At 48.4% G+C, this 54,512-nt stretch overlaps 4 protein-coding genes across 7 annotated transcripts in view; 2 read left to right on the top strand and 2 right to left on the bottom strand.

The window, feature by feature from the left end:
- The window catches only part of ZNF174 (zinc finger protein 174), a 6,873-nt gene extending 6,615 nt beyond the window's left edge, over positions 1-258 (top strand). For all 3 annotated transcript variants that reach the window (XM_018040132.1, XM_018040133.1, XM_005697470.3), the window contains one exon: positions 1-258. This exon is cut by the window's left edge and continues 769 nt beyond it. The gene's annotated coding sequence lies outside the window, so the exon portion shown is untranslated.
- ZNF597 (zinc finger protein 597) lies at positions 10,725-15,111 on the bottom strand (the record flags this gene model as incomplete). The annotated part of the gene is given in 5 exon segments (XM_018039857.1): positions 10,725-11,047; positions 11,161-11,342; positions 11,344-11,758; positions 11,761-11,814; positions 14,727-15,111. Coding segments are annotated over 5 exon segments (1,359 nt in total), but the record flags the coding sequence as incomplete, so codon positions are not given.
- Positions 25,435-42,872, top strand: NAA60 (N(alpha)-acetyltransferase 60, NatF catalytic subunit). 2 transcript variants are annotated; one of them, XR_001917272.1, is made up of 7 exons: positions 25,435-25,625; positions 35,564-35,679; positions 37,278-37,407; positions 38,408-38,504; positions 39,228-39,462; positions 40,462-40,813; positions 41,560-42,872. XR_001917272.1 is itself a non-coding variant. In XM_018040854.1 (6 exons), the coding sequence occupies exons 2-6, from the start codon at positions 35,570-35,572 to the stop codon at positions 40,616-40,618; spliced, it is 729 nt and encodes a 242-aa protein (XP_017896343.1). In that variant the 5' UTR covers positions 25,435-25,625; positions 35,564-35,569; the 3' UTR covers positions 40,619-42,872. The 2 variants fall into 2 exon arrangements, 1 of the variants encoding a protein (XP_017896343.1); XM_018040854.1 differs by having other exon boundaries at positions 40,462-42,872.
- On the bottom strand, positions 43,100-46,014 carry C25H16orf90 (chromosome 25 C16orf90 homolog). Its single transcript, XM_018039858.1, has 3 exons — positions 45,969-46,014; positions 45,196-45,657; positions 43,100-44,801 (listed from the first exon to the last, which is right to left on the bottom strand). The coding sequence occupies exons 1-3, from the start codon at positions 46,012-46,014 to the stop codon at positions 44,644-44,646; spliced, it is 666 nt and encodes a 221-aa protein (XP_017895347.1). The 3' UTR covers positions 43,100-44,643.

Below are 54,512 nucleotides of genomic sequence, written 5' to 3' on the forward strand. Positions count from 1 at the left end.
GCAAGAAGTGGTAGATCTGGGCCTTGGGTCAGAGAGCAATGGGGTGTCTGGTGGAGAGCGGGGAGTCCCACTGAGGGAGAATCAGGACAATCCTGCAGGTGTGCCCCACACCTTGATGTTAACTCTCTCCCTGCTGCTTTATATATCCTCTAACTGTGTTCAAGGATAAATCTTACATATAGTTATGCATCTGCTTCCATACCTGACAATCTTTATCATGCGCGTACTCTTTTAATAAAAATGAGTGATCGGCAAGAATTTCAAAGCAGAAGTTCATTGGAATGTAAATCCCCTAATATTCTTCTTGTCATTCCTGGCTGTTCATAACAAAGATGCGTGAAGTGGAAGTGTGGATCTGGTTGTGTGAGGAGGGGTTTTCAAGTATTGGTGGTGTTAACAAAATAAACACACACACTGAGGGATCTTTTTATATCAAAGCACTGTTGATTTGGTGAAATAAAATCATGGCTGCCATAGCCCCCACCTGTAGCGATAGGGAGAAGCTACCAGAAGTAAGACTGCTAAGGAGACGCAAAGGGAGTCCTTCTTAGTGTCTTTTCTCACTCAGGCCAGTAGCTTTAAGCACAGCAAAATGATTGGAATGATGAAAATATTCTAAAACCAAATTATTTCAGAACATGTGCTAAAAAATCACTGACACGTTCATTAGTTTTACGACATGTAAATTATGTCTCAGTTAAGTTTCCAGGAATGACAGAAGGTGGCAGTATGTTGAATGCAAGAGGACAAAACACTTTGTCTGTTAGGCTAAGAGATAATTAATGGGAGCCCAGTGGTCTGTCCCATCATTTTCAGTGGCCCTTCAGACTAGCCTGAGGTCCCCTTCCCAAAAATTACACCAGCCTTGTTGGGAGAACAGGAGCAGTGTGTTTTCAGTAGTGGAAGGGAGGCCAGAGCCACAAAAGCCTGCGAGAGGCACAGTCTCAGGAAATGGCAGAGCCCAGGAGGTGATGCTGCAGAGAGCTGCATAGTTCATATGAAATGGGGCTGTCCAGGCTAGAGACAGTGTTCAGAAGAGTTTTCAGGTGTTTACATTACGTTTTGGTTCACAGGTGGGCTGTCCTCTTGCTGTGTCTCCTCATGGTGGGAAAGGCTGAGGGAGTTCTAGGGGATCTCTCTTGAGGGCACTAATCCCATTCATGAGGGCTCCATCCTCATGACCTACCTCCTAAGACCATCATGTTGAGGGTTAGGTTTTCAGCACAAGAATTAGGGGAAACACAGACATTCAGATCAAAGCACCTAGTGTGCATGAAATTTGGCTTTGGGCAGACCTAGATTCAACCCCAACTTTAGTTCCCCTTTCAAACCTGTTTCTTCAACTTTATAAAGTTTAAATGCAAGGATCCGAGGTATTTGCCTCCATCATGGTGGATGCCCCTGCACTCGAAGGCAAAAGTCTCCATGGGGCATAAATGCCTCACCCATTAAGAGATCTGGACCCCTCAGGGTGGCTCTGAGGTCTGGTCCAGCCACTATGGCAGTGTGGACCAGTGGGCACGGCTGTCCCTGGCAGAACTGACCAACAGAAAAAGTGGGAGGTGATGAACTGTTCCATACTCCTCTTTACAAACCTTTTCAAAAATCACAGCATCTTACTGGAGGAAAAACAAAGATTCTCCAAACTGCCTGTTGCGTAGTTTCTTCTTCCACACCCTGATGAGCTGTCATCTGAGCTCTTGTTAGAAGTTTTCATGGACAGGGGAACTCATCATAAGGTGCAACATTTTATTTGGAGGGGCATCCTAGTTGCTTTAAGTTCTAAGAAGCTGGACTTCCAGCCACTCAGGCTTGTGCACCTGGAGCCCTGGTTGCTTCTGTGAATACCTTGGAGAGGGGATGGGCCGGTGCAGAGGTCAGGAAGGAGGGGGCTCATGTTACAGACCCATAGGAAGGCTCCATAAACATTGGTCCATCTGAACTCCTGAATGCAGGGAAGAAGTCCACCAGCGCAATGTGTCTTCAGGGTACCTCAGTGACCCAGACACCTCCAGAGCACATGCCTCTGTGTGTCCACTTCTGAGGCACTTACCACACTGAGCAGGACGATTTCCTGGGAAACAGGCTCTCTTCTGGAAGAGATGATAAGAATCCTCTTTGATCCAGGATTAGAGAATCGGAGGTCAAGGATCACACCAGAAGTCAGACACATGCCTTCACGGGGAGAAATCGGAGCTGAGGAGAAAATTCTGATGGAGAAGTTGCTTCTAAAGAGTTAAGGGCGCAGGGGGGCTCCCCTGATGGTCCAGTGGTTAAGCTCCCAATGCAGGGGGCCTGGGTTGGATCCCTGGTCAAGGAACCAGATACTGCATGCCACTAAGACCGGGTGCAGCCAAAATAAATAAATAAAAATAAATGTTAAAAAAAAATAAGAATAAAGAGTAAGGGGTGGGTGGAGGCGGTGGGGGCAACTAGTTAGATCCCAAAGGACTGTTCACCCTGAGTCTGCGGAGGAGCTGAGTGGGAAGTGCTCCCCCACAGCGTATTCAAGCACCTGTTCCTCTTTCATCTTGATTTCCCGCTCAGTCTGGAGCCTTGCCCCAAACCCCAGGGAAAACTCTCCTATGCGCAGTCCTTTGAAACTGTAAGACACTTTCCCCTTGCAACAGGTGGGTTTTACTCAAGGAAATAGTGCCTAAACCAGGACATGTCTTTTCAGTATTTTTAAAAATCCTTTTGGGAACTGCATTCTTATATTAACATCCGGTTTATTTAATTTTTAGTTTGGTTGCATACTGTTGAGAAAATTGCAATGCACATAGATCAGTAGTTGCGAATGCTGATGGTTCTAATAGCTCATCTTACAAGATACTCTGCACAGAAAAGGCAAAAGCAGCTTTACTATCAGGTCTGCACAAAAATACAAAAATACGTCATGCTGATAGCATAAATTATTTTTATGTCTCTGATACATTATTTTGTATATTACATTTAAATATTTTACTGCAGCTTTAAAATACTTATTTTAATTTTTTTTACTTCAAAGACAATTTTTTCAATTGAGATATAATTTACATACCATAACTTCATCCTCTTTTGAAAATAGTTACTTATTTGGCATCACTGGGTCTTAGTTGTAGCACACGGCATCTTGAATCTTCATTGCAGCATGCAAACTCTTAGTTGCAACATATGGGATCTAGTTCCCTGACCAGGGTTTGAACCTGGACCCCCTCCTTTGGGAGCATGGAGTCATAGCCACTGGACCCCAGGGAAGCCCCAAATTCATCCCTTTATAGTACAAAGTTCAGTGGGTTTTTAAAAAAATTATAGTCACAAAGTTGTACAACCAGATCCATGTCTTTGAGAGATGCAAAAGTTGCTTCTTCACAGGGAGTTGGCTAATCACACACATGTTGCTGCAGTTGAACTTGACCAGGAGACAGCCTGGGACAATAAGGTCAGCACTGGGGGAGGCTGAAGAGCCCGGGGCCGTTTCCAGTGCTGCAGGCAGCCACTTACTGAGCTCTGTGATGCTCGCACCTCAGTTGCCTTGTCAGTAAAATGAGGGTGTAAACAGATGCTCCCTAGTTTTCTTTTCAGGTCTACTCTGAGCTGCCCATCAAACCTCAAAAATTTGGTTCTTTCTTGGACCAAAATAAAGGTGACCCTCAGATCAATGGTGTAGATTCTTGTTGGAGGCCTTGGACACAGGATCCCCAGGGAAGAGAAAGCAGAGGGGTAACATCCCAAGGAGAGGAGTTTATCACCCACCTTGTGTTCACTCTCTGGGTCTCTGGCCCTTCTCGCCCAGCATCCTGGTTCCTGGGCTGTCACTGCAAATCCTCCATCCGGGTTGCTGCCTCTTGTCACCCTCTGGGTGTGACACTGAACCCGTGTGGATCTCTTAGGACGGGCCAGAGCGCTCCAGCTCCGGGAGCTCCAGCATCTGCTCCTGGGTGGGCATCTCTGGCCTTAGCCACTGATGGCACAGTCTCCGGAGGTGACTAAGAGCCTCTCTGGCCCAGTTGCCTTATCCTGGCAGAGGGGCCTAATGCACTGACAGGAGCCTTTCAGGACTAGGATGGTGGGCTTGCAGGTTGGATTCCTGCCCCCAGGTGGTATCTTTTATCAGGAGGCTCTCCAGTCCCGGGGAATGGAATTCCAGGGCATCGGAGTTTGCAACCATCTTATGGCTCAAGGGATAGCCTCATACCAGCTGGGACTGAACCTGGTCTCTCTGTCAGGTGTGCTTGGGCTTATAGGTTCTCCCATTTCTGGCTCTTTTTCACCAAAAACAGTACAAGTGATCAGGAAAAGCTTACCATACATGGGGTCAGCTGACACATTAGCTAAGACCTTTGCAGAGTTCTCCATTACGACCCTGTGCCCTTTCCAGAATCCTCCAATCATGATGTCAAGTCAGTGTTTAGCTGTCAGCTCGTCTTGCTGGCCAGGTGCAACCTCTCTCACAGCATAACATACCTCTTCTCTATCGCACTGAACACAGCTATGCTGTCCCCCTTGTTTGTGATTAACAATTTTCCTAGAAAGCTTAGAGAAACTAAACGCATGAGAAGCAACCTTTCTCTCCACAAAGCCACCAACCACCAAGTCACCCAAACCAAAAACTTCCGAGTCATCTCTGACTCCCTGCTCTCTCACTCCACCAAATCATCACTTTTTCCTCCTCAATCTGTCTCGAAGCCACGCCATCTTCCTCATTCCCATGACCCCTCCTTCAGACCCTCATCTTTCGCTCACTCTGTTGCAGTAATCTCCTGAGTGTCTGTCATCTCCGGGTTTGTGCTAATCTGCATCATCTGGCTACAGTCAACCCCACAACTCTGAAAGCCTGTCCTTGCCTTCCTGTCGGTCCAGGCCAGTGCTGTTGGATAAGGGTGGATACCGAAGAAGTTAGATTTGAGAGATAGGTTTGAGGTAGAATTCACAGGACTTGATGATTGAAAGTTTAAGGCACAAAGGAAGGAGTATTGGTTGGCAGCATGAGCAATTGTATGCACGTGGCGCCAGGTACTGGAGGCAAACAGATCAAAGGCTAATAGCATGAGTCTGGTTTTGGATATCTGGGGGTTTTTTGCTTTTTGTTTTTTAAATTTTATTGGCGTATAGTTGATTAACAATGTTGTGTTAGTTTCAAGTGTATAGCAAAGTGATTCAGTTATACATCTGCATATATTCATTTTTTTCAGATTCTCTTCTCAAATAGATTTTCACAGAATACTGAGTAGAGTTCTCTGTGCTATATATATATATATATATAAACCTATTTTATATATAGTAAAACTAGTGGAGGTGATGGAATTCCAGTTGAGCTGTTTCAAATCCTGAAAGATGATGCTGTGAAAGTGCTGCACTCAATATGCCAGCAAATTTGGAAAACTCAGCAATGGCCACAGGACTGGAAAAGGTCAGTTTTCATTCCAATCTCAAAGAAAGGCAATGCCAAAGAATGCTCAAACTACCGCACAATTGCACTCATCTCACATGCTAGTAAAGTCATGCTCAAAATTCCCCAAGCCAGGCTTCAGCAATACGTGAACCGTGAAATCCCTGATGTTCAAGCTGGTTTTAGAAAAGGCAGAGGAACCAGAGATCAAATTGCCAACATCTGCTGGATCATGGAAAAAGCAAGAGAGTTCCAGAAAAACATCTATTTCTGCTTTATTGACTATGCCAAAGCCTTTGACTGTGTGGATCACAATAAACTGTGGAAAATTCTGAGAGATGGGAATACCAGACCACCTGACCTGCCTCTTGAGAAATCTGTATGCAGGTCAAAAAGCAACAGTTAGAACTGGACATGGAACAACAGACTGGTTCCAAATAGGAAAAGGAGTACGTCAAGGCTGTATATTGTCACCCTGCTTATTTAACTCCTATGCAGAGTACATCATGAGAAACGCTGGACTGGAAGAAGCACAAGCTGGAATCAAGATTGCCGGGAGAAATATCAATAACCTCAGATATGCAGATGACACCACCCTTATGGCAGAAAGTGAAGAGGAACTAAGGAGCCTCTTGATGAGAGTGAAAGAGGAGAGCGAAAAAGTTGGCTTAAAGCTCAACATTCAGAAAACAAAGATCATGGCATCCAGTCCCATCACTTCATGGGAAATAGATGGAGAAACAGTGGAAACAGTGTCAGACTTTATTTTGGGGGGGCTCCAAAATCACTGCAGATGGTGACTGCAGCCATGAAATTAAAAGATGCTTACTCCTTGGAAGAAAAGTTATGACCAACCTAGACAGCATATTCAAAAGCAGAGACATTACTTTGCCGACTAAGGTCCGTCTAGTCAAGGCTATGGTTTTTCCAATGGTCATGTATGGATGTGAGAGTTGGACTGTGAAGAAGGCTGAGCGCCGAAGAATTGATGCTTTTGAACTGTGGTGTTGGAGAAGACTCTTGAGAGTCCCTTGGACTGCAAGGAGATCCAACCAGTGCATTCTGAAGATCAGCCCTGGGATTTCTTTGGAAGGAATGATGCTAAAGCTGAAACTCCAGTACTTTGGCCACCTCATGAGAAGAGTTGATTCACTGGAAAAGACTCTGATGCTGGGAGGGATTGTGGGCAGGAGGAGAAGGGGACGACCGAGGATGAGATGGCTGGATGGCATCACGGACTCAATGGACGTGTGTTTGAGTGAACCCCGGGAGTTGGTGATAGACAGGGAGGCCTGGCGTGAGCGATTGATGGGGTCGCAAAGAGTCGGACACGAGTGAGCAACTGAGCTGAACTGAACTGAATATGTGTATGCACATCCGAAGCTCCTGATTTATCCCCCCACATACTTTGGTAACCATAAGTTTATTTTTTACATCTGTGAGTATGTAACATTTATTTTCTAAATAAGTTCATTTGTATCTTTAAAAAAAAATTAGATTCCACAATGAGTAATATATGACATTTGTCTTTCTCTAACTTACTTCACTTAGTATGCCAATCTCTAGGTCCGTCCATGTTGCTGCAAATGGCATCATTTCATTTTTATGGCAGAGTAGTATTGCACTGGGCATGTTTTTTGATGCCTCAGAGACCCCAAAGGAAGATCTCTTATTGGCAGTTGATACAGGGATTTAGGGTGCAGGACACAGGAATAATTGGAGCTAGACATAAAGGGAGGTATTTGTAGTCACGGAAGCAGGGAACCATGCACGCAGGTGATCCCAGGCTACACTCAAACCAGAAGGATGCTAGAAGTCGGCTGGGAGCACACAGAAGTCATGCAAGACTGGCATTAATTCTAGAAAGAAGTGTCAACTTTTAAAACAAGACACAACTTAAAAGTTGTGAATCAAGTTTATTCAGTGTCTTACTAAGGACTACAGCTGGGGAAACAGCTTCTCAGCTCTGAGAAACTGTTCTGGAGAAATTAGGGGTGAGGTCACGATATATGTGATTTTAACACAGGGGTATGCAGCACACCCCTTCTTAGAAAGTACAGGTATCTTAATGTTTTTAGTGTTTTTCTAAGTACAGTAAGATATAAGAATTTGGATTCATAGAATTTTCTCCTAAAAATATCTTAATTATCTGAAGGTTTGTTCTGCCGGTTTTCCCATAGCAGAGTGCCCAATTCCTGAGCTCCGCCCTGAATTCCTTTCAGGGCTTGTTCAAAGTCATTGACTACCCTGGCTAAACACTCAAGATTTGTAGCACTGGATAGGCAACAATACTCCTTAGCTGGCAGACTACACCATACCCAGGGCAAGTGAGGTCAAAGTATGCCTTTTGACAACTCAAACAGGCAGGGCGCGTCCGTAACTTCGCGTTGCCAAAACGGTGTTAGGGCCAGGGAGGTGGCATCAAGCTCCTCCCGTCCCCGGGGCAGTCGGCGCATAGTCGTGCGAGATCCAGGGTTGGGGGTGACGGATAGGCACACCCGCCTAACCCTCTCGCTGGTGCCTGGGCACCATGAACCTCGGCAAACACTCTCACCCGGCCGCCCAGCCCCTGCAGAGGCCTCCTCTCCCTGGGTAGTAGGGGTTGGCCGGGAGCCAGGCAAAGCGCTCACTGAGCCTGCAGCTCCCCACACTCTGGCTGCTCTAGGAGCGCGCAAATGTACCGCCCAAAGAGAGCGCCGGAAGTAAGCGCACGAGTTCCGGTTCCCAGCCTGTGGGCCGCTCTAGCGCGTCTCGCCTCGTTGGTATTTGCAGCCGGCTTGCACAGCTCGGGTCGAAGGCCGCAAGATTGTTCCGAGCCCGCGCAAACCCACGTGTGAGCCCCACTTCGCGAGTCTTGCTTCTAGTCCTTGCTCCAGGTGGAGGCGCACGCGGGTCTTCGCTGGCCTGCGGGGTCGGAGGTGCTGCCGCCGTGGAGCCGAGACTGCAAAGGAAGTTCACTTCTAATGCAGTTTCCTGGAGTAGCTCTGGAATTTTCTTCTGACTTCCGTTTTACCTCCGTTATTAAATGGCCCGAAGTCATTCGTTAACCCCCTGCAAACCACAATCCCGCCAGTCTTCAAAATTCATCTCATTGCCATCTAAAACTATGGAAGTGTAAAGAAGAAAATTTTTTTTATTAAAGTTCACCTCATTGCCAACGTTCATTAAAAAAAACCATTTATTAGGGGTCAAATTGGCACATCAGATAAGACAGGCACTGCCCAGTGAGAGCCTGCACTGACGCGAATACACCAAAAACTGTAAAAGTCAAAATATTAAACAGCACAAGTGCCTCCAACAGACATACTGACATACTTCTAAGGGGTCCAAAGGAACTAGAGATTGCAGCATATTCTCAGGTTTATATGTATATATATATATATATATATATATATAGTCATTTCCCCACCCTCCTCAGACTACACAAGGAAATATGTCAAAAAATAAGACAGAACTCCTGCAGTCAGATTGGGCTCTGAAAGGATGGATCAAATATCAAGTCATCTTGATATCAGATCAACAGCTTTCTCAACCTGCAAAACTAAAACAATGGATATACACATTTCTAATGAAGATAATTTATTCACTGTTTAAACAGATGGTCCAAGCAAAAACACTTTCCAACTGAAATCCTATAGGCATAACAAGTTTAATGAACAATTTCAAATAGACTCTTTATTCAGATTAAACTGTAACCTGCTTAGCACACATATGCAGTAAATTGGCAGATTACTTTGAGCAAAATCTGGAGTATCATTATACATCATGTTGTAGTCATCAGAACAATGCTGCTTAATTATACAGAACTGCAAGGTCAGACTCAGAATGTCATTGGTGGTGAAATGTCACTTGTTTTTAGTTTTAACTCCCTGAATTACTGTGTTAATCATATTCTGTGTTAAATGGGGAGATGTGAATAGACTATTACCTACTGCAGTAAAGCTGTAAACAAAATTATTTTTAGTTCAAGAATAACAATTCCACAGTTTTTTAAATTACAAAACATCAAACGTTGACATCTGAATGTTATTGGAATAATGCTGTTTTCATCAGTGATGGCTGTTACAAACCTGACATTCTAGCAATCACATTAAGGACTTGTCTGACACACATTTTCACCGCTACATCAATAACAAAACCCACGACATTTGTTCAATGGTTGATTTCCTCAGTACAAAGTTTTCATTCTGCATGTGTCAACATCCATGCTGCAAAATGTTGTGAACCAATTGTTCCTAGCAATAGACTTCTGCACTTAGTTTTTCATCCTGAACTTTCATCCAAATATTCATTAAAACTAACATGGTAGGCTAATGATATCTCTGCGTTAATGACCATCTGTGGACTCTGTCAGTTAACACTGTGAACAGAAGGGTAAAAAAGCCATCATCATAAAAACAGCATGTGTCTCACTGATGGACACGGACTGCTTCCTTCAACTCCTTGGGCTCAGAACCTCTGGTTCTTTAACGTTAACAACAATTCCATTTAACAATATTTTGCTCCAGTATTTATATGTAACAGTAGTATCTAGAGACCTATATATTTTCAAGTATTTTGATTAAACAATTTATATGTATCTTCCTTTAGATTTGAGGAAGAGAACCTTTTTTTAAAAACCAAAACTCAACTAAAACCTTAAAGGCTGTACTCTGTAGAGTCTGCAATCTCTGATTATAGGGATGGGGTTTGAACTTGAAGTCCTGGGGAGTCTCTCTGTTGCTTTGTAACCATACATGTAAGTCAGGCTTGGGATGAAGTGCTAAGGGAGTGAAGCACGTGCACAGGGCAGCCGTCATGATGAGCATCCTTACCCGCCTGTCTCAGTCCCCAGCTGCCTGCAGTTTTAACACCTGGTGCAAATGCCAGCTTACAACACAATGTGGCTGAGAGACCCAAGGTTAAATGCTGGCTTCAGTACCTTGCTATTTTTGTGTGTGGGCAAGGTACTGCTTTTACCCTCTGTGGGCTCTACTTCCGTTTTATGAAGTGAGGATAGTCCTTTTCTGTCAGATTTATTCTGAAGAGTAAATTAAATGATAAACAAAGTATCGAGTGTGCAGACTAAACAAGAGTTAGAAAATGTGTATCATTCTTTGGTTCATACAAATGGAACCTGGATAGTAATTGAGTTAGAATTCTGCCTTCAGTGGCTGTGAAATTGACTAGGCTTCCTTGGTTATAAAACAGAAACCTTGGTGTCTAAATCAAGGCTGTGGTGAAAATTAAATGGTATATTACATGGAATGTGTGTACAGTGCTTAGTACAGTGCCTGGCACATAAAGGGTAATTGTGCTCCAGTTTTCAGTACATATACTGAGAAACACAAACATTAATGAAAATTTGCTATATCTACACAGTGTTTTGTGAATGGGTTTGCTGATTGAGAGTAAGATGTGTTTTCAACCTGAAATTTCTCCCACACCTGGTACATTTAAAAGGTTCCTCTCCCGTGTGACTCTTCTGGTGGCATGCAAGCTCTGAGTCCAAAATAAAACTTTCCGTGCATGTTTTGGGTTTATGGGGCTTTTCCCCTCTGTGAGTGCTCTGATGAGAGATAAGCTCAGAGGTAGAATGAAAGGTCTTCGAACACTCGGGACACTTTAAGGGTTTGAATTTTGAGAATGAAAGCAATTTCCCCTCAATTGCTGTAGTGTTCAGATTGTCCTTGTGGCCTCTCCCGGGAAGGTATACGAAGGCTGCCCAAAGCATTTCCTGCTGGGACTGCACAGCTGCTGGGTGGCTGACCTGTGCTTTTCCTCGGGCAAAGCAAGATTTGTTTTCTGACCAACATATTTATCGCCGGCTTTTGTGGCAGTGTGGGTTTTCTGATGCTGTGACAGTCCCCGGAGCTTCGTGAACCCCCTTCCACATATGCCATACCTATGGATTTTCTCCTTCAGGTGGGTCTTCCTGTGCTGAGACAGGTGCGAGGGCTGGCGGAAGCTGCTGCCACACTGTGTAAAATTATGGCTTCTCGCCAGTGTGGTTTCTCCTGTGAGCTCTCAGGTTGGATCTGTGATTGAAAATCTTCCTGCAGTCATCACATTTACACTTTTTCTTTCCTACATGTGTTTTCTGATGCCAAACGAGGTATGAACTATCAGTGAAGCTTTGGTCACATTCAGGACACTTGTATGACTTTTTGGTTTCTTCTTTGGGAAATAGAAGAATTTTGAGAAGGGCTCTGGTTCTTAAACTTTGAGCTAGTTCTATCTTCGGGGTGTGGTTTTCAATGGTAACTAAAAGGCTTCTGAACCTTTCCTTGCAAGCAGAAGTTCCACCTGCTATTTTCCTTTCAAAGTTTCCAGCTCCATGCTCAGAGCATTTTTCTGGGTAATAGATGAGGGGTACAGCAAGGGAACATTTTTCTAGGGCAAGCTCTTAAGTCCCATAGATTCTAGATGTAGCTGCTGATTAATCTCAATCTTATCATCTTCTGCTGATAAAAACAAAACAAAATATAAACACTCTCAAGTAGTACTGGGGTTACACAGAGGGCCAGGAAGTTGTAGGATGGCTGACAAAACTCAGGCCTGCCAGAAAGAAAAAAAATTCATTCCTTTTTAGTGTTCTCCCAAATATTCATAATTTATAAAGCCAATATGTCAATCCAAAAGGGATTTTCTTTTCCTTCCAAAGCAACAGCCCTACGATTGCCCCAATTTGCTGCCTAGAAAGGATTTCTGGGCTGCAGGGCAGTGTGTGGAAACCCAGTCCTCAGTGGTTTTGCTGATTCAAGAAAACCAAATTCAGGAAAGTCAGTGCAGCTAGAATGTGATGGCAAAATACCAGAGAAGAGGACAGATGTCCAGGCAGTGAGCTCTGGGCATCTAGATGGGGTCCCCTTAAGACTCTGGCTGCATATTAATCTGTATATGCATGTGAGGAAACAACCCCAGGCCCAGGAAAAACCCACCAAAAAGGAATAGAAAGAGCAATCTCCAGAGTTCACAAAACACTTCAGTAGTTCATCTTCCAAAGTGGAGACAGTCCCTGCTGCACAAAGCATCAGGCAGTATCCTTAGACACTGCCTTAGCAGGAGGCCAAATCAGCCCTAGATTAAAGATTGCTCTGAACACACCCTAACAGAACAAAAATCAAGACTTGAAAGGATATTTATTCCAAGTAACTTAAATTAGCACCCCACACCAAAGTCCGAAAACTGTTCTGAAAAAAACAACAAAACCCAGCATCCAACAACATAAAACTCACAATGGCCAACATCCAATAAAAAATTACTGGGCATGGAAGCAAGCAGAAAAATATGACCCGTGATATATTCAAAAGCAGAGACATTACTTTGCCAACTAAGGTCCATCTAGTCAAGGCTATGGTTTTTCCAGTAGAAGTCATGTATGGATGTGAGAGTTGGACTGTGAAGAAGGCTGAGCGCCGAAGAATTGATGCTTTTGAACTGTGGTGTTGGAGAAGACTCTTGAGAGTCCCTTGGACTGCAAGGAGATCCAACCAGTGCATTCTGAGGAGATCAGCCCTGGGATTTCTTTAGAAGGAATGATGCTAAAGCTGAAACTCCAGTACTTTGGCCACCTCATGCGAAGAGTTGACTCATTCATTGGAAAAGACTCTGATGCTGGGAGGGATTGGGGGCAGGAGGAGAAGGGGACGACCGAGGATGAGATGGCTGGATGGCATCACGGACTCGATGGACGTGAGTCTGAGTGAACTCTGGGATTTGGTGATAGACAGGGAGGCCTGGCGTGCTGCGATTCATGGGGTCGAAAAGAGTCAGACACAACTGAGCAACTGAACTGAACTAGAAGCAAAATCAGTCAACAAAAGCAGACCCAGAAATGACAGATGACAAAACTAGTAGAAAGAACATTTAAAGAGCTATTATAAATGTGCTTCACATGTTCAAGAAGTTAGAGGAAAACAACATGATGAAGAAGTAGAAAATATAAAATGTGAGTTATGGGAAAGTTCAAATAGTCAACCCTAGTCAAGGATAAAATTTACTCAGGCATGGGGACATTTCTACATATAGCTCCTTTTAAGTGAGAAAGGCACACCATTCCCTACGATTAAAGCAATTTCCAACTTTTTAAAAATTTCCAAATAATAGTAACCCATACTAATGGAACTTCACAAGTAAAATTATGAATTGACCATAACAAATATTTGGAATGATTACCAGGTACTGCCGTGTCTTGTGCAAAACCATAGTCACTGTAATAGCCAGGAATTTTGCCCTTTTTTTGGCCACACCCTTTGGCTTGCCGGATTTTAGTTCTCCACCTGGGCAGTCCTAACCACTGGACCACCAGGGAATTACTGATTTTTGCCTAAGACTCATCTCACCCTTTGAAAAATCACACTCTCATTCAAGTTATTGTCATTTCCACATAAATAATTCAAGGATAGGTCCCACTCTCCCATACCAACAAGTGGATGAGATATGCAATGCTTATTTAACTTATATGCAGGGTACATCATGAGAAACGCTGGACTGGAAGAAACACAAACTGGAATCAAGATTGCCAGGAGAAATATCAATAACCTCAGATATGCAGATGACACCACCTTTATGGCAGAAAGAGAAGAGGAACTAAGGAGCCTCTTGATGAAAGTGAAAGAGGAGAGCGAAAAAGTTGGCTTAAAGCTCAACATTCAGAAAACGAAGATCATGGCATCCGGTCCCATCACTTCATGGGAAATAGATGGAGAAACAGTGGAAACAGTGTCAGACTTTATTTTGGGGGGCTCCAAAATCACTGCAGATGGTGACTGCAGCCATGAAATTAAAAGATGCTTACTCCTTGGAAGGAAAGTTATGACCAACCTAGATAGCATGTTGAAAAGCAGACACATTACTTTGCTGACTAAGGTCCATCTAGTCAAGGCTATGGTTTTTCCAGTAGTCACGTATGGATGTGAGAGTTGGACTGTGAAGAAGGCTGAGGGCCAAAGAATTGATGCTTTTGAACTGTGGTGTTGGAGAAGACTCTTGAGAGTCCCTTGGACTGCAAGGAGATCCAACCAGTGCATTCTGAAGGAGATCAGCCCTGGGATTTCTTTGGAAGGAATGATGCTAAAGCTGAAACTCCAGTACTTTGGCCACCTCATGCAAAGAGTTGATTCATTGGAAAAGACTCTGATGCTGGGAGGGATTGGGGGCAGGAGGAGAAAGGGATGACAGAGGATGAGATGGCTGGATGGCATCACGGACTCGATGGACGTGAGTCTGAGTGAACTCCGGGAGATGGTGATGGACAGGGAGGCCTGGCGTGCTGCGATTCATGGTGTTGAAAAGAGTCGGACACGACTGAGCGACTGAACTCAACTGAACTGAATCCTAGAAAGTTCCAAAACACAGGAAACAATTGTGTTACCAATCAAGGCCTTGTCCTCAAAACACTCCTGTGTCGCTTCTCTGCTGAGGGACCTCTGGGCAGGGTGCAGACTCACACACTCCTCTTGAGAAAAATAGACAGCCAGGTCCTCAAACAACACTGGTCCCTGAAACAACAGGACAGCCCATCTCAGGCCAAGCCAGAAAGCTACTACCTTACTCAGTCTGGGAATGCTGAGAAAAGCTAGAAATATCAGAGGCAAGAGCTTGTTGGAAAAGGTACCTGACTGCTGGGGTGGGGTTATGAGTGGGTTCTGAGGGCTGGAGGTAGGATTTAGGAAGGAGGGAGTAAAAATAGATGTAATTTTGGAGGCAGTAGTGTAAGGACCAAAACGGTAAACCCTGAGAAGTTCTGGAAGAGTCTGTTAGAAGAGAATAGAGGGAACCACTCTCAGCACGGGAGTTAAGTAGCGTTGCTCTAAGGCAGCGCTACCCATTCTTTTTGGCACTAGGGACTGGTTACACAGGAGACAGCCTTTCCACAGCCAGAGGTGGGGGGATGGGGAGGTGGTGGATTTGGGGATAATTCAAGCACATTACATTTATTGTGCACTCTACATCTGTTATTACATCAGCTCCACCTCAGATCATCAGGCATTAGACATTAAATTCTGGAAGTTGGGGACCCTTGCTCTAAGAGAAAGGAGATGAATGAGCAGCCCAGGAAGAATCACAAAGCGAACACGAGGTCTAGGATTCTCCCAGTATCTTTCCCTCTCCTTCTTCCTCCTGACACTAATTGTTAAGCGCAGTCACATCCAGGCCTATTTCTCCTGCGCTAAATTCACCAGTTCTATAAATCCTATAGAATTCTGGTGTGATTAAGAACCACCTGGGGTTTCTGTTCACTCAACAGGTGTGGAATAAAGCTTAGAAAACTGTTTAAGTTTGAGCAGCATTTCAGAAATACTCTGAGGTACTCTTACGTAGTCTCCTATGCGCCCTGTTCCCAGTTGGACGTTCTAAAAGGCCGGTTCTGATTAGCCATTTCTTCTCTCTGTCTTAGGTAGGAACAAAGACAGCTTGGTAAAAGCGCTCACGGGGATCAGGAGCCCTTGCATCACGACCGGCATGCCTAACCCTCTTCTACAAGAGGCCAGGCGGAGGCCAGAAAGGAGCGACCGGACCCTGGACCAAGAGAAGGGACCTGGTCTCATCTGGGCCATGGTTGTAGGGAGTGTGGATGCCATCTTGGGGGTGGGTGGGGTGGTGGTAGTGCATTCTTTCAGTCGCCACAGGGACCTCGGGGCAGATAAGGGAGGAGAGAGAATAGTCCTGCTGCTGCTGCTAAGTCGCTTCAGTCGTGTCCGACTCTGTGCGACCCCATAGACGGAAGCCCACCAGGCTCCCCCGTCCCTGGGATTCTCCAGGGAAGAACACTGGAGTGGGTTGCCATTTCTTTCTCCAATGCATGAAAGTGAAAAGTGAAAGTGAAGTCGCTCAGTTGTGTCCGACCCTCAGCGACCCCATGGACTGCAGCCTTCCAGGCTCCTCCATCCATGCGATTTTCCAGGCAAGAGTACTGGAGTGTGTTGCCATTGACTTCTCCGGAGAATAGTCCTTGGAGGGGCCAATTCGGCTGTCGAACTCCTCCACGCACCCCCTTCGCTTCCCTGAATCCTTTAAGACCTTAGGCGATAACTCCTCTTCCGGGCTCAGCTTCGGAAAGGCAGACTCCCGGCCTGGTCGGGCCCCACCTAGGGCTCCGAGACTAAAAACCTCAGAAAGCCTGCAAAAGCAACAAAAGCAACGCGCAGCTGAAACTGGAGACCGGGAGCCGAAGCACAACCAAGCTCCTACGCTCCCTTACGCTAGACCTGCCGAGAAATCCGCGGGACGCGGTCCATCCTCGTGCTTTTCCGCAGCTCTGCCCTGTGATTGGCTAGCGTGATCTCAGAGGGGCTTGTCCCTTTTGAATATCGACCAATCGGGCGCCTTAACAGAAGATCTGAGGCTCACCGGGCATTCTGGGAGATATAGTTTTCCCTCGGTTTTCCCAAGCATTTCCGGTTCCGCTACTTGGGTCTCCTCTGTGAGCTCCCTACTAGCCGACCTGAGGAAGTGGAACGTTAGCTTGACCACGGAGGGAGGGGCGTAATGTTTCAAGGAAGAAGGAGAGTAAGCAGATGAAGAGAATCCGGTACCCGAAGAGTATCGGCTCTGAAATGTGGGTTCGGCAGGCATTGTCCCATGGGTCCTAAACTTCGGTCGAGCCGGGGTGAGGTCTCTGAGTGGCCAGGAGTACGGGTTCTAGTCTTGACCTGTGTCTTGGGTGGACTGCGAGGCGGTGGAATGTAAATAGGTATCATCTGCGTGGGCAGAGTTCAGGTTGGCATAGGCGGGATTGCTGATATGTCCAAAGGATTCTAGGGGCATTGTGCCCGGGGAATGCAGCCCAACCGTCCCAGATTGAGCTCAGAGCCACAACGGGCCTCAAGCGGCAGTAGAGCCATCCGATTGCTTCAATGGACATTGTAGGCCACCTAATACTTCACAGTCGATCTGCCCCATTACCACATATATCCTCTTTACTGGCACTGGGTGCCGTAGTGTAGGGGTGTGGTATTAGAAATTTGAGCTCCTTCCGCAGCTCTGCACTAATTGCTTGTGACCTTTTGGCCTGTATATCAATACAGCTTTGCCTTCCCCAGGTGAAAAAATATCAGAATATCTCTCTTCAGAGGGCAGTTTCAAAGAAGTTTTCAGTTTACAAATGTGTTTGCAAAAACACGGATGATATTATCTTCATAGAAAATTCTGAGTACGTCTCATATTTTCTTGGGAGGATGCACCTTTCTCTTCTGTTCACGTTCCAGTCTCTAGATCTTAGTCAGGAGGTCACATAACCACACCTAGCTCAAAGGAGGCAGGTAAGCTAGTAGTACTCTGGCAGCCCACACCCAGCTAAAAAGCACAAGTGCTATTACAGTGACAGAGAGGGAGGAAGCAGATATTGGAGACAGCTGGCAGTAAGTGCCATGGAGATATGTTGAAAATGGAAAAAGATGAATGGAAATGGATGGGAAGACATGAAGAATTACAGTAGAGAAAAATTGCAAATGACATAATTTCTAAGTATTTTTCCTCTTTTGCAGGCGGAAACATTGCAGCCAATTAAGATGCTATATAGAAGTTTTTGATAACATGGGGAAATGTTTCCAGTGTAAGTTTAAAAATGTGATACCAAGTTGTACATAAAATGCCAACATAATTAAAAATGTATTGAGGGACTTCCCTGGTGGTCCAGTGGTTAAGACTCCACACTCCCAAAGCCAGGGCCCCAGGTTAAATTTTTTTTTTTTTTTCAAAGACTGTTTCCCTTCCTCTTATAACCTGCTTACCAAGTTTCTGGTTATCGATCTAATTTCCCAGGAACACTAAGAGAAGAGGTGTCTGGAGCAGGAGTAGGAGCAGTCCAGTGACTCTTAACTATCAGAAAGTAAGCCAGAATTTAGTTTAAACCTCACTCTTCTGTGATTCTGATGGGTAAGCCCAGTCTCAGGGTACACTGACAGAAAAATGGAGAATCAGATCCTCCCAATATACTATCCTGACCCTCTTAGTCCAGGCTAAGTGACTCTGTCTCAATTTTAATTGCAGAAATCAGTATCATCCTTTGTCATCCAAGTATACACTTGCATCATTTTTCAGCCAAAGGAATTTTTTTTTTGGAAGCAACTTACTTGATTCCTGGTTGAACTATCTTTGACCCATGCAAATTTTCCCCTTTCACTTATTTTCCAATACAAATGTGATAAAGTCTTTGCTTCTTTAGACTTAGTGTATCCAGAGAGTTGTGGGGGCTTCTTTGTTGCTTTTTTGTTGTGGTGGTGATAGTTGTTTTTTGGCCATGCCACCCAGCTTGTGGAATCCTAGTTCTCAGACCAAGGACTGAACCCAGAGAAATCACCAAGTCCTAGTCACTAGATCACCGGAAATTCCCTAGAGAGATTGTTTGCCCATGTAGATCTATTTTATGGATTTTTCTCTTTTCATTGTGGTTTATTACAGAATATTGAATAAATTTCCCAGTGGTATACAGTAGGACCTTATTGTTTATTTATTTTATATATAGTAGTTTGTATTTGCTAATCCCAGACTCTTAAATTATTCCTCCACCACTCCCTTTCTCCTTTGGTAATATATGCCCAAGACTAGGATTGCTGGATCATATGACAACTCTATTTTTAGTTTTCTAAGGAGCCTCCATATTGTTCTCCATAGCGGCTGCATAATTTACATTCCTATCAACATTGTAGGAGGTTCTGCTTTTCTACACACCCTCTCCAATTTGTTATTTGGCTGCTTGAGGTGAACAGCCGGCTCACTTGAGAAGACCCTGGTGCTTGGAAAGATTGAAGGGAAAAGGAGAAGGGGGAAGCAGAGGATGATGTGGTTAGATAGCATCACTGACTCAGTGGACGTGAATCTGAGCAAATTCCGGGGTGAAGGACAGGGAAGCGTGGTGTGCTGCAGTCCAAAGAGTTGGACATGACTTAGCGACTGAACAATGACAATTAACAAGACTTCAAATTGTGTAGTTGATTTACAATGTTGTGTTAATTTCAGGTATATATCACAGTGATTGAGTTATACATACATTGAATCTTTTTCAGGTTCTTTACCCATATAGGTTATTACAAAATACTGAATAGAGTTTCCTGTGCTATACAGTAGGTCCTTGTTGGTCTGTCGATGGACATTTAGGTTGCTTCCATGTCTTGGCCATTGTAAACAGTGCTACAGTGAACATTGAGCTGCACGTATCTTTTCTTTTTTAATTATTATTAGAGTATGGTTGCTTTACAATGTTGTTAGTTTCTACTGCACAGCAAAGTGAATCAGCTTTACATATATACATAGATCCCCTCTTTTTTGGCTTTCTTTTCCATTTAGGTCACCAACAGAGCACTGAGTAGAATTCCCTGAGCTATACAGTGTTCTCATTAGTTGCCTATTTTATACACAGTATCAATAGTGTATATATGGGCAATCCCAATCTCCCAATTCATCCCACCTCCCACCCCCCTTGGTGTCCATACATTTATTTTCTACATCTATGCCTCTATTTCTGTTTTGCAAATAAGATCATCAGTACCATTTTTCTAGATTCTATATACATGCATTAATATATGCTATTTGTTTGTCTCTTTCTGACTTACTTCACTCTGTATGACAATCTCTAGGTCCAGTCATATCTCTACAGATGACCCAATTTCATTCCTTTTTATGGCTGGATAATATTCCAATGTATATATGGTACACATCTTCTTTATCCATTCCTCTGGTTTTTAAATTTTTTAATTTTTATTTACTTTTGGTTGTGCTGGGTCTTCATTGCCCATGCACAGGCTTTCTCTGGTTGCAGTGATCAGGGTCTCCTCTTCGTCACAGAGCATGGGATTCTCATTGCAGTGGCTTCTCTTGTTGCAGAGCACAGCTTCCAGTTGCGTGGGCTTCAGTAGTTGCAGCGCACAGGCACACGAGTTACAGCTCGCAGGCTCAGTAGTTGTGGCACATGGGCTTAGTTGCTCCATGGAATGTGGGATCTTCCCGAACCAGGGATCAAACCCATGTCCCCTGCATTGGCAGGCCAGTTCTTAACCAGTGGACAACTAGGGAAGTTCTATCCATCCCTTTGTTGATGAACATTTAGGTTGCTTTCATGTCCTGGCAATTGTAAATAGTGCTGCAATGAACATTTGGGTGCATGTATCTTGTTGAAGTATGGTTTTCTCTAGATAAACGCATAGAAGTGCAATTGCTGGCTTTTTATTTGTAGATTTTTAAATGAGGGTCATTCTGACCTGTGTGAGATTGTACCTCGTAGGTTTGATTTGCATTTCTCTAATAATTAGCAGAGCTGAGCATCTTTTCATGTGCCTATTGGCCATCTGTATGTCTTCTTTGGAGAAATGTCTGTTTAGATCTCCTCCCCATTTGATTGGGTTGTTTTTGTTGTTGAGTTGTATGAGCTGTTTGTATATTAAAAAAAAATTATTTAGTCTGTGCTGGGACTTAGTTGTGGCTTGAGTTGTATGAGCTGTTTGTATGTTTAAATTTTTTTTTTTAAATTTAGGCTGTGCTTGGACTTAATTGTGGCATGTGGGGTCTTCAGTTGTGGTCTAGTTCCCTGACCAGGGATGGAACCTGTGCCCCCTGCATTGGGAACATGGAGTCTTAGTCACTGGACCACCAGGGAAGTCCCTGTTTGTAAATTTTTTGAAATTAAGCCCTTGTCAGTCACATAATTTAAAAATATTTTCTCCTAGTTGTCTTTTCATTTTGTTTATGGTTTCCTTTGCTGTGCAAAAACATGTAAGCTTGATTAGGTCCCATTTGTTTTTTATTTTTGCTTCTATTTCTATTGCCTTGGGAGACTGACCTAAGAAAATATTGCTACGATGTATGTCAGGGAATGTTTTGCCTATGATCTCATCTAGGAGTTTTGTGTCTTATATTTAAGTCTTTAAGCCATTTTGAGTTTATCTTTGTGTATAGTGTAAAGGTGTGTTCTAACTTCATTGATATACATGCCGCTGTCCAACTTTCCCAACACCACTTGCTGAAGAGACTGTTTCCCCCATTGTATATTCTTGCCCCGGTGTTGAAGATTAACTGACCATAGTCACGTAGTTTATTTCTGAGCTTTCTGTTCTGTTCCGTTGATCCATATGTCTGTTTTTGTGCAAATACTACACTGTTTTGATTACTGTTGCTGGGAGGATTATGCCTCCAGCTTTGTTCTTTTCCCCCAGGGTTGCTTTGGTAATTTTGGGTATTTTATAGTTCCATATAAATTTTAGGATTACTTTTTCTAATTTTGTGAAAGATATCACAGTTAATTAAATAACAGGGATTGCATTAAATCCATAGATTGCTTTGAGTAGCCCAAGCATTTTAACATTAATTCTTCTAATCCAAGAGCATGGGATCTCTTTCCATTTATTTGAATAGTCTTCAGTTTCCCTTATTATTTTATAGTTCTCAACATCTAAGCCTTTTACCTCCTTAGTCAGACTTATTCCTAAATATTTTTGGGGGGGCAGTTTCAAAAGGGATTTTTTTATTTTGCTCTCCCTTTCATTGTTAGTGTGAAGAAATGCAGTGGATTTCTGTTTGATCCATGCAAATGTTAATAAACCCATCAGAACCATGAGTCAGAACAATCCATTTCACCTCAAGCCAGTCTCCTGGAGCCTTTCTCCTCTCCTGGGAGTGCTCCAAGGATAGTCCCGTGTCCTCTCAGGCAAAGCAGATGCTGGTCAACAAGCTGTGTGTAGAACTTGCCATGAAGTGGCTTCTTCATGCTCTGTTTCTGGGATCCTGAAAAAATGTTTTTGAGGTCTACCTGGAAAGTCTGGTTTTGGAAACCCAGTTGTTTTCCTGGGTGTCAGGAAGGTTGTGATCCAAGAGAATGCATCATAGTTTAATTTGTTTATTCATTTATTTATTTTGGCTTGCGCATGGGCATTGAGCAGGGACTTCTCTAGTTGGGGTGCGAAGGAGCTTCTCTTGCTGTGGAGCTTGGTTTCTAGAGTGTGTGGACTCAGTAGTTGCAGCTCTCGGGCTTAGTTATCCCACAGCATGTGGGATCTTAGTTCCCCGATCAGGGATTGAAGCCTCATCCCCTGCATTGGAAGGCAGATTCTTCTCTTTTTTTTTACCTTTATTTTCGAAGGCAGAGTCTTAACTACTGGACCATTAGGGAAGTCCCAGTGCATCATGGCTTTAAATGAATCTGGAACTGAAAAGCACGTTTTGTTTTTAAATTTACATTCACTAACTAATTTGAACGAGAGAATGATCATCTTAAAGCCAGTGATCTCTTAGATTACTTGGAAGAAATATCTCAAAACACACCAGTAACAGAGAAAAAGAAACCAGGAAGGCAGAGACTTAAGAGGACCAATCCATATTGAGCTCAGTGCCAATCAGATTTCCCTGAGCCAGTTCCTGTGGTCAGGAGATGCCCCTTCCTGCCTGTGGTCTCTAAGGTCTGAGCCTGCATTTTAAGTACACCCAGGTGATGCTAATACTGCTGGACCACAAGACAGCACTTTGAGTAGCAAGAACCTTGGCGGGGTTTGCCTCCTGTGTAACTGAAAGGGCTTACCACTGTCTCCACATTCTGTTGATACGAACTGATGGAAGGCAAGAGAAAGGATGAGGAAAATAAGCAACTTTCCTTTTTAAAAAAAAATATTTATTTATAGCTGTGCTGTGTCTTCGTTGCTGCACACAGGCTTTCTCTAGTTGTGGCGAGTGGGGCTTGTCTCGTGGGGAGGACAGGCTCGAGGGTGCTCAGGCTTCAGTAGTTGCAGCACGTGGCCTTAGTTACCCTGCGGTATGTGGGATCTTCCCTGAGCAGGGATCAAACTCATGTCCCCTGCATTGGCAGGCAGATTCTTAACCACTGGACCACCAAGAAAGCCCTAAACGAGCAATTTTCCTTTTTAAAAATCTCATCTTTTTAATTTAAAAATTTCAAACCTCTGAACATTTGAAAGAATAATGCAGTAAACACCTATGTACTTTTCACCTAGCATCACCAGTTATTAATATTTAAACAATTTCCTCTTAAGGACATGCTTGAGAACCTAAGTTGCTCACATCACTTCCACTGTTGTTCACTGGTAAAAGCTTTGGCATATGGTTTCATCTTGCTGCAACGGAGGCTAAGAAGTACAAGCTTAACTTGTTAGCTCTTTGCCTGCTAAAGGGGGCACTGTTCTACTACTACATGAGGATGTGATTAATCAGTTGTTTTTAAAAAAGAAAGGAGAGGACGGACTTCCCTGGCAATGCAGTAGTTAAACTTTGCCTTCCAAGGCAGAAAGTAAGGGTTTAGCCCCTGGTTGAGGAGCTAAGATCCCATAGGCTTCCCAGCCAAAAACCCAAATCATAAAATAAAATAAAAAGCAATATTGTAACAAGTTCAATAAAGACTTTTAAAAAATGGTCTACATTAGGGAAAAAAAAAAAGAGGAGGAAGACAGTGGATACTAGGAGACAATTACTCTGACACACTGACTTGCTGGATCTTGTAACCAGTTCTCACTTCAAAGTGAATTTTGGAAAGACTGCAGCTATATTTGCAGCCCATCTCTAGAAAATGTGTAGGACTTCAAGTATGCATTTTATACCCTCCTCACTCTTGATTGTTCTATCCTAAAAGTTTTTTTTTACAAGTTTGATTATATTAAAGTTTATAGTTATTTTAAACTTATTCAAGTTTTTTTTAACAAGTTTGATTATAAGTTAATAGACACACTAAAGTTTTTTTTTTTACAAGTTTGATTATAAGTTAATAACGACACACTAAATATATAGAATGCTTGAAATGCCCTGAATGGACCCAAACACATTAACCACAGCATTTTTGCTTACAACAGCATGTTTGCTGTACTTAAAACTGTAACTCTACAGAGTTGTAAATTGTATTATATTTTCATTTTGTCCATAATTTTTCAGCTTTTAAAATAGGAACTTAGAGAAACTGTTAATAAAAAAATATAAATATTATATAAGCTGCTTTACACAAATCAAGGTTCCACCAGCCACTAACATCTTATTGTGTAGACAGTAGACTTTCTGGGTTGTTACATATCCCCTTGTTACACTACTCTTGATCTGTTTACTTACCTTTCAGACTTCTAAGCTCTTTAGGTACCTTTTCATTGTCAAAATGTTAAAGAATATGCATTTAACGTTTATAAGATAGTGTGATTTTAGACTGTTTTAATCTGTCATAATGTCTGTTTGGGTGTGAATTAGGTCCTTTGAGGGTTGATCATTTTAGCCTTCTTACTCCATCCTTTGGCCATATTACCAATGAAAGGTATTTGAAGGCAAAGGATAAATATATCCTTTAAAGTTAACATCAGATTTTGCTCAACACAAGTCCCTTAGTAACAAAGTTTGAGTTAGGTTTTGTGATGTAGACCAGGGGTCCCCAGTCCGCAGGATCTAATGCTGGATGATGTGAGGTAGAGCTGATGTAATAATAATAGCAATAAAGTGTATAATAAATATGCTTGAGTCACCCCAAAACCATCCCATCCCTGGTGCGTGGAACAACTGTCTAACATAAAAACCGGTTCCTGGTGCCAAATTGGGTCGGGACCGCTGAGTAGAGCCTCCTCCAACTTGAGGGCAACTGACACTCCTCCCCCTGCCCCCTCTCCCACTTTACACGGGAGAAACTGGACTCTGCCGCGGACGTCCGGCGCTGTGCCGGGTGGTGCTGCCCTCCAGCCGCCGTTGGCCACGGATCACGCTTCCCTAGCTGGAAGCCCCGTCAGACGCTGCGGATGGAAAAGCTCCAGCCCCAAACCAAAGGAGAGGACCGCTGGCCAGGAAGTGGACGGCTGCGAGCCTTAGCGCTCAGCCCAAGAACCCGAGCCCGCCGGCTACCAACCGGACCGCGCCCCCGGCGTCCACGCCCGCCGGGTTCGAGCCGCGAGAGTCAGCCCGACCTGTCCAGCCCCTCAGCCGGCTCTCAGAGCCTCGCGAGCCTCTAGCAGACGCGCCCCCTAGAGGTGCCTCCGCTGCTCCACCGCTGACGGCCCAGCTTCTCCAGTGTCCACTCTCTCCGATGTCCGGCTTCGCGCGAGGCCCGCCCGCTCTTAAGATGGCGGCGTCGGCGTCGCGAGGTGCCGCCCCACGTGGACGCCGCTGGCCAATGGGCTTCCGCTTGTGCCGCCGGCCCGGCGCGGGAGGCGGAAGTGCCTCGGGCCGCTGCCTCCGTCCCGGCTGCGGCCCCTGCCGGTTACATAACTGGTTGCGGGCGCCGCGCGGCCCCACTTCCTGGCTCCCTGCGAACCAAGGATGCACTGAGCCCTAGAACGCCGTCCGCTGCCGCCGGCTCCCGCCCAAGGTGAGGCATCCCGGGGCTCGGGCCTGCGGCGGAGCGCCTGGGCCGGTCAAGGGAGGCAGGGGAGCAGTTCCGGCCCGGGGCGGCAGCGCCGTCTCGGGGTCCTGCCGGGGTGCAGGGGGCCCGAGGCGGCCCTGGCGGTGCGTGGGACGTCCCGTCGGTTCGAGGTAGGCCGGGGAGCGGCCCCCGCCAGGCAGCGCCCAGACATCTCCGCGGAGTTTCAGGGCGATCACAGAGCTCGCGTTTCCCGGGGCGAGGAGGGGGCCGAGGCCCCAGTCTCGGGGCGCCCCAGGGGCGCGATCCCGATCCTTTTGCTTGGGCTGCCTCCGTGCCAGGCCTCGGGACGAGCTGGCGGGGAGATTTGGAAGCAGAGGGCAGCCTGCCCCTTGCTGCCCGCCGGGCCTCACGGGAGGTGCCGGGCCCCGCGGGAGGTGCCGGGCCCGTCCTTTTCACAGTCCAGCGATTTGCCGCCTCGCCGGGCCCCACCGCTGCTTTGGTACTTGTTGCATGGGTTGTAGTTACTTGGCGACTTTTTTGCCCTCCCGTGAACTCTGGAAACTGGAACTCTTTCTCAGTCGTCTCCACTTCTTACTCCTTAAGCTGTATATGTTGGTTAAGACAGCTCAATGCCTTACGTTTTGGGGTAGTTTAAAGGTTGGCCGTGCAGACCCTTGCACCACCTCTGACCTCTGCCCCATTGATTGGGCGCTTCCCACGTAACAGGAAATCTGTAGCCTCTGTGGTTTGCTCCCCTGGGAAGGTTTTCAGGGAGGCTGAGCGCCTTCCCTGGACCACTAACAGCAGTTATCTGTGTGTTCAGGAAATGACGGACCCCGGGGTCTGGGGATGAGAGGAGGAGTCACTCCGCCATAAACGTGGCTATTGGCTGCTTTCTTGGTCAGTTTTCACTCTGCGCAGTCCTTAAGCCATACCATTTTGTTATTTTCTCTTGAAGGAAAAGGATAACAGCCCTACAGCCCTTTGGTACCTGGACTGGTTGTAATCAGAGAGTCAGAACTGAAGAGAGCTTTGCTGGGTGCAGATATTTTACTGGAGCACAGAAGGCAGAAAATTTAATGTTAACTCTTAACTGCCTGAACCGGGAAAGTCAGTATGACTGCAGGTCAGTGGTAGAAATACCACATTCTGTGAAGCACTTTGTATGTACAGATAAGTGTTAGAAGTCCTTTGGCCAACAGTACTGGCTTGTGAGGCAGGGAGAAAGGGTAGTCTTGGACAGCACTGAATTAAAAGCAGCTGGAGCAAAACAAATCCTGTCTTCTTGCAAAAATCCCTGAATTGCTTTAAGCTCAGTTTGAGAAGAAATGATTCAAGGCCAGAAGAAACTCAAGGGTGGCTGAAATAGAAGTCCCTGTCATTTAACAAGTGGTCATGGCTGAGCATGACATAGGTCTTCATCTCCTCTGTTGGGCACTTTGGCCCTTTGGATTTCCCTGGTGGCTTAGACGGTAAAGTATCTGTCTACGATGTGGGAGACCTGGGTTCGATCCGTGGGTCGGGAAGTTCCCTGGAGAAAGAAATGGCAACCCACTCCAGTACTCTTGCCTAGAAAATCCCAGGGACGGAGGAGCCTGGTGTCCATGGGGTCACAAAGAGTCAGACACGGCTGAGTGACTTCACTTTCACTTCACTTGGCCCTTTGAGAAGCAGTGTGCCTGGGCTCCTCCTTTGGGCCACAGTTTGCTGAAGTTCCATCTCACTGTATTTCCAGAAGAGCTGGAGTTCTATGAAGATGGTTAAAACCTGTAAGTAACAGAGTCAGTGCATGGTGTGATGTTCACAGGCCAAAATAAAAAATACACACACTATTTTAAAAGGTCTGTGTGTGTGTCTTACCTTTAGCCTCTCCCCACTGTCACTTACAGTGACTTTATCACCATGTTTATTTTAACCACACCCACTCTCAGACTTCAGATGTGACCTGTTGATGTTGTTTGGCAACTTGGCCTCTGCCTGTGTTGGAAGAAAATTCCTGGATGTTAGGAGATTTGAGAAATGAAGACACTAGAACTAAGAAGGGTGGGGCTGTCATTGCTCACCTGGTGCTCTGCCCTGAAGACTGTCCCAGCCTCAGTGGACTGGCTCGTAGCAGTTTGTCTTCTAGCAGCTGAGATATGTTTAGACCAGGTGGGCCCAGAATCCTTACCTGGCAGCAGCCACAGGTATTGAGTTCTGAGTATGAGGCAGTGCAGATCTTTGCCAAAATGCCTCGAGTTCTCTGCTCGCTGCTGATGGCTCTCCTACCTGAACAGAAAGCTGGCTGCTTGTCAGCTGCCAGGCCTTCTCTTAAATGGAGGTTCCTCCCTCTCCACATCTTCGCCTCCACCACCTCCTCCCCTGACTTCTTTTTCTGGAAGAAACCCACGGAGTCCTCCTAGCTCTCCCACCTCAGTTCCTCCTTTGCCGAAATGAAGATTAGGATCTAGATCGTGCATCCTGCTTCCGTCCACGTGCAGCGCTTTCGAGTAAAACACTGATCTGCAAAGTGATGCTGGAACTCCTGGGTCTCTTTCTGGCCAAGTTCTAAGGTTGAATTTCATTCAACAAATGTTTCTAAGTGTCTTTGATAATTCTGGGATCAGACCTCCTTCCCGAAATATGATGATTTTAGCGTGACTTCTGATCAAGGCTGGCTGGCGGGCCAGGTCAGGGTTCCCTGAAGCCTGGTGCTGATTAAAGAGAGGCTAAAGAGAGACCTGTGTGTTTAAAAACCCAGTAAGCACATGCATAGTAGGGTTGACACAGCTCTGAACCTGAAATGTTTGCTCGGTGCCTCTGGAGTGATGGGAGGACATCTGAACAGGGAGCCAGGGCTTTCTGCACGTAGTGGTTTGGGGTCTGTGTCACAGTTGAACCAGTGGTCCACTGAGTGCTGCTCTGCAGAGGCTGGCCAACATGTGACAGTCACCTCGAGGCGCCCACAGCAGAGTCTGGATGGTCAGGGTGTCACCTCACATGAGGGCCCGTCAGTCCCTAGTCCCGTCCTGAGGGCCTCTCATACTCCCCATCGCCTCACCTGAGGCTGACTTCCTGCTCAGGCAGGGCCAACACTTGGAATACTGATGATGAGAGGCACCTATGAGTGTGACCACATAGAGACCTTAAAATGCCTCTCCCAGTGAATAGACTCTCTTAGTGTCAACGTTTAAGGTCTATACCCGTGAAATAACTCAGCTCTTGCGCACTGATGCCAGACATAAACATTCTAATAATATTCACAGTTGTAGGGACTTTACTAACGGTCCAGGGGTTAAGACTCCAAGCTTCCAATGCAGGGGGCGTGGGTTCGATCCCTGGTCAGGGAACTAAGATCCCATATGCCACATTGCCAAATTAAAAAAGATTTGCATTTGTAAAGAAGTAAAGAGGAACTGATTGGGGAAAAGGACTCAGAACAAATGTTTGTCCGCTTGCTTCCACAGGAAGGCTAGAGAAAACAGACCACATTGAGAAAAGAAATTCTTCCAGTTCTATTTCTTGTTGTTATTAAACAGTAAATTGTGTTCCTCTATTTCCTGCATTCTTGAAATAGGACAGCAAAGTATTTGGGCAGAAAAGTAGTGAAATTTGAGCCCATCTTAAAAATAACTGAAAAGAAAGCAATTTCTTTTTCTAAAATAGTCTCTGGGTAGTTGTCCCTTAGCTGCTGAAAGGATTTTTATCTGGACAGTGTTACTACAACAGTGTTTCCATAGTTTCCATCCGTAGCACTGAGTTTGCTCCTTTCTAACAACTTGCTTCTTTTTAGATGCTTCCTTGTGACTCTAGTTGTAAACTATTCAGAAGGTCTTGCTGGCCAGATAGTTGCTGCTCTTTCTACTCTTAGCTTCAAATTACAGTATTGTTTCTCTTCTGGCCTCCTGTGTTTAACTTCTTTGTGGAAATATTCAGAAACATACAGAAAAGTACTCTGCTTGACATTTGGTCATGCTGTTCTGTACCAGTGAAACCTCCACCTCAGAAGCCCCCTCGGGCCCCATACCCAGTAAGCCCTCTCCTATTTAAAAAGTTTGCTTTCTAGTAGGAAACTCAAGAATCTATTAACCTTCATTTTACTGAGGATGAAGTGAGGAGGGGGCTTTTGAGTTTTTGCTTCATGTTATGTGTTGATTCTTATTTTACCATGGACAAAGTTTTAAACAGCATTTAACAAATGGGGGATGTTCTTTTTTAAACCTTTTTCGGTTTTTTTTAGATGGTTGTCCTGAAGCCTTTAAATATTTTTTAAATTGATTTTTATATGGCCACTGAATTTTCTTTGTAATAATTGCACAGGAACTCTTTAAAATATTTTTCTTACCAACAACTGCCTCCTCTTTGCTTCATTACAGGTATGGGTCTGTGTTTATAATGTTTATTTCTGGCATCAGTGCATAAATGCCGTGCTATTCCAAGGGTATGGGGCTTAAACATTGGCACTGAGAGTCTATTTTGGGGCAAAATGGATAGCCATTCTACTTATAATTTGAAGAGACATTATAAAATCCCAAGTTGTTACAATTAAAAACAGATTATTATAATGTAAAAAATGTGTTCTGAATTTTCACGTATCACCTGGAAGTCTTTATTTTTTTCTGATAATAAAAACAAGCTCATTGTTTAGGGAAAAAAAACCTCAAATGAGGCAGAAGTGAGTGATGTAAAACAGACGTCTGCCTTAATTTCACAGGCAAATGCTGAGAGGAGGTTGAATTTCTTTTTAAAAATAATTTTTGTTATGAAAGTTAACCACATGGTCTAGTATTAATTTATACCTAATTTGACCCACTTTCACATTTAATATCTGTTGGATTTTGAAGGATCTTAAATACAAACCCAGGGACGCAGAGATTAAAAAGTCAAATGTAAAACAACAAAGCCCAGCAGAGTCAGGTGGAAAAAGCACAAGTGCTGGAAAGGGCTGGGGGGGAGCTGATTTGCTGAAGGGGCAGCGGTGAGAGGCAGGCAGGGTTTCTGAACCCAAGACCGCCATGGCTGTGCTTTTCCCTTTCAAACTGAACTGCCAGCAGCGTCCATTTCAGCCCCAGACCCGGGCAGTGCTGAGGGGGCCCATCTCAGGAAGAACTCATTCTCCTCCTCATCCTCGAGAATCTGGTGACGGCCCAAGTTTCAAGTGTGGATCGCGCACGTTCACTAGTCCCTGGAAGAGAACTTGGCACTTGGCAGTCACGGCCACCGTTTGCAGAGGGCTTACTTCTACCCGCCTGGCAGGCACTCTGCACGTGTCCTGTGAGGACTTTGGTCCCCGCTTCACAGCCTGCCAGGACCCAGGGCCCGCACGTGGCAGGGGGAGCCAGACAGTGCGTGTGCACTGGACGTGTGTGGCCTTGAAGCCTTGCCTTTCCCTTGGACTCCGCTGCTATAAGAAATACTGTGAGCCAGTGATCCCTCTTGGTTGTGGCAGGGAGGGCATGAGCTGACGCATGTGGGATGGTTCAGGACTCTGTTTCTCCTCCTGGAACTCTTGATTCAAGGAGGCGGATCAAATAGTCAAGGAAAACACCTTGAGTGATGCTTGGGGATCTCCTGCCTTCTCCTGAGGCCTTGGGAGGGGAGCATCCCCTCCGACAGGTGTGTTAACCCCTCCCTGCTCAGCCTGCTGGATGGCATTCTTTGTGTTCATTGATGTGCTGTTTGCCTCAGAATTCCTCAAGCAAAGGAAGCGTTTCTGAGAGTATTTAGGTAAAAGAGCAAGAAAACACACACCTTCCCCACCCGCTCCAGCCCCGCCAGTGATCAGAGATGTCCATCTTTGCTCTTTACTACAACCACAGTGTCTAGTGCGGGGCCTGGGTTTTCAGTACAACTTTGATTAAAAAATGAATGGATTCTCTTTGTGATGGGGGCGGTGGTCATAAAACCTCTGGCCCAGAGGGAAACACGGGCTGACCCCGGGACTGCTCCGGACCACTGGTTGTTGTCTTGTTTTTAAGTCGAGAGATGGTTCACGTGCTGCCCAGCCGGCAGATCTGAAGTGTGCAGGTGAACGTGGTTGACGACCCTGATGGACATGGGAACATTGTCACCTGCCCCGCGAGTCAACCTATGCCCCCCCATCGAGGTCCTCTGTCCCCCACCGCATTCTCATTGCTCTTACCGTCAGTTTCTTTAGCCAGTTTTAGAATATCACACAAATGGCATCCCCCACTGTTAACAGTTCGCGCTTGAAGTGATGTGTCTTAAATTGTGTGTGAGGGGCCTGTGGGCTCCCCTTGGGGCGTCATGTGGCGGGCTGTAAGAGGGAGGTGCTTTGAACCCACTGTGCTGGGTGTTTGTGTCTTGTCTCCTGTAAATTATTCATATTTCTCCTCCCACTCTCAGGCTTTGAAAGGCTCCCAGGCTGCTGTAGAGACAGCTCCCACCGCCCCCGCCCCCAGATGGCTGCTCACTTGAACAAATGAGCTGAGCTGAGCCTTCACGGTTTCCCTCACTCCCTGCTCTGAGCCCTTCAGCCCATTTTACTGATGAGCAGGGTGGTGCCGTGTGTCCATCACTGGCTTATTTTTGCTTTTTTGCGCCATCCATCCTGAAGGCAAGAGCTTGGAATCTCTTGGGTTTGTCGAGCCAATAAGCCTGGTGCCTGCAGAATTTCACATTGGAGGGCCCTGGTGGTCTTTAACTCTGTACCGTGGATGAGTATGCACTGATCTTTCCCGTGCTTTGTTTGAGAAGGGGCGCAGAGTACAGGGACAGGCCAGGGTGGTGCTCTGCCCCAGGGGCGTTGTGATGGTGCCAGGAAACCCCTCCAAAAACTAGAGCAGTCCCATCCCAAGTCCCCAGGTCCTGAATCCCCAGCACTTGGCAGCTGGGGGGTGGGGTGGAAGATGCGCCTGAGATGTTGGAGTTCACTCTGTCTTCTGGTTGGGCACGCGCAGTCCCTTGGGAAGTGGGGTCTGGGAGCGCACGCCCAGGTGATCAGGCATCATCCCCAGCCACCGCATGGCATCAACACAGGGACCCGAGAGGTCATTTCAGCTCAGAAGGAAGATGACTCTTGCAGACAGCCCATGGGGACGAGGTTTAGGGAAGGAGAAAGGACAGATGGAGAGGTGAGAGGGCTGGTCCTTCATCATCTTGGAGAATCCAGTTTCTGTCCCTTCTAGAAATGTTCCTCTCGCCCACCCCCGAAGGCCAAGGGCAGGAGGCAGAGCTAGCAAGCCCGGGAGAACTCTTGCTGCAGGCCTGAACTGTGTCTTCTGCGCAGCGTGTCCCTGCTATTGTAGGATCTGTGTGTCTGTGTCTTCGTAGGGAAATGCACGGAAAGGTGGCCTGTGTGCCTGTGCCTGCAGTCCCCTGGGGCTCGGGACAAAGGGCTGACTCGGGGGCTTTGCTCTGGTTCACCTGCCGCCTCTGTCCTCCAGTGAGTCTTCTGAGTCCTTGTCCCTTAAGCCCGTAGGGCAGCACATGGCAACAGGAGGTCAGTGCTTGGCTGAAGGTTCCAGGTGGACAAGCGGGGTCCCCACAGGTGTCAGATGTCAGTCTCCTGGCCTTTCCCCCAGTGGTGGACCAGCACTGCCCACCGTACCCCTTCCATCTTGACCACCCCCCCCCCCCGAACATCCCTTTCTCTCTGGCACGTGGGTGCCGGATTCTCCCTCCTCCACTCCGGTCGGTTGGGCTCGGGCAGATCAGGCACAATAATATACTACATTTCCCCTTAGTTAGACGTGACATGTCTCTATTTTTAAATCGAGGCATCTAAAGAACGGCCTTTGAAAACATCCAAGTCCTTTTAATAGGGATGTGAGAATCCACAAATAGCTGTGTGTCTTTGAGGCCAGTGTTCTTCGTGAACGCTGAACAGGGGAATCCTGCCCCTTTGGTCAAGAGCATTGTCACAAGGACACTAGGGTGAAAACGTGTAAATCCCAGGACGGGCAAGTTGCTCACTTATTATCAGTCTCTCCCTTTGCCGTCACTCCTCAACCTTTAAAATGTTTCGAAACCAACTTTATTGACGTTTACTATACATACAACAGGATATACCCAGTGAGCTCAATATACGAGTATATACGTTTGTGTACGTAACCACTACCATCAAGATGCAAAACATTTCCGTCCTCTCCGGAAGCGCCCACCCCAGCCTCTTTGTAGTCAGCCCCCTGGTGCAGGTACCACGGGTCAAAGCCTTGCTTCCTGGTGCTCCTTGTGGCACCAGCTCCCCAGGTACCCAGCATCTGCCTGCAGCCGCGCTCTGCAACTGAGATTGTTGGTCGCTGGCACTTGTCCTGCCAACTCTGGGGAGAGACTGCGGAGGGTGAGCCAGCACCTCCTGTCCTGCAGCTCCTCCTGCGGAGCTCAGAGGACCCCAGCTCTTGGTCGAGAGCCTGGTGGGCACAGCCAGTGAGACACCTGGAGCTCTGTCAATGGTGATGCGGTCAGGCAGTCTTGTCACCCCATTTCTCAGGCTGGCCTGTGCCCGTCAAACCCCAGACCAGCCTCCTGGAGCCGGTAGTCAGGGAAGAGGAGGGTGTGGCACTTCCGGCAGCAGGAGGGCTCTGGCCTTGGGCACCCTTTGACCTCTGGCATTACCTGGGCCCTCATGGTGTCCCCTGCACAGAACTGTCATTTCCCCCGCCCCAGCTGCAACTTTTGTTAAGGAAAATTTCAAATGCATAGAAAAATGGAATATGTAAACAGTCAGTTCTTGTTTTATATAAACCTGCCACTTTAGATGCAACCGCTAACAGCATTTTGTCACATTTGCTTCCTAAGCAGTTGACAAGATTTTGAGTTATTTAGTTTTAAACCCGATGATGCCTCGCTCTCAAGTATTTCAGCAGAGCATCTCGAAGACGGTCTACAGGAGCACTCCACCTTCCACATCTGAGACAGTAACAGGTTCACGATCATTTCATAATAAACTCATCTTCTGGCGTCTAGCCCATATTTAAGTTTCTCCCAAATGTTGTTTGACTTTTTGTGTTTTCCAGAAGGAGTTTGCACATCATGTTTGGTTGTAGGTCTCCCTGTCTCTTTCATTCTGTTTTTTTAATGACATTGAGAGTTTGACGAGAGCAGGCAGCTGTCATGTAGAATGCCACCCATCCTGTGTGTGTCAGAGGTCATGGTGCCCATGTACCGGGTGGCCTGGAGGCTTGGAGTGCTTGACCCAGCACTTTAGGCGGGGGCCCTAAGGGCTTTGTGTATTTTACTAGAGGCACTGGCAAGCTGGCCTCCATCCCTCGGGGTCCTGTGGCTGCAGGATCTCAGGGGGCGCAGGGTTCGGCTTTTCCGTGGCGATTGCTTGGTCCTGGGAGTGTAGGTGCTTCGTCGGAGCCCACGCTTGACCCTCCTGTCTGGGTTGAGCGTAGCTTCCTGATTTAGTCATTGCAACTCGTGGCCCTTGACTTGAACTTCCGGCATCTCTCGAAGTCTTTCTCTGTACATGAATCTTAAATCTCCTGGAGAGGGAGGAGAAACAGCCCACCCCGTAAGTGCCACTCTAAATCCAGCAGGTCCCTGGGCCCCCCCAGCCCAGGCCTGGGGCCATTGAGCTCTGGGTCATAGGGTACCACTGACCCAGGCAGAGAGGCGGGGCCGTGTGCCCTCCCAGTGGAGGAACAGCGGGTGAGGGGAAGCGGGGTGGGTGTGGGCACTCAGCGTGCAGCTCAGTGGGGCTGAAGCAGGAGAGAACAGAGGCCAGCTGCCCTCCACGGGGCTCAGGAGCGTCCCCGGTGAGCAGGGAGGGGGCCTCTGGGTATCCCCATCCTCCCAGGCCTTCTCTGCAGGGTGGGGTGTCTGTGATGCCTGGTGCGGGAACACTCAGGAGGGGAGAGGCCTCCACCCGTGGGGCCGCTGTGAGCCTTCCCATCCCGCCAGCCTTGCAGATTGCCTGAGGAGGAGGTTCCGCGGGGTGCGCCGCCCTCCTGACGCCCCTCCCCCTGACGCCCCTCCCCCCTGACGCCCCTCCCCCACAGGTGTGAATGACAGAGGCGGTGCCGTCCAGCGCGCTCAGCGAGGTCAGCCTGCGCCTCCTCTGCCACGATGACATAGACACCGTGAAGCACCTGTGCGGCGACTGGTTCCCCATCGAGTAAGTCCAGCGGGTCTGCAGGTGGGGATTGGAGTGGGGATTGGGGTGGGGGTGGCGGGGGTCCTGTGGACAGAGTGCTGAAGCTGGGGGGCTCGCTATGTTGGTGCCTTGGTGACCGAGAGCCCCCTCACCCGTCGGGGCCCCAGGCCCTGCTCCCTGGCGCCCCTGGTCTCTCTGCCCCTCACCGTGTTCTTATACAGAGATCGGGAAGGGCCTTGCTGAGAATCTTCAGTTACAAGACAGCTTCATGCAGTGCTGCTTATGACATTCAGAAAACCGAGAAGCAACCTAAGTGTCCTAACAGAAAGGAATTGGTTCCCTACATCAGGGGATGTACACGCAGAAGTACAATATTATCCAGCCAGGGGCAAAGAAACCTGTCCTCGAGGTTTATATGTTTGTGTGTGTATGTGTGAGATAGTAGGTGAAAAAGGCAGACCAGAAGCCAGAATATACCACAATCCCTCTTTTATTTGAAAGCATGTACAAGATAAAAGCTTAGGAGGAGATGTGGCATGTAGCAAATGTTTTTGGTAATTCTTTGGCTGGATGATTAGCAACTATAAGTTTTGTCTGGTTTTGCTTGTCTCTTTCCTGCATTTATAGTGAGGAAAAATAGTACAAACTCTTAAAAATTGAAAATAAACACGATCCTGCCAGCATCACATCTCCATGAGTCTCAGCCTCAGACCTGTTGAATTCGGCTGCCCACCCCTTACTTCCCTGATGGGAGTGTGCTGTGGGCTAGCAGTGGCTTCATAGAAAGTGAACATCAGCCCAGCAGTCCCACCGCTGGACAGGAATCCAGCAAGTCGGTGGAGTAGACCCTGCTGAGGGTGACCTGGGGCAGTTGGAGCCTCACCGGCCGGAGTCTCTGGGCTTCTGAGGAGCCCGGCCTTCCTGCCTCCTTGGAGATGACTGGGCTGGAGGCCTCAGGTTCTAAAGACGGTGGACAGAACTGTAGTCCCCTTGGGCCGTGTGATGGCTCACTCCTGGCCGCTCTGCCAGCTTGACACTGCTGGTGAGAAGGTGGGACTCACAGGGACCAGGAGAGGAGGCAGGGTGATGCTCAGCTTCTGTGGAACTTTCTGGCGGGGGCAGGGGGCAGTGGCCTCTACAGAGCAGACCCGAGCAGAGCACCTCCCTGGGTCTCCAGGGGGGTCCGAGACCCTCCTCTGCTCTTGGTCCCAAGAAAGGAATCCCAGGCTAACCTAGCCCGTCAGGAAACCACCCCTCACTCCCACCTGTCCGAGTCTCCTGGCTTGCAGCTGACTCTGCCTTTTCAGCACTGCCTCGCTGCTCTGTTCCCTGCTGCCCTCGGGGCTCTTGCTGAGCAGCCCCAGCAGCTCTGGACACACCTTACCCTTGTGTGCCCAAAACTCAAAGGCCACTCAGCAGTGAACGGTCCCATCTGGATAGATAACGGCTATCAGAAGTTGCACCTCTGAGGGTGATGCACTTTGGTGGAGACTGGGTGGTGGGCAGACCCTGAGTGGTGGACGGAGCAGCCAAGGGTCCCCCGTGGTTCCACTCTCTGAAGCACAGGGGTGGTTGGACCTGACCTTCGGCCGGTCCACCTGCGTTTGTCTCCTCCTCAGGTACCCAGACTCATGGTATCGTGATATCACCTCCAACAAGAAGTTCTTTTCCCTCGCCGCAACCTACAGGGGTGACATCGTGGGGATGATTGTAGCTGAAATTAAGAATCGGACCAAGATACACAAGGAGGTGAGTGTCTGCAGTGATGGGTTAGGGGCTGACGCCTCTGGACGCTGCCTGTTCTGGGCCCCATCCTCGGGAGCCTAGATAGCGTGTGAGAGTCCTAAGTGGTTGGTTTCATTCTGTGTGTTTGTGACACAGTCATACATGCGTTAAGTTGCACGACCTGACCGTGGGCTTCACAGTGACCACTGTGAAGTAGGGAGGAGGGTGATCGGTACACGGGCTTCCTGTGGCTTCGAGTCACAAGAGCTGGAAGGAGGCTTCCTCCCTGAGGCTGGAGGCGTGTCCACCTGCATCCAGGTTAACTGTGGGGCGGAGGCTGGGGTGAGAACGGGCCTGGCCGCCCCTGATCCAGCACCTGGAGCCACTTAGCAAGCACGGGATGGGACACAGGCTGAGTCACAAGTGTCCTTTCCAGTGAGGGAGTGAAAACCACACACACAGCAGAGCCTTCGGGTTCTTTGTGAGGCAGAAGAACATGAGAACCTGGTCCTGGTCAGAGGCATGACTCTCAGTCCGGTGGTCCATCTTTGGAACCAAGAGGCCACATGGGCTGTCATGTCTCTCGGCCGCCCCCGCCTGCCTCCCCCTGTACTCCAGGACCCCGTGGGACTGTGTGGGATCCTTCAGTTACAGCGCCCGCGCCCCGTGGGGCCGCCTTGTCTCCTGGCACGTGGACTGACACGGACCGAGGGCCCCCTGAGCGGCCCTTCTTCCCGCCGTGACAGCTCTGGTCCGGCTTTGCTAACCCTCCCACGTGGTCTGCCACCCGCCCCAAGAGAAGCAGCTCTGCACGTGCTCTGTTCGCAGCGGTTTCTCACGGAAGGGCCCACAGCCTCTCGCCTCCATGGGGGTGGGGTGGCTCTCCATTGTCCCCTGTCCTGGGGTCTCCTGCCCTGGTGTCCCCCCAGGTGTGTGTCCCGGAAGTCGGCCTGGGAGCTGTGCGTGTCCTGTAGCGGACCGGGGCCTCCACTGCTGACCCGCCCGTCTCTGACTTTCTCTCTAGGACGGAGATATTCTGGCCTCCAGCTTCTCCGTGGACACACAGGTCGCGTACATCCTCAGCCTGGGAGTGGTGAAGGAGTTCAGGAAGCACGGGATAGGTAAGGGGTGGCCTGTGAGTCCCGCCAGCTCACTCCTGCTCCCTGCCGACTCCCTCATAAGACCTGTTCGGCCTCTCTCTTGCTCTATCCCTTGGCCTTCTGTCAGGCCCAGACTCGATCCCTTCCTTCATTCCCTGCCCCTGACAAGTCTGCCGGCCCCGCCCTCTCTCAGCCTTCAGCCTGTCTTCTTTTCCCGTTTCGCCGGGTCTTTCTGCTGTGGCCTCCTTCCCAGATCCGGTGAGATCAGATGAATAACCCCTCCCGGGCATCCTCATTAGACAGTGGGCCCCTCTTACCGTGCCTCTCACCACACCCCCAGCTCACGTCCGGCCCCAGGGTTTTCTTGACTAAGAGTAGAAGTGTAACTGAAGGAACAGTCCCAGCCACGGTTTATCGGATGCCTGCCACCCTTGAGGGCCCTGCCGCCAGCACAGCTCCAAACTCCTGTCCCGCGCTGCCAGTGAGCGTCAGGGTCTTCCCTCGTAACCCAGGCCCATCCATTCCATGCTTTCCTGGGCTGAGAGGGCAGTGAGCTTCGCTGTAGGCCCAGCCCTTGGGAGGGACCATGGCCGGCTCACATCCTTGTCCGGGACATTCGAGCCTCACCCGACAAGCCCCACCAGGGGGTTGGATGTTAGGGACTCCGGCGATGGGTGGTTCTGGAAGGTCAGCCTTTGCCTCATGCTCCCTTCCCCTGACCACCCCTTTCCTCTCACCCCTCAGGGTCCCTGTTACTTGAGAGTCTAAAGGATCACATATCAACCACTGCCCAGGACCACTGCAAAGCCATCTACCTGCACGTCCTCACCACCAACAGCACAGCCATAAGCTTCTATGAGAACAGAGACTTCAAGCAGCATCACTATCTCCCTTACTACTACTCCATCCGCGGGGTCCTCAAAGATGGCTTTACCTATGTCCTCTACATCAACGGCGGCCACCCGCCCTGGACCATCCTATATCCTTTCTCTCGTGGGGTGAGGGGTGGTGGCTTCCTAGTGGGGTTTGTGCGCCAACTGAAGCCACGGTCGCCTTCACGTGGCATCCCTGAGGCCAAGACCAAGTGTTGTGGGCAACTCTGACCAGCACCTCTTGACAGGATATAATGGTCTGGGTGTGGATGCTGGGAAAGTAGGTGCTTCCTGGACGTCAGCCTGGCCCAAGATCCATCCGTCCAGTATCTCCTGAGAGCCTCCTATTTGAGGTCGAGGGGGATACAGCAGTGACTAAGACAGACAGAAACCCCCGCTCTAGTGCTGATGGGAGAAAACAAGCACGGGAGGCGAAAAGAGTTGTTTGTTGATTTTGAACTCTGGATTCAAACCTTCCTTATCGGGTGCGTGACCCAGCTGGGTTTCCCTGCCCTCCACCCTCCTCTTCAACCTTCCTCTTCAAGGGCCAATTCTCTCTGGCCCTTGACAGATTGGATGGAGGCCAGGAGACTTCCTAACAGTCACAGGGAGCGGCCCCCAAAATAATGTGTGTATGTGAGAGACAGAAGTGAAACAAATGAGTCCAGGCTTTATCCATCTCATAGGGAGATAAACGGGAAAGACAGGGGTGACCCAAAAGCCTGCAGGCCTGGCTCACGTGAAGCGGGGAGCTCTCTGTAGGCATCCAGGGGGTCAGGACTGCAGACCCCTCCTTGTCACAGGGACAGGGCCCTGCTTAGGGGCAGCAGGAGCTCTTGCTCCACCAGACCCCGCCCACGGCACCCAGTCACGTCCAGCCTCAGTCGGGTCTGGGTGTGTGGGGCTGCACTCAGAAGGTCCTGTGTTTGCACAGCAGAGCCCACTCCATCTGGTGGGGCTCCCAGCCCTGCAGAGGCCGTGCAGGCTTATGGCCGCCCACAGCAGCGGTGTGTTGTGTGCAGGCAGCCCCTGAGGGTCACCGAGCTGACCAAGTGGCCCAGGGCGTTGGGGCAGGCGAGGTGGAATCTTCCTTAACGGAGCTGCACGGACTACATCCAGCACCTGGGCTCCGCGCTAGCGAACCTGAGCCCCTGCTCCATCCCACACAGGATCTACCGCCAGGCCCAGAGCCTGCTCTGCAGCTTCCTGCCATGGTCGAGCATCTCCGCCAAGGGTGGCATCGAGTACAGCCGGACCATGTGACGCCAGCCAGGCAGCCTCCGCCGGGCCCCACCCCCCGGCATCTGGCGGACGCCGCCTTCCTGGCCATCTGACTGCGGCTGTCCTCTGCAGAGGAACTGGCGGCCACCTGCCGGGCCCGTCGGCCCGCTCCAGCTGCAGGCCGGTGCTACGCGGGTTCGGGAGCAGAGCAACGTGGGGCATGCCCTGTCTCCCCAGGTACCCCAAGCAGGGGGTGTGGGAAGCGGCAAACCTAGGGGGTGATGGTCAGGGAAATGAGGGGGTGCCCCACGCCGTCAGCAGTGAGGACAGGCAGCCCCAGGTGGGCATCTGCCACACAGGTCATGGGTGACAGAGCCCAGGGCCAGGGGGGTCCCTGACCGCTTCTCGGGAACTTGTGGAGGAAAAGCAGAGTCCTTAAGCCCTGGCCAGAGCGTTGTCTTTTCACGTCCTAAACTCCTTTTTTAAAAAAACATACACGGTTCAAAAGTTGAAAAGTTACCGAAAGATCAAGTTTCTTTCCCCTGGGCCCCGGATGCTCAGCTTCTTCCCAGGGCCGTGGTGCCACCGTGTCCCCGGCCATGCTTCCCTGGGTGTACACATGACCTTGACAGCGCTGGTGGCACCCGCGCACTCTCTGAGCTCTGGCTGAGTGCCCAGCCCAGACACGGCCACTTCTGAGAGCCATGGGAACACCAGGGTGCACTCGTGCGTGGACACGACCTGGAGCAGGTTGTGATGGGGGCCGAGCCCACACAGAAGGGCTCCGCGGCTTCCTGGGCTGGCACCCCTGTTGGTGCCATGGTTTGTGCTGGGGCCAAGGGGAGCTGGTGGTCCCTGGAAGGGACTCTGGGCCTGGAGGAGTGCCAGTGCCTGGCTTGGAGCTCCTAGGCCAGTTCCCCAGGGTAGGGGCAGAGCATTTCCGCCCCGGCCTTCACCCTGCTCCCTTCTTGTCTACCCCACAGGCTCTCCCAGGCCTCCTACCCGCTCTGAAAACCTTCAGTTCCGCTGAGCCCCGGCCCGGCCCTGCGTGTGCACGCCGGCCTCACGGGCGGCTCTGGTGGCAGCATTCACTGTGGTCTGTTTTTTCCGCTGCCCCGGGGCGCAAGGCCTTGGGAAGGGGCTTCTTCTCTGTGCCCCTCACCGGCCTCCCCCACTACTCAGCCCGTTCCTTCCAGCTCCTTCCTCCAAAGCCAGAACTAACTTCTCGGAGGGAGGAACCCAAGTGTTACAGACACACTTGACCCTAAAGACACAGGAGCCTGAGAACAACAAGGGGTCGAATAGCAGGAACACCAGCCCCTCGTCCAGAACCAGCCCCCGGAGGCCCGGGGGCTGGGAGCAATCTGATCCCTCCACCTGGGGCTGGGGCTCCTGGGGGACAGCCAGGGAGGCCCCTCACCCACAGCCTGAGCTCCGACTCTCAGGCTCTGCTCCCCACATGGGCCTCAGGATAACAGGCTGGATGCTCACACCCCCGCCTGGAGGATGAGTCCTCCCACAGGCTGGCTCCATTCTGTCCCGGGTGACCGGAGCTGCCCGGCCGACGGTGGACGTGCCATTCACCTGAGCTGCCGTGGGGAGCCAGGCTGAGAATGTGTGCTGACAAGGATCTCCAGGGTCCTCGCCCCGCAGGCCCCCAGCCCTGTGAGCTGCAGCTCCAAGACCTGGCTGGATACAAGAGGGACGGGACGACGCTGCACACCGCGTTGACCAAGTGAGACCCAGCCTTTGAGGCTGGGGGCAGTCACGTGCCTTGTGATCCCTCCGCCTCTGGGGCAGAAACTCTGGGAGGAGTGTGCACGGATCCCCCAGAGCTACTTGCTGCCCGCCCTGCCTTCTGGAACAGACGGGGTGGTGCAGAGTTGTGCATGGCCCAAGAGCTGGAGAGGGAACACGGCAGGTGGGGCTGTGTGACCGCGTCCTTCCGCCCCTTGGAACTTCCAAGCCTGGGGGCTCCTGGGATGAAGGGCATCTGGGCAGAAGGGCCTTGGCCTCCCCTCCTCTGAGCTGACATCAGCTTCACGCTGAGGCCCAGCTAGGTGTCCTCCTTAATCTGAATCAATGATGACCATGATTTTTTTTTTTTTCCCCCGGCTCTTGGGGTAAGGGAAGAGTCTTCCAGAAGGTTCCGCCTTGGACTTTGGTAATGAGCTCAGAGGCCTTGCCCTGCCCCTCCATCCCCGCCCCCTAATCATTGCAGTGTCCAGCCCAGTGTTGAACAGATTGTAGTGTTTTTTCTCATTACAAACAAATAAATAGACTTCAGTTGGTCACATTCGGTCTTTGACGGCTCTTTGCACTCCTGGCCCTGCTCCTTGGGCCCACCCTGAGGCTGAGGGCGGCCCAGGAGCTGCCTGTCCCCTGGCAAGTCCCGAGGCCAGCTTCCAGCTCAATGGGCAATTGTTTTTTTACAATTTTAGTTGTAACTTCCCCTGCTAAGGAATGTAGCCTTGGAAGAGGCTTTAGAACTGATGACAAGGCAGTGGTCAGGCGGGGGCTCTGCCTCTGGCCTCCCTGGGGACAGGGGTCATGCTTGTCCCTCCATCAGACAAATGAGGAAAACTGGTTGAGGGGCTAGGAGTTGCCCAGGAGCCACACAGCTGTGAGCAGTGGGCCTGAGAGCCCAGCCTGGGGAGGCCGGGCCCCTCCACAGCCTGGGTGCATTGGTCCCCAAGAGCTGGTCCTCCTCCAGATGGCCCTCCTGTGGGACAGGGCCTGGGGCTGGTGGCCCCAACTTGGACCCCCCCCCCCCCCACAACTAGGGACCAGCGTCTCCAGAATCTGCCATCCGAGGATACAGGTCTAGGGCAGGGCCTGAGGAAGCCTTCCCCTGTGTCTGGAAGGATGCCTGCTCTCCGACGTCCAGAATGTGCTTGACACCATCACGTGTGGTCTGACAGGCCCATGAGAGGGGCAGGTAGGTGCTGGCCCAGCTCGGGCTGCCAGGACAGGAAGCCAGAGATGGCGAGGATCATGGAGGCAAACCCGGATCCTCCCATCCAATCTCCACAGGCCAAAGCCCAGTGATGTGGAGCAGGGCGTCTTGGCCAGAGTGATTCTGCCCCCCAGGGGACATGAGACCACCCAGAGGCTGTGGTTGCTGCACTGGGAGGAGGGTTCTCTTGGAATCCAGTGAATGGAGGCCAGGGACACCACTAAACATCCTACAGCACACGGGACAGCCCCCGAGACAGAGAGGGGCCCAGCCCAGATGGCAGCAGGGCCAGGGTGAGGGCCTCCCGGTACAGCAAGCCCATGCCTGGGTGCCTGGAGTCTCGCCCTGCGGGGAGAAGGGCTGTGCCCATTCTGCCTGGAGAATCGGGGCGGCCAGGGGTCCCCAGGGAGCGTGAGCTCCACTGTGGCCTCAGTGGGCGGTGTGGGGCCAGGGCCAACATTTCTGTCCGGGTTGGGAACTTGCTTTCCTTCCCGACATCCTCCCTGAGCCCGACCTAACTTTCTCTGTCCTCTGCCCTCTTCACCCAGAACACCACGCCCTGTTGGTAGGCCTGCCGAGACCCTGCCTGCCCAGAGGAGGACGGCACCCTCTTCGGGGTGGGAGCACCTCGGATTCTCCTGGGAGCGACACCGAACTTAGCTGTCAGAGCACACGTGCCAAGGGGCCATTTCTCTGACCCAATTGGCCGGATGACAGACAGACCCAGGGACTGAAGCGCAGGCCTTGGCTTTTATTGACATTAGATCTGTAGGCTCCCCGGCCCCTCGGGAGCCCAGCTCTCCACGCCACCCAGCCTCTGCAGTACCCGTGGCTGACGTGAGTTGAAGCAGGCTGCAGGGGCATGCCCTGGCTGCTTCCTTTTTCTCTGTCCCTCTCGTGGGACCTCTTCCTCCCTCCCTCCACCCTCAAGCTTTCCCAAGGCTGGCCCAGGCTCTGGTGCTGGGCAGCTGCCCGGGTGTCTCGGTGTGGGGGTGCTACTGGTGGGGGCTGTGCCCTTCCCCCCCGCCCCGGACCTGTCTCCTCCTGCTCCTGGTGCCACCCTCTCCCCTCCTGTCCTGAGCTGGGAGAACCAGCCCTGGCACTCGGATCCCTACGGCCTCTCCAGGCCCCCAGAGCGGGTTTTCTTGCACAAGGGACATGTGGTCTCCTCTGGGGTACCCCAGGATCTCTTAGGCCTGAGCCCTAAGCCTTCAGGGGAACCAGACTGGGAGTGGGCACCCTTGGCTGGGTCTATGCTGGAACTGGAAGCTGAGGAAAGAGGGAGAGAGAGGAGTTGATCAGAGGGACCCAGGGGAGGCTGTCAGCCCACCCTGTGACCCCTGAACCTGGCATCCTTCCAAGCCAGAGGGGAGGGGGGCAGTTCTTAAAGAAAACCCCGCAGGGGAGGAGAAAGAGGGAGACATGGTTCAAGCAGGAAAGACCCTTCTGTAACTTACACCCCTCACTTTACAAATGAGGATTCTGAGGCATGGCCAGTGGGGGAAAGCAGCCTAAGGTCCCTCATTGAGTGGAGAGCTAGGACAGGTACCCAGGCAGCTCAGGAGTGGAGAGGGACTACCTGGGTCCGTCTGAGTGCCTAGCCCACCCCTGCCCTGGGTCTGGCCCTCCTGTCTCTAGCTCTGTGTCACCTGGACAGGCTCACCTGTATTTCCCCGGCTGTCCCTGGGCAGTTGAGCTTCCAGAAGGGCTGAGTGGTGGCTGTTACCTTGGCCCACAGTCCCCTGTGCTAAGTCTAGGGGCCAGACGAGGCCCTCGGGCTGTGGCAGGCAGCCCCCAGCCAGGAGCCGACCCAGCCAGTGGCTCTCACATTGGCCAGCAGGCTGCAAGTGGCCTGGCAGGTAGAGAGCCAGGCCCCGGAGGTGGCGCAGCCGGAAGTTCTTGGGCTTGCTTCCCTGGGCACTGGGGCACTGCTGCTGCTGGGCCCCCAGGCCCGCCTCGTAGATATTGGGTGGTGTGTCGGGGTGACTGGTGTGTCCTTGGGCCCAGCTCACTGCGTCTGTGGAGGGGAGAGCAGAAGGGTGTGGCCGGTGGGCCCCAGTGCCTGTGACGGGAGAACAGTCCCATGCTGGTGGGATGAGCCCCACCCTGGCCTGCAGAGCCTCAGCTTACCTGTCTGTCATGTGGACTCCGCCCCCTGCCTCCAATCCCCCTCATCCAACTTAGCACTCCTCCCTCCCAGCCCAGAAACCTGGTCTCAGCACCAAGATCTTTTCAGGACTTCAGGCTCTTTCTGCCACCCACTTTTGTCCCCTGCCCTAAAAAGAGCATTATAGTGTCCAGGGTCAAGTGGCCTGGACCCATGGCCATTCCCTTCTCCCAAGCATGCATGTCCCTGGGGCCACCCTGGTGGCTTTGGGCCCAGGTCAGGACAGGAGGGCATCTCTCCTCCTGCCTCTCCTCCCCGCAGCCCGGCACCTTCTCTTATGCGCAGCTCAGAGAACGCACAGACCAAGGCTTCCATGGAGGGCCAGCTGGTGGGGAGGAGCGGCTGGGCCTCATGTGCAGCAGGGCTCTGCTCTCCGCCACCTAGCGGGCAGGTCTGCAGGGCTCCCTTGGCAACCAGCTCTGTGATGTCACAGGGAAGACTCCCTCATCTCTTGGACCTCCAGGTTTGGCAGAGATGATGTTCAGAGCAGGGGCAAGGTGGAAGGTGGGCAAGGGGACGGGGCACAACCTTGGGGAGGTCCCTGGTCCCTCAGGCTTGGGACAGGCACGCAAAACAGATTTGGCTCTTGCAGTCTGGGGAGTCACTCCCTGGGGTGACCTGACCTCTTGGGGTGTCCTTTTCCTCATCTGTGGGTGGAAAATGAATTGTTTAGGGACACAGACATGGTGAGACCTATATCAGTGGTTTGAGCATGCCAAGAAGGTGGTTCTGGGTGACTGGGCAGGTCCCTTAACTCTTCCATCCATTTTCTCATAAGTAGGCCATGGGGTATCCTGTGGATTGTACTGTGTGAGGAAGCGTTTGGAGAAACCAAAACTCTCATACACTGCTGGGGATGGGGGGATGTAAATGATACCACCAGTTTGGGAAACAATTTCTTTAAAAGTTAAACTTTTCAATTCTCTCTGTTCACAAATGACATGGTCCTATATAGAGAAGAAATTAATTCACACTCAAAGGAAAAAAAAAAAGAACCTATTTGAGCTAGTAAAACTATCAGAGCTAATAAGTTAGTTGAGCAGTCTCAGGACACATGATCAACACACAATGAACTATATTTGTATACACTAGGAAAGAACAAAAAGAATAAAATCAATCATGGAAGGGCAAGACAGCCCTAAAAACTAGAAAACAACAAAAAAGAAAACTTAAATGGAAAAAGACCATGTTTGTGGATTGAAGTCTTAATATTAAGACAGCAGTCCTCTCCAAGGTCATCTACAGATTCAATGCAATTCCTGTAAAAATCCCAACAGCCTCGAAGGCAGAAACAGGAAAACTGATCCTAAAATTAATATGGAATTACAAAGGAACCCAAAAGCCAAAAACAACCTTAAAAAGTTTGAAGACTAAGATTTTCTATTTAAAAACTTCTTATATACGATTCAACACTGCAGTAACCAAACCAGTGTGGAACTGGCGCAAGACTAGAGATCTAGACCAGTGGAATAGAATAGAGAGCCCAGAATAAATTCGTACATCACTGGACAATTTATTTTCAACAGTATTATCAAGATTATTCCATGGAGGAAATAATAGTCACTTCAACAAAGAGTGCTGGGATAACTGGATATAAAAAGATATGAATGAAGAGCAACCTAGATGTCCACCAACAGATGAATGGATAAGGAAGTTGTGGTACATATACACAATGGAATATTCTATTCAGTTCATTCGCTCAGTCGTGTCCTACTCTTTGCAACCCCATGAACTGCAGCACGCCAGGCCTCCCTGTCCATCACCAACTCCCGGAGTTCACTCAAACTCACGTCCATCGAGTCGGTGATGCCATCCAACCATCTCATCCTCTGTCGTCCCCTTCTCCTCCTGCCCCCAATCTCTCCCAGCATCAGAGTCTTTTCCAATGAATGAGTCAACTCTTCGCATGAGGTGGCCAAAGTACTGGAACTTCAGCTTTAGCATCATTCCTTTCAAAGAACACCCAGGACTGATCTCCTTTAGAATGGACTGGGTGGATCTCCTTGCAGTCCAAGGGACTCTCAAGAGTCCTCTCCAATACCACAGTTCAAAAGCATCAATTCTTCGGTGCTCAGCTTTCTTCACAGTCCAACTCTCACATCCATACATGACTACTGGAAAAACCATAGCCTTGACTAGATGGACCTTTGTTAGCAAAGTAATGTCTCTGCTTTTTAGTATTACTCAGCCATAAAAAGGAATGCATTTGAGTTGGTTCTAATGAAGTGGACGAACCTAGAGCCTATTATACAGAGTGAAGTAAGTCAGAACAAGAAAGATAAATGTCTTAGATTAGATATATTCTAATGCATATATACGGAATCTAGAAAAATGGTACTGAATTTATTTACAGGGCAGCAGTGGAGAAAGAGACACAGAGAATAGACTTATGGACATGGGAAGAGGGGAGGAGAGGGTGAGATGTATGTTGTGAGTAACATGGAAACTTACATTACCGTATGTAAAATAGATAGCCAATGGGAATTTGCTGTATGGCTCAGGAAACTCAAACAGGGGCTCTGTATGAACCTAGAGGGGTGGGATGGGGAGGGAGATGGGAGGGAGTATCAAATGGGAGGGGATATGTGTAAACCTATGGCTGCAGAAGAACCAGAGATCAAATTGCCAACATCCACTGGGTCATTGAAAAAGCAAGAGAGTTCCAGAAAAACATCTACTTCTGCTTTATTGACTACACCAAAGCCTTTGACTGTGTGGATCACAACAAACTGTGTGACCTGCCTCCTGAGAAATCTGTATTCAGGTCAAGAAGCAACAGTTAGAACTGGACATGGAACAACAGACTGCTTCCAAATTGGGAAAGGAGTACATCAAGGCTGTATATTGTCACCCTGCTTATTTAACTTATATGCAGAGTACATCATGAGAAATGCTGGACTGGATGAAGCACAAGCTGGAATCAAGATTGCTGGGAGAAATATCAATAACCTCAGATATGCAAAGGACACCACCCTTATGTCAGAAAGCAAAGAAGAACTAAAGAGCCTCTTGATGAAAGTGAAAGAGGAGAGTGAAAAAGTTGGCTTAAAACTCAACATTCAGAGAACTAAGATAATGGCATCTGGTCCCATCACTTCATGGTAAATAGATGGGGAACCTGGAAACGGTGGCAGACTTTATTTTGGGGGGCTCCAAAATAATTGCATTGTTGGAGAAGGAGTCCCTTGGACTGCAAGGAGATCCAACCAATCCATTCTGAAGGAGATCAGCCCTGGGATTTCTTTGGAAGGAATGATGCTAAAGCTGAAACTCCAGTACTTTGGCCACCTCATGAGAAGAGTTGACTCATTGGAAAAGACTGATGCTGGGAGAGATTGGGGGTAGGAGGAGAAGGGGATGACAGAGGATGAGATGGCTGGATGGCATCACTGACTCGATGGACGTGAGTCTGAATGAACTCTGGGAATTGGTGATGGACAGGGAGGCCTGGCGTGCTACGATTCATGGGATCACAAAGAGTTGGACACGACTGAGCAACTGAACTGAACTGAACTGAAAATCACTGCAGATGGTGACTGCAGCCATGAAATTAAAAGACGCTTGTTCCTTGGAAAAAAAGTTATGACCAACCTAGACAGCTTATTAAAAAGCAGAGACATTATTTTGCCAACAAAGGTCTGTCTAGTCAAAGCTATGGTTTTTCCAGTAGTCGTGTATGGATGTGAGTTGGACTATAAAGAAAGCTGAGCACTGAAGAATTGATGCTTTTGAACTGTGGTGTTGGAAAAGACTCTTAAGAGTCCCTTGGACTGCAAGAAGATCCAACCAGTCCATCCTGAAGGAGATCAGTCCTGAATATTCATTGGAAGGACTGATGCTGAAGCTGAAACTCCAATACTTTGGCCATGTGATGCGAAGAACTGACTCATTTGAAAAGACCCTGATGCTGGAAAGATTGAAGGCAGGAGGAGAAGGGGATGACAGAGGATGAGATGGTTGGATGGCATCACCAACTCAATGGACATGAGTTTGAGCAAGCTCCAGGAGTTGGTGATGGACAGGAAGGCCTGGCGTGCTGCAGTCCATGGGGTCGCAAAGAGTCGGACACAACAGCGACTAAACTGAACTGAATGGCTGATTCATGTTGTTTTCATGTCATAAAACAACAAAATTCTGTAAAGCAATTATCCTTTAATTAAAAAATTAATAAATTGAAAATATTAAAAAATCTGAATGAAAAATGAAATTGGACCCCTACCTCACACCGCATACAAAAATTAAAACTCTTTGAAGAAATCTTCATCACCATGGATTTGGTAATGGATTCCTAGATATAACAACAAAAGCACAAGCGAAAAAAGAAAAAGAATAAATTGGTCTTTATAAAATTTGAAAATTTTTGTGCTACAAAGAAGCGCAAACTCTAAAGAAGTGAAAAGATAGCCTACAGAATGAGAGAATATACTTGCAAACCATGTATCTGATTAGAGCGTAGTATCTAGAACACAAAAAGAGCTCTTACAACTCAACAACAAAAAGACAATCAGCTTTAAAAATGGGTGAAGAACTTGCATAGATATTTCCCCAAACAAGATACACAAATGGTCAGTAAGCACGTGAGAAGATGTTCAGTGTCCTGAATCATTGGGGAAATGCAAACTTAAGCGACTACTTCACACACTTGACGATGCCTATAATTAAAAACCACATGGGATCTTTCCAGATGAGGGATCAAACCGTCATCTCCCATGTCTCTTGTATTGGCAGGCAGATTCTTTACCACTGAGCCACCAGGGAGGCCCCAGATCTATGAGTTTTGACAAACAGATACTGTCACGTAATTACCACCACAAGATATAGAACAGTTTCATTACTCCCTCCCCCCACACATTATTACATTATTATGTATCCAGCTCCTCCTGGGAACCACTAATTTGTTTTCTATCTCTATATTTTCATCTTATTCAGGATGTCATATAAATGGAGTTAAATAGTATGAAGAATTTTGAGTCTCTGTCTTCTTCCACTTAGCATAAGGCATTGGAGAGCCATCGTTGTTCTTTGTGTATTTCAGCAGTTTGCTTCTTTTTTAAATTGCTGAATGGTAATCCATCATACCACATGTGTTTATCCATTTCTAAGTTGAGGGGCACCCAAGTGGTTTCCAGTTTGGGGCAATTATAAATAAAGGTGCTCTTAATATTTGTGTATAGGTTTCTGGGTGAACATAAGTAGTTTTCATTTCTCTTTGGTGAATACCTGGGAGAGTAATTGCTGAACTGTATGTTAAGTGTATGCTTAACTTTAGTAAGAAGTACCAGCTGTTTCCAAAGTGGATGTACACTTTCATATTCTCAACAATAAGGTATGAAAGTCCAGGGTGCTCTCCATCCTTACAAGCCCTTAGCACTGTCAGGGTTTTTTGTGGTGGTTTGTTGTTTTAGCTGTTCTAATAACTGCCTAGTGACATCTTGTAGTTTAATATGCATTTCTCTAATGACTAATAATCTTAAGCATCCTTTCCTTTGCTTATTACTTGTAAGAAAATAAGACTCATTATTTTAAGGCAAAATTTAAACATAAGTTTTTTCCCCCTGTTTGTGCTTCCTCTTCTCTCCTCAAGTGTGCGTTATGTGTCTGCATTATGCATTAACCAGACCTCTGCAGCAGCAGAAAACTGCTCAACTATAAAGATTCATTTTTCTCCTTCTAATACCAGCCACATAACTCCTTAGGAGATAACGTTCCTTTCTCAGTCCTGTCAGGGGTCACTATGCAGGTATGTTTGGTGAACTTTATGTGCAAGGCCAATATAAACAGTTCCTTTAAAGACAGCGATTTGTGCAGACAGACTGGGTCAGACAACCTAGGGAGATACTGGGCCACACCTAATGGAAGTTCTTAGTTTAAATACTGACTTGTGCATGCTAAGTTGCTTCAGTCACGTCCAACTCTTTGCAACCCTATGGACTGTAGCCCGCCAAGCTCCTCTGTCCATAGGGGTCTCCAGGCAAGAATACTGGACTGGGTTGCCATTTCCTCTTCTGGGGATCTTGACCCAGGGATCAAACCCAAGTCTTAATGTCTCCTGCATTGGCAGGTGGATTCTTTACCACTGAGCCACCAGGGAATTCCCTCCTCTGTTCCCAGCCACTGGAACACCAGGGAATTCCCAAAGTTGATGACTTTAATAGTGTAACTCTAGATATGGGAAAAAGCAATAAAAGAAAACCATTTCCTGAACCATAACAGACTAGAGAGATAGGCAAGATGGTCCAGATGCTTTTGGCTGCTGTTAACAGTCCAATAATAGCACATTGAGTGGCCTGTCAGTGAAATCCTTGCTTGACCTGGGTGTGAACATTCCTATTGCTGTGTGACACACTGGTCATGAAATGTCTCCAAGCCTTGGTCGAAATTAAAACTGAAAGAGAGGAGATTGTAAAACCAAGAATGTTACCCACCATCCAGTTCTACAACAATTGAGTCATTTGCCACTACAGTCACTGACCTACATACAACACACAGCGAAGGAACTTCAGGGCCAAGATCAGGATGAGGCATTTTGTGCTCTCGGAAGACTGGCAGAACTGCCCTCAGATAGTTAGGTATTTTCAGGAGGAAATTGTATGAATTCAGTTTCTTATATCTTGCCTTCTTAGAAAAGAACTACAACCATTAACTAAAATATCTGTTCCTTGTTAATAGCAATAAACCTCTACAATGTTGTACCCTTGATTGCACCTACCCCTTACTTAAGATCACATAGACACTAGCTTCACCGCTTTCCTCTTTGGACCATCCTTAGAGCTTTCTGAAAGACTCCTTGCCTGATTATAATCCTCAGGTTGGCTCGAATAAACTTATGCATTTCTTAGCTGGACTAATTTTTGGTTGACATTTGCCGTATCTTTTGTGAACTAAGTTTTCATGCAGGGAGCCAGCGTGAGGAATTCCACCCGTGACAAGGTCATGCGGCAAGAGCTCTGATGGCAAGGCTAATCAGACCTCAGGAAAAAGTCAAATCAGGGCTTTAGTCTTCTGCATTTGAAAGGGATGTTTCAGTTAAAACCCTTCTGATAGCTCTCTAGCTTGCCTAACAGGTTCCCCAGACTTCTTACAGCCTGTGAATTGCTTACAGCCCCCCAACCACGAGAGGCACAAAGCTTGAAAGCATCTTAAAGATACAGAGCCTTTTCTAAAGAGTTAAAAATCATATTGGTGACGGGTTTTCACTGTTCACTCAAGGATTGCTGCCAGACCTCCATATTCTTTATCTTTTAGGCACCTGGAAGGATGTTACTCAATGTAAGCAGGATGTAGAAAAAGATACATTGTAGTTTTGATGTTAGCAACACTAGACTTTTGAGTTAATTGCTTCTCTTTTGCTGTAAATCACTGTACTCCCTCTACTTGTTATAAGTTGCTGTATCTTTGCTGTGTAAGAATGTAACTTTATTTAGTGCTTTCTGAGAGTGGCACTAGACCTTGGGAAGATCAACACAAATAAGTCTTCTGGTTGACAAACCCTTATCAGAAAAAAGGCTGTAAAATGTTAATTGGCCCTTTTGGCTGGAAGATGATGTAAATTACCTAAGACTTGTGTATACAATTAGGTATGCAGAGAGAAAAGCCTGGTTTTGGTAAGAGTCTGGACTGCTAATGCTGCATAACTTTGTGTTGCCCATTGATCTCCATGTTTTATCAAAAGTATAAAAGGCCTTCTGAACAATAGAGAATGGAGCTAGTTGCTGGATTGGTTTCCCCCGTGTCTCTCTCTCTTTCCTCTCCACTCTAATTTCAGGCTGAATTCCCATCTGTGGCGCAGAGGCTCGCCAAGTCTACTTACTTGCCCTGGCTGTTAAGACCCGCGCGAAACGGAGCCTAAGGTGAGGCACCCTTAGATATTCAAGCGAGCAGCGGTGGCCCAACGTAGATGGTGCAAATTCCTTGTCTGGAATTTTATTGGTCTTCTGCGTAATCCAAGTTATTCAGCCCTCTTCTTCCACTTGATTTTCCTACTACACTATTGTTTCTTAATCTAATCTTATATCAGTCAATAAATAAGTTTTTCTCATGCCAATGCTGTCCACCCTTCGAATTCCCTGGATCCACCAGGGCTGGACCCCAGCATTTTGGGATCTGCTTTCTCAGTTTTCTTCAGTGAGTTTTGAAAGTTTGTTATGTATTTCAGAAGGCTTTAATCAGCTGTGTTTTGTGAATACTTTCTTTTAGACTGTGGGTTTACCTTTTTGTAAGGTCAGGGCGAGGTTAGGATGAAAGGTTCAGGGCGAGGTCAGGCATGTTGAGGCATGCCTGGGCATGTCGGGACATGTCCCGGCAGAGGGCGCTGCAGACAAGCCCCGGAGACGGGCCGGCAACCAAGCCGACCAATCAGGAGCTGACATGAAGCCCTCGCCGTCCAGTCAGGAGCTGACACGGAGCCCTTGGACACCAATCACCGCTGAGACCGCGTTTTCTTCCTTATATGGGAAGCCTGGGCCCGGGCTATAAAACCCTTCCCCACCCTCACAGACTCTGCAAACTCCCTTCACCCCCGCAGACTCCCTTTGCTTCGCAGACCACCCCCCCCTCGCTTCCTTGCTTACCCGCCCCCAGGAGTTCTGCCCAAAAGCAACTGCCCAATAAAAGGCCCTGATCAAAGGTCCATAGGGATGGCTCCTTCTTCCCGCGGCGTTTCTTACACTTTTCATTTTCTTAAAAAGCGTCTTGAAGAGCAGTTCTAAATTTTGATGAAGTCCGATTCATCAAAAAACATTTTTCAAAGGATGATACTTTTAGTGTATTGTATCTAACGACTCTTGTTTAACCCAGTCACAAAGCTTTCCAAG

The sequence above is a fragment of the Capra hircus genome, chromosome 25, assembly GCF_001704415.2.
Source record: "Capra hircus breed San Clemente chromosome 25, ASM170441v1, whole genome shotgun sequence".
Classification (NCBI taxonomy): Eukaryota; Metazoa; Chordata; class Mammalia; order Artiodactyla; family Bovidae; genus Capra; species Capra hircus.

Coding starts and splice junctions, on each gene's coding strand:
- NAA60 (XM_018040854.1), top strand. CDS start 35,570: ATGACAGAGGCGGTGCCGTCCAGCGCGCTCAGCGAGGTCAGCCTGCGC. Junction 35,680..37,277: donor GGCGACTGGTTCCCCATCGA/GTAAGTCCAGCG, acceptor TCTCCTCCTCAG/GTACCCAGACTCATGGTATC. Junction 38,505..39,227: donor GTTCAGGAAGCACGGGATAG/GTAAGGGGTGGC, acceptor CTCACCCCTCAG/GGTCCCTGTTACTTGAGAGT.
- C25H16orf90 (XM_018039858.1), bottom strand. CDS start 46,014: ATGGAAGCCTTGGTCTGTGCGTTCTCTGAGCTGCGCATAAGAGAAG. Junction 45,658..45,968: donor TGAGCTGCGCATAAGAGAAG/GTGCCGGGCTGC, acceptor CAGACAGGTAAG/CTGAGGCTCTGCAGGCCAGG. Junction 44,802..45,195: donor GGACAGCCGGGGAAATACAG/GTGAGCCTGTCC, acceptor CTCTTTCCTCAG/CTTCCAGTTCCAGCATAGAC.